We start from the raw sequence: 72,089 nt of genomic DNA, 5'->3' as shown, positions 1-72,089 counted from the left end.
CGTTTAACCAATACCTTGGTTAATACAAATTCTTTAGGTCCTGAGTTATGGTTTATTGTATCCCTTTATTATTTCTCTAAAGAAAGAGTGGCTATGATGATCTTATTTGCTCATTTAATATTTCATTTATGCACTTGACAAGCTGCAATATGTTCAGAAGATTAAAAGAGTTTTTTCTTTTGATTCCAGAAAGATTTGAAGCAGGGCCATCATGTCATTTGCATGGATTACAGATAATTCAGGCTACCAAACGTTGTAGCGATCAGATAATTTTATCTTTCCAAATCAACAAAATGACTCATATTTTCTTTAGTAATTAAAAAAAAATAGATATGAAATTATAGATTAAATTTATTCTCATTGTGTTAGAAAAGCAGCTTTTAGACTGCCTTCACAAAACCCTCGGGTAGTATAACTATTCAACAATAATGCATGCTAAAAAGAAAGGAAAGGAAATCTAGTCGGATTAACAGATCATTAATCTGTATTGAGTAAGGTAAATAAATTTCTCTTTCATCACTATTTTCAAAAAAAATTACACTCGTGAAAGGTTTTGATGGTTCTACTAAATAATATACAACCAAGTTCTCATTTAATGAACATTCAGAACCTTGACTTCAATGCTAAAGATTACGAAAAAGAAAGAGATTGAGATGGTTGCATAACAAAGGGTTGAATAAAAAAAAAGAAAACCACTTAATAGATAATGCTTTTCTTTTTCTTTTTTTTTTCTCATTTACCTTTTCCCTTCCAGCTTGCATACAATTTTTGCATGTCTCATATTTCTACTTCAGATGCTTAAACAGTTTCATGATTAAAACAATCTTGCTACAAAGACTGCTTTGTTAGAGGTCACAAAGGCACAGTGATTTCTGATGACGTGTTGGTTGATTTGCTACTTAGTCCTTTGTAGTTTTTGCGTATTTGATCCCACTGATCAGACTTGTCTTTGATTAGCTAAGGCAATTCTGAAGTGCACTGAATAGCAACAGGCTGTTGTCACATCAGAGAAAGGCAATTGGGAATATCACATGAAAAAACTTATTTTTCTGTCCTCTTATGGGCATCCTATTTTTGAACTAGTGTTACTTATAGAATCCAGAGTATTTGTATCTTTGAATTTGGCAGAGAAACTTCTGCTAGTCAAATATGAAATGATTTTACTTCAGTATGCCTTAATCCAGAATTAGATTTTAATGGATCAGACTTCTGTGTGTTTAGGGGAAATTAACATGAAGTAATTGCATTTCATTCATTTAAATGAATGCTTTTCTGCAAAATAAGAAAAGTTACAGTAAGCTTAATGAGATTTTTTGAAAACACCATCTTGAGTTAGAAACCATAGTGATTTTGACAGAATTTTTCAAAGGACATGGGTTGAAAAGAATAGGCATTTTTGTTTGTATTATCACAACCACCAAGAAAACTAAACCAAAATGGTTAGTTAAAAATAAGCTTCAGGTTTTTCTTCTGATTTTTTTAAATGAGATTTGAATGTTTACATGGCTTTAGTGAGGATGAAAAGGGATGTACTTAATGTGTTCTGATGTAGTGGGACAATATTAATGTGTCCTGAAGTGGGACAATAGAGAAAAATCACTACACTTCACTACAAAAAGGACACTGTCATTCTTACTACAAGAAAGATATTGACTTTCCTGAGTATGTGAAGAGAAGAGTAACAAAGCTGGTGATGTTTCCACATGCTTATGCTTCTGTGAGGCAGTACAGAATATAGTGAATTGATTGTTTCTGTGCAGTAGGTTGGACATAGTTAATAGAAAGTAGTCACAACTTGTTTTTTGCCTCAATAAGTATACACAAATTCTAAAACAGAGATGCAGAATACAATCTCTAGAAGAAACATGGCAATGAAAATTAAAAATGTTTGAGTTGTTGCCAGAGGCAGCGGCATAATGGTTTGAATAGAATTCATTTGCTGGAACTTATTCAGATATGTTCTTCCACCGAGATGGATTCGCATAGTTCAACCAAAACCAGCTTTTTTTTTTCTTTTTTAACCAAGAGCAGGTACAAATCAAAGTAATTACAATGACAGTCAAGAGTCTACATGAATTCAAATCAACTGAGGTCCAAATCAATTTATTTCTTTTTGGATTACTTTGTTAAAAGAATTATACAGCATTATAGGATCTGCTTGGAGGTTTCCTTTGTAAATTATGCAACATGTGTATGTTAAACAAACCTGGAACTTCTCAGGGCACTGTGAGATAATTTAGAGTTGTATTTTCTGTTTCAGTTCTTGAATTTAGTTTCTCAAAACTTCTCTTTTCATTCAGAAATGGTCATACTATTTATTATTTTTTTACTCTCCTGCTTTCCTTCATTTTGCCTCTCTAGATGCAAAGTTCTCTGCACTGCATACTGTGTTCTGCATTAAAAAGACCGTTAGCCTAAATCAGGAGTTCCCACTGGGAACAAAAATAACTCCACACAATCATATTAGTTCACAGCCTCCTCAGTTCTCTTAAAAGGGAGATTTGTATCTACAGTCCTAAAATGATCTCCCTAGTAAGGCAGAATAATTTGTTCCCACAAATTATTATACAAATTATACAGATATACAGATGTATCTGTACAGATATTGTAGATATACAATATATTATCTGATATACATACAGCATAATATACAGATATTGTATACAGCATATACATACATATGCATACATACAGCATAATATACAGATATTGTACAGATATACAGATGTATCTGTATACAGATTATACAAATCTGTTGTAGATTTTTCCAGAGAAGAATGTCCAGACCACGTACCATTTGTCTCTAGACCATCTCTGGATTCTATGTTATACCTCCATAGACCAAAGAGATTGCATTGCATATGTTCAGTTGTGTGGAACATGGGACTGAATCAGGGAACTGAGTTATTATCAACAACAAATCACATTACTACCAGAAAATGTTATAAACTCTGCAAACTACAGGAAATGTGCTTTATTTACCAATAGGCATCCTTTTAGTCCCTGAATCTCATATTGTTTTGAAGTGTAATTTGAAGTAATTTATCAGAATGAATAAGTAATGTCAGATTAGTTATACAAGTAATAATCTCTCCTAAGGCACTGAAAAGGGCCAGAAGTACACTTGAAATTCACAGAAGTTTTGATAGCACATACTCAGTAAATAGCACACACACATTTATACACACAGATTTTGAAACTGGTTATGGTATGAAAGAGAAACCTAATCATGAAAGGCACACAATAAGTTGTTGTTCTGTCAGCTGTCCCTTAAATAATAAAAAAATCTTTACAACATTCTCTCTTTTGTGGTGGATAATTAATTGGTGACTATTGAATTATTGGTGATTATTACTTTCTTGTTTATATTAAGACTTCAAGAACCAAAAGGTCAAGAAAGAAAGAAGAAAGAAAAAGCCTTATTTTCATTTTTTACTTTTTTCAACAGTAAGATCAACTGCTAAGTCATGCTTAACATTAAAAGAGCTGAGTGGTGCAGAGTGAGCTCGTGCTTTACTATTAACCACAAAAAGAATGTTACAGTGTTCTCCACAGAAAAAAAAAGCTTTATCTTCCCCACTCTGGTTACCTGAAAAAGAGGTTTTTGCTGCAATAAATCCTGTTAGTCTGTTAAGTTGCTAACAAAGCTCATCAATTCCTGTGAACGTCTGTCAGAAAGACTTTTTTCCGCAATTATTTCTGATTTTTTTTTTTTTAAAGCTCTTATCACTCTGATTTGTGGTGCACTGTTTATAGCTGACATTGGGGAATTAGATTTCCTCCTGCTGATCAGAAAGTTTGACTATAACACCATCACTAATCAAGTGCTTGCCCTCACAGACACTTGGTTTGCAGGCAGTAGGTGAATCAGGATTTAGGTCACCTGTGATATGACCATGCTTTGAAGTAATGATATCACTATTGAGAAATGACATAGGGAAATGCATTTTTAGGTTAGACTGTGAATGAGGCTGGCATCATGAATGCAGAAAAACTATTACTAGAATGGTGGAATATTTAGAAAAGGAAAGGGAGAGGAGGAGGAGGAGATGAGATGAGGTGGAAATGACCTTCAAAGATCGCTTAGTCCATCTATTTGACTTCTTCAGGGCTAACCAAAATTTAAAGCATATTACTGAAGTCATTGTCCAAACATCTCTTGAACACAGACAGTGATGGGGCATCAACCACTTCTCTAGAAAGCCTATTCTAGTTTGACCACCTAGTCATGATAAAGAAATTTTACCTTAAAGTTTTTCCTGGGTCTGTATAGAATCATCTTATTGCAAAAATCCATGCTTTGGTATTCTGCTTTACTCAATGCAAGTCAATTAAAAGAAAAATAATAATTAGATGTTACAACTAAACCAAAACAAACTTGAAAAAGAAAAAAAAAAATCAGTATCTCAGATATATAGGAGAGAGATTTAAGTATTTTGGGAGACTGGTTCCAGGAGTGCTCTCTCGTAACTTCTTTTATCAGAACTTTTTTATTTTACAACAATAATTATACTTAGTTCCAATGGTTGTTGAATCTCATCGCACAATGCTGATTAAATTTGCTCAGGAGGGAAAGACAAATCCTTCAAGTACCAGTGAAAATGCATGGCTGAGTCCTGTTAATCCCCAAGGTAAATGATGGTTTTGAAGCTGTGTGTTCCACATCTCAGATGAGTTCATAGGATCATAGAATCATAGAATGGTTTGGGTTGGAAGGAACTTTTAAGATCATCTAGTTCCAGCCCCCCTGCTGTAGGTAGGGACATCTCCCTCTAGACGAGGTTGCTCAAAGCCCTATCCAGCCTGGCCTTGAATGCTTCCAGGGAGGGGGCATCCACAATCTTGCTGGGCAACCTATTCCAGTGTCTCACCGCCCTCACAGTAAAGAATTCATAGATAAGAATGCTTAACTGTGAAAAGAACCCTCCCTAATAACCTGCTAACAATATTTAATTTTTAATAAATCATCAAGTATTCACTAGAGCAAAAAGAAACTGTCAGAAATAAATATACTAGGAAACTGGAAACTAGGAGGCTTCAGATTGATTCATGTACTTTCGGAAGACCTGGACCAAAAGCACCCTGGAAATAAGGATTGAAAAAATCTCTTTAAAAGTGTGCTTTAGGAAAGATTAAAAAGACTTACTGTAAAAGAAGACACTTGAGATAGGATTTCATTGCATAAAAATGGCAGTGAGGTGAATGGTGATAAAGGGAGAAGTATGAGAAAAACAAACTGACAAAATGAGTTAGGAGGAAAATGGAAGTAATACTGTGGGTCTCCATTTCAGAATGCATACTCTAAGCAATTTTATAGCATTTCCATCTCGGTTAGAGAAAAATGATATTTCTGTAAATAAAAGTGTGAGTTATACAGATAATTTTCCTGGATTATTTTCTTCTTTTATAGCCTGGTGAATTAAGAGCCCACTGTACCCCAAATGAGATCATCTTTCCAATGACATTTTTGACCACTGCTTCTCTTGCATTTGCAGTAGCTTGCTAAGCTGATGGAATTTACTAATTAATTTGAAAACTAATAATATTTTATTCAAATAACTTTCTGTAAATAATAATGCGCTTGCATCATCAGGTCATGTGAGTTGAATCATCATTAAGTTCAGTGAGTACTAGACTGAAGGCAAAGTAGAAGCAAATATCTAACAAGAACAGGAAAAAGAGGACAGCTGGCAATTGCACTTTCATCAGTAGAACTCTAGAACACAGAATCATAGAATCACCAAGGTTGGAAAAGACCTACAAGATCGTCCAGTTCAACCATCCATCTATTGCCAACAGTAATCACTAAACCATGTCCCTCAACACAACGTCTAAATGTTCCTTGAACACCTCCAAAGTTGGAGACTCCACCACCTCCCTGGGCAGCCCATTCCAGTGCCTGACCACTCTTTCAGAAAGGCAGTATTTCCTAACGTCCAGCCTGAAGCTCCCCTGGCGCAACGTGAGGCCATTCCCTCTCGTCCTATCACTAGTTACACAAGAGAAGAGGCCGACCCCCAGCTCACTACAACCTCCCTTCAGGTAGTTACAGAGAGCGATAAGGTCTCCCCTGAGCCTCCTCTTCTCCAGACTGAACAATCCCAGCTCCGTCAGCCACTCCTCATAAGGCCTGTGCTCCAGACCCCTCACCAGATTCATTGCCCTTCTCTGAACACGCTCCAGGGCCTCAATGTCTTTCTTGCAGTGAGGGGCCCAAAACTGGAAACAGTACTCGAGGTGCGGCCTCACCAGAGCTGAGTACAGAGGAACAGTTACTTCCCTGCTCCTGCTTCCAACACCTTCTGATACAAGCCAGATTGCCATTGGCCTTCTTGGCCACCTGGGCACACTGCTGGCTCATGTTCAGGCAAGCATCGACCAACACCCCCAGGTCTGTTTCCTCCACACAACCTTCTAGCCACTCTGCCCCAAGCCTGTAGCGTTGCCTGGGGTTGTTGCGGACAAAGTGCAGGACCCCGCACTTGGTCTTGTTGAACCTCATCCCACTGGTCTCAGCCCAGCAATTCAGCCTGTCCAGATCCCTCTGTAGTGCCTTGCTACCCCTAGGCAGATCAGCACTTCCTGCCAGCTTGGTGTCGTCTGCAAACTTACTGAGGGTGCTCTCAATGCCCTCATCCAGGTCATCAATAAAGATATTGAAGAGGACAGGCCCCAGCACCGACCCCTGGGGAACACCACTCGTGACCGGTCACCAGCTGGATTTAACTCCATTCACCACCACTCTCTGGGCCCGGCCCTCCAGCCAGCTCAATACCCAGTAAAGACTGTACCTGCCCAAGCCACGGGCTGCCAGTTTCTCCAGGAGAACACTGTGGGAGACAGTGTCAAAGGCTTTGCTGAAATCCAGGTAGACCACATCAACAGCCTTTCTCTCCCTTATCCACCAGGCAGATCATAGAAGGAGATCAGGTTGGTCAAGCAGGACCTGCCCTTCACAAACCCATGCTGTCTGGGCCTGATTCCCCAGTTGTCCTGTACATGCTGTGTGATCTCCCTCAGGACAATCTGCTCCATAACCTTCCCTGGCACCAAGGTCAGGCTGACAGGCCCTGGATCCTTGTTATGGTTTTGTGATTTTTGTTGTCGGTATTCCACATCATTACATCATGCAAGGTACGGGCAGTTAAAGAGTTAATTCCCTTATTACTGTAAACTACCTTTTTTGGTGTGGCCCTCTGAGGGGGAGGGGAGGAGGTGCACGCCCCAGGGGTCTTTGCGTTGGAGGGGAGGGGGTGAAGCCGCATGGGAGACGTGGGGGTCTGTTCCTTCCTGCCCTGGCGGAGAAAGCACGTGGTCCTCCTGCAGTTTACTGTGTAAGATTTTCAGCCTGTAAACTCTCTAATATAATTCTACTAGCCTCATTTTCATATATTTAGTAAAGTTGGATGTTCCTCCTCAGATTGCTGCCACTGTTTTTTTTTTGTGTGTGTTAGATCTGCCTACGAGTCCCTTGCTTTTTTGTTTTGTTTTGTTTTTTCCCCCCCCTCTTCCCTTTGTTTTCCCAGGGTGCGGCTCCGTGGCTTCTCTGCCGCTTTAGCCGCTGGACCGCCTGGGGGCTGGCCCCTACTCGCTGGCAATTTTTTTTCTTTCCTTCCTCTTTTCTCGTTTTTTTTTCTTTCGGGCCTGTCCCCCTTGTCACGGACGCAGACCCTTAGATAATACCATGACAATCCTCTTTATAGCTCTTCTTGTAGATGGGAGTCACATTGGCAAGTCTCCAGTCTTCTTGGACCTCTCCAGTTGACCAGGAATGCTGATAGATGATGGAAAGCGGCTTGGCTATCACCTCCACCAATTCCCTCAGCACTCTCAGATGGATTTCATCCAGCCCCATGGACTTGTAGTAGACCAGCTGGAAGAGTAGGTCTCTGACTGTTTCCTCCTGAATCGTGGGAGGTTTATTCTGCTCCCCATCCAAGACTTCCAGGTCAGAGAGCAGAGTACTCTGAGGATAACTGGTCTGGCTTTTAAAGACAGACATAAAGAAGGCATTGAGAACCTCAGCCTTTTCCTTATCCTCAGTGGCCACATTCCCAGCTGCATCCAGTAAAGAATGGAGATTCTCCTTGGTCCTCTTTTACTGCTAATATATTTGTAAAAGAGTTTCTTGTTCCAAGCAGCAAAGATGTGTTCAAGCTGGTCTTTTTCCTTTCTAATTTTCTCCCTGCACATCCTAACAATCTCTTTGTACTCGCCACGAACTGCTCATCCCTTCTTTCTCAGGAGGAAGATTCTCTTTTTCTCCTGGAGCCTCAGGAAAAACTCGCTGTTCATCCGTGCTGGTCTTCTTCCATACACTCTAGAAACCTCCTAGACTGCTTTTTCTGCACTGTGTTGTATTCCCAGCATATATCAGGGAAGTTGAAGTCCCCCATGAGGACAAGCGCTGGCGATTGTGCAACTTCTGTAGAACACCTCATCTGTCTCTTCATCCTGGTTAGGTGGTCTGTAACAGACCCCCACCGGGATGTCTGCCTTGTCAGCCTTTCCTTGATCCTTACCCATAGAGATTCAACCTTATCATCCCCAGCCACAAGCTCAATAACATCAAAACATAGAGAGCCACACCACCACCCCTCCTTCCTTGCCTCTCCTTTCTGAAGAGCTTGTAGCCATCCATTGCAGCACTCCAGTCATGGGACCGAGCCCACCATGCTTCTGTAATGCCAAATGAGTAATAGTTTCCCTGCTGCACAATGGCTTCCAGCTCCTCCTGTGTGTTGCCCATGCTGTGCGAATTGGTGCGGATGCACTTCAGCTGAGCCGCTTGCCTTACCCCTACTCCCATTACCACTCCCTGAGGCTCACCTCTAGTAGGCTTTGTTTTATTCCCTTCCCTCTTCTTATTTAAGTTAAAGCCCTCTTTACGAGGCCTGCCAGCTCCTGGGCAAGGATCCATTTCCCTCTTTGAGACAGCTGACTTCTCAAGCTGTACAAATGTGGGGGGAGATGTAACAACAAAGAGCTCAACAGACTCTGGTAGATCTTATCGCTATGAGGCCTCCGGAGTCTGGAGACAGAGCTAAGGTGTAAACAGAATACTCCTTTAGTATGCACAGCTAATGTGGTCACATCTGATACAGTTAAGGAACCCTTTGTTATCTATGTTGTTGTGAAGAACTTAAGGATAATTAACCGTGAGTGAATTTACTGCTTATGAGCAAAGGATATATAAGGTGTGTGTAAAACACAATAAAGAGAACTTGCTATTCTGATGCCACACTGACTGAGATTTCTCTAACGGGACCAAGCGCCGACATACAAACTCATTTCATCTTCAATTAATTCCCATCTTGTATAAAATTGAAAGTTGTCTTGTAAAAGACAGTGGTCTCAAGAAAAAAAAAAAGAAACATCTTGCTGTTCTTTATAGAATTGTTATATGATTAAATAGCTCCATAACAGATAAGAAATTGAATGCTGTTTATATGATATAAAAGACTGAATAAAACACTAATAACAAAAAATGTGTTCTATCATTAGGAAGTTTCTTGACTCCATGTTTTTCGAAGGTTGCTAGTAAATAGCTAAATCTACATACTGTTTTGCAATACTAAGAAGAAGTTAATCATAAAGCTTACAGAAATATTATTCTCATTCTCAATCTCAATTCTCAAACAAATTTTCTTTCTTTTGACTTGCGGAATCAAACTCCATAACCTGAGATTAGGTTATAAAGCAGGTATGTTTATTATGGTGCTGCGCCTACACCGGATGCGAGGGGGTCACCGCCCTACCAAACTCGCATACCCCTAGACAAAAGTGTTAGACATTTAAAAGCCAAACTTATACATATTCATTGAGCCTGGTTACATATTCATTACTTTTCCTCCCCTTTGCGCATGCATTGTAGCCCCTTCTGGTGGTCGCTGGATGAAGGCTCGACGTCTTCCTCCCCATTCGGTGGGCGTTCTTGGATGAAGTCAGGAGTCTTCATCTTGACCTTTGTCCCAGGGGAGGCTCTCCTATCTTGCATGCCTTTGTAGTTTCTTATCATACTCGTTCCCCCTTCACTGTTTTCCTGTTCTTCTCTTACTGACTTGCATCAATCTGATAATGGAGAGCTAAACTAAACAATGTCTGGCAGTGAAGACCCAACCAAGGCCCCTGACTCCCTAATTCATCTGGCAGTGAAGATAAGCTAAGCAATTTAGTGGACAGTTAAACTAAGACCCAACTCAGGGCCCCTAATTTAGTGGACAGTTAAACTAAGACCCAACTCAGGGCCCTTCACTCCCTAATTCACTTTCTCTCTTTGAACTTTCCCTTTCTTTACTTCTTAAAAAGTAGAAACAAAGGTCCAGAAAAGAACATAGGTATACACAGAGGCATAAAATGTATTATGTGGGTTTTTTTCTTTTTTTTTAACTAAAACTGGAAGTGATTTTTTTCTTAAGTTTTTACTCATCATTACTGAGTATGATGAAACTATGTGTTTAGAAATACAAAAGTTAATATTTGATTTCTGATGAGAATAGTCAGCTCAAATGACCCTCATTTTATGTGTATTTTTTTTTTCTTCTTCTTCGTGCATATACTCCATCTGAGATGGAACTCATTTCTTTTGTATCATGTTGCTATATTTTGCATTCATGAAAACAGTGCTAATACCACACCTATGTTTTAGCCAATGCTGAACAGTGTTTATACTGCATCAAGATTTTCTCTATTTCTCAGTCTGCCTCTTGTCCAGCAAGTAAGTTTTGGGCATGCAAGAAGCTGAGAGAGAACGCAACATGGAGAGATGACTCAAACTGACCAAAGGAATATCTCATTCAGTATAAGTGAAGGGAGGGGAATTTGCAAGGAGTTGCTGTTGATCTGGGAATGGCTAAGCATCAGTGAGCTGGTGTTAAGCATTGCTTTTGCGTCACTTGTTTTTCTTTTTTTGTTGTTTGGTTTGGTTTTGTCTTTTTTTCCCTTTTGCTCATTAATCTCTTTTTATCTTAACTCATGATTGTTCTCACTTTTACCTTTCTGAATCTTTCCCCCATCTAGCTGGGAGGGTATCAGAGATCAGCTGTATGGTGTTCAGCTATCTACTGGGGTTAAGCTGTAACTGCATACTTTCTTTTATTTTTTTTCCATTGTATTTTTATTTGATTTTATTGATCCCTGTCATCTTCGTGTTTATCACATATCTCAGCTCTTTTATGGGCATTATGGGCACTAGAACAGCACAGATCTCTGAAAGTCCAATTGTGATTTCTAATTTTAGTCTGAAGTTAACTACTCCAGGTGATTCTCCCTCTCTCTCTCAATCCCAAGCAATTATTTTTTATTCCTGCATAGACTTTTCCTTTTATGTTTCCTTTTATGTTAAATGTCTTTCTACACTAATATGTAGAAGACATTCAAGCACCAAATTTGTCCTTGAGTTTAAAGGACATGCACTGGCTCATGTCCTCATAGTTTAGGACTCCCTTCTTGTCACTGGAGCTAGATTGTTAGAAAGAGAAATAGACTGACCTTGAGTCACAGAATAAGTAGCATCAGTGAGGACAATAGTCAGGTGATCACATTTGTTGCTGTTCCTTTCATTAGCAGTACAGACAAACCACTACCGAAGATCATTTCTGAACTTTACAAGTATAAGTAGCCCGTAACAGCGAAGTATCCCTTTTCCACATGCCTGATCATTATTTCAAAGATGTGAAACATAGTTTTCTTGTTCTGTTTACTCTTCCTGTAAATGGTCTATTTTTCTCCATATTTTTATTATAATTTCTATTAGTTTTAGAAGTTTAAATGCTATAACTTGTGGTCTGCAGTTCTCTCTGGAACTCTCCAGAATGTTTTACTGAAAAAACAGCTTTTTATAAATCAACTTTGAATCCTCTAAATCCAATGAAACTTAAATAAGAGACAATTTAAGTAAGAAGCAATAGACTGACAACAGTGTCAGTCTCATAATCCATAAATTAATATATTAATAAATAAGCATTAAGATATTGTAGTTTTCACTGCTTCTGTTTCCAGGAGGAGCTGTTCAGCAGACAACATGCTAGATGAGTCACAGAAGTTTGCTCATTAGCTATTACTGGTGAGAATCTATTGTTAATGAAAAGTTGAAATTGGAATAGATATTTAAACTACTTTGAAAAGGAAATCTAGAAATGCATGTTTCCATAAAGGATACTTCTCTGACTGACAAAAAAAAAATATTTAAAGTGGTCATGGAAAATCACAATGACAAGCAAACAAGCAAGCAAGCAAAACAAAGGAAAACAAAAAAGGACAGACTTCCTTTATAAATAGCCACTTTGCTTGCTGAAGTTTTTACAGAGCCAAAGGAAGGAATAAAAATATAGTCTGAACATATGAATAAAAGCTATGCGAAAACTTTATCTCACTGTCAAAACAATCAAATGTGAAAAGTATATGAGAAGAAAGTATATTAGAAGATATGAACAATGAGCTTAACTTACATAGCTTAGAGATTGTAGACAGATGAATTTAGCAGCACATATGTTCAGGACTTGTATCGGTATTATTATCTTCAGTTTAAAAACTGCAGGTAAGTTTTTCCTTAACAAATAAAAAAGATACATACATCTTTTTCATATATAATCTGTCCAGACTTGATCCTGGAATGCCAAACTGTGTACAGAAAGGCTAACTGTTAAGTTTCCTTGCAATGAAATTATTTTCTTAATTTTTTTTTTTTTAATAGGTATTCTCAAAGCTTTAATTTTTGTAAGATCTTTTCTTTCTGTGAAGTGATATATATATATAAAATAACCTTCAGGATAAACTTAGTTTTATATCACCATAGATAAATGATCATACTATATAGACCAAAGTATTCAGTGAGCACAGTGAAAGTCTGTGGTAATACTGAAGCACAATACTGAACAGCTATGTATGTAAATAGCCTAACATTTCTGATTATGAAGTAAGTTGTTAAATGGAATTTTAGTTGATCTCCTTTTCATTTAGATTTAGCTCTGTCTCCAGAATTTTGTTGGAAGAATGGGTATAGACTCTTCCAGGCCTTTCTAAAGTCCAATTAAGCAACTAGAAATGTCTCTAACACCAAATCACTTTATTTGCAATTTTTGGTTTACATTATATTAGCTATAACAGACTGCAATATTTTATAGGAGAAACTTGCTACAGTGAAAATTGTCTTCTGAAAAAATAAAATAATTTTCACTAAAAGTAGAAATATATAGACACATTGTATGCATCCAAAAGTGGTTTTGAAAACTCTCAGAAGATATGGAATTTGCTTGTGATTTTTTTTTAAAAAACAGCATAAACATTTGAAAAATAAAAATAAAAATAAATCAGTAACTGTGGGAAGAAATAACAGTAATTAGCACGTGAAACATTTGCTTTCTCTATTCAAAATAAGATTGGATTTGGAAGGGATACAATGGACTTTCACAGAATTATGCTAACAGATACGGGACAAAAAATCATCCTGTTAGTGTTTAAAATTTTAATATTGAACATATTGATTTAAACCATCTGGGAATGATGTGAAATAAAATACAGCTGTGACTCCACAATTTAATTAAATATTTGATAATCCTCCCACTGTAATTGCCAGGTAGCTATAAAGCTGAACATAGAGAGCAATTAAAAGAATCATTTGGGAAAACTGGATTAAATATTAAGGGACACATCCTCAGCCTATGTAAGTTTCCCTGTTTCCACTACATTTAATGAATCTATCTTGCATTACACCTACTGGGGATTTAATTCTATGGATTCCTGAGTTCATAAATTCAAAAGAGGACTGTGCCTCCCCCACATAACCATGTATTAGAACTCTGGAATTTAAGTTGAACTGGAACTTTTCCGGAAAAGACATAATGTTTGTATTGCATATAGACCAGTATATCTTTACATACACAGAAAAAAGCTTGAAAAGCTGAAACAATTGAGAACTGTATTCACAACAATAGGTATATGACATTCTGAAGTTTGTATTATAGAATGGAACATATTAAATCTCTGTGAACACAGTGAAGAAGTTACCAATGATGCTGACATATTTGACTTTGTTTTTGTGAAACTTGTTCAGTCTGATCTGATGGAAGTCTTTGCAATTCTTAGTGATTTATCTTCCAAAATTTTCAGAAAAACAATATGAACATGAAAAATTACCTAAAAAATAGGTATTTATTTTTGATTTCTAATCCCCAAATTTTTCATAAAACTGGCTCTAGTTCTGTGTTGAAAGCTAACTCTTCTCTAAACACATTCCACATGGTAGTTTGAAATGCTGTACAAATATCATGAGTAATGGAAAAAGAATGTGTTGAAAATTCTGTCTGAGAAAAATAGCTACTCAATTAAGACAATTTTGTACTTACACATAAGTTTGAATGTTTCTTTTTCTTTCCAAGGTGTTGCTTTCCCAGTCCTCCAACTGACATTCATCCTTTTTCAGATCTTTCTCTGTCTTTTTTTACCTCCCTGAAATGGAACAACTAGAACTCTCTCTAGACAAAAGTAATTAATATTTTGGCCCAAGAATCACTGTAAGCATAACACAGCACTAAAATCGATGACTCTATAACATTCATCCATCTGGTGTAACCACTTTATAACATCCAGCCCAAGCCTGTGGTATGCTCTCATGCAACAATTTACTCTAAATAAAACAAAACATATTGCAAGCTGCAGTGTCAAAAATTAATGGCAAAATCTTTCTTTAGAGTGTCTCAGGCCCACATAAGGGCTAAATGGGATGACTTCAAACTGATTGGCCCATGAAGCCAAGATCAATCCCAAAGTACATAGATATAGTGCATACAGGCATGGTATATACAGGCACAGGGCAGATTTATCACATTTTTTAATATTTACTTTACATAATTATCTGACATACTATGAAAATACGCTTGCAAATGTATGCAGTGCTCATATTTAAAAAATAAATAAATAAATATTGTAGGCTGAAGACAGATTAGAATTTGCAACCAAGCTATCAGCTCCATATCTCAGACTCTTTCCTCTGAGCAGACCATAAAGTAAGAAATTAACAGAAATAAATGAAATTGGATTCATTTCATTTAATGCATTTCTACCTTTATGACCTATTAGTGTTGTGATCAACATTTGTAAGCCTCTTACAGAATTCATATGAAGCGCAGGCTTTTTCTGGAAATTACAGAATTATTAACAGTACATTGAGTCAGTTTCTGTAACACTCATCGTGTATACAATTCCAAAGGCTGTTCCTGCTTAACAGAAGTTAAGATCTGACTACTCAAAGTCCTCCCCAGTCACAGAATGAGCAGATGAAGGAATACAGTCCAATGAAAGCTTCAAAGTCATTTTCCTGCAATTCCTAGTAATTGAGTCCAGAAAGACAAAAAATCTTTTTGATGCATATTACACCACCATACATCTTTACAGTTACATTTTAGTTTTTGAATGAGTCCCAAGTAATAAAGTTGAAATAGCCCAGGCTTTGATAATCTCATGTTTCATTGATGGAAATAATTTTTTGATCATTCTTCCTAAATGCTTTTCTGAAGTCTATCATATTATACAGTAAATAATACTTATGCTTTTGAGTGGGATAAATATACTGTTGCCAACCCATTTTACCAGACTACCATATGCCTTACTGACTGATGAGTACTAATAAGTAAGTTAGTACAAGATACTTTGAACCTACTTTGTACAAAAAAATAAAAGCAAAAATATTTGTTCTTTGTCAGCACTTGGCATTTGGAATGACTATGTCAGATTTTTGGGAGGGTCAAATTTCTTACACGAGAGGTTTTTTCTTCTTTTTCCTCCCTTTCAATTTCCATTTCCATTTCCATTTTCCATTTCCATTTCCATTTCCATTTCCATTTCCATTTCCATTTCCCTTTCCCTCTCCTCTTTCCTTTCCTCTCCCTTCCCCGTCCCTTCTACATTCCTCTATTGAAATATAAAACTGTCAAAGGATTTAAGCATATGTTTTGTTTCATAGACCTCTCTAAAGTCATACCAATACAGTTGCTGGAATATTTTAAACAACAGCAGGATTAAAAATCATGGGATGTAAAGTTGAAAGAAGCCATAATGATCATATAATGAAGTCAGTAAGCCAGTAAAAAGCAATGCTCCATTCAGTCACTAATCCTTAAGTTGAATTATGAAAACAAAAACAAACAAACAAACAAAATCAGCCATCAAGGTGCCAATTCCATTTATGCATGGGTGTAACAATATTCCATGCCAGCTTTGGCAATACTTTTGAGGTATGAAATAAAAACGTGGGGTGAGAGGTGTACCTTATGAATCTTATGAATAAGATATATTGCAAAATATTTGCAGCTTGGTGAATTGACTTTCCACCTTTAGGCAGAAACAGAATAAACAGTATCAGGAAATATCCCAGGAATGTTAACTTTCAATGTTTCCTAACATTTCTGTTGCTCTTTATTAGTTTTCTGGCATCTGAGTACTAAATTTGACCTTTTAAAACATAAATGCTTACTCCATTCTAACATTCCTCCTCTTTTCCTTCTCCTTGGGTAAGGCTTAACAGGACTTTGTTTTAGCTGAGCGAGTCAGTAATTAACTAAATAAACTAAAAGCATAACCCCTAAGGTTTGGCCTGAGAGCGGAAATTGCTCTGACCGCTCAGTGACACAGAATGTGATTACTGTAAGATTAACAAAGGGAAAGACAGCTAAAGAAACCACCCAAATAGTCACAAGATGCATTTCTACTCTTTTAGACCAAAAAGCCATCCAGCCAAATCTTAACAGATGGTCTCAGTCTCCTGTAAAATATTACAGGACTCCTTATTTGTATCATTGGATTTCTGCAGGAGAAATAAATAGCTTCAATTTATTGTACTTTTACTGCTGACAGAAATAGTCCATTGAAATGGATGTGAAAGCACAGGGAAACACTGAGATTATTGTCTCTCTGGCTACATGCCCACACAGGCTAAGAAGTCACTGCTATTGTAATTCAGATGACATAAAGCAAGGCACACATTGCAGCTGAATTAATTGAAAGAAAAGAGATGCACACCCAAAAAGAATTCCAGCTTTAAAAATAAATCTTGGCATCTCAGGCTCCTGAAACATCAACACACAATTTAATAATTAAACTCTGCTGAGCAGAAGTGCAGCATGTCAAAACAATTGGAAAGATCTTTATGTAACAGTCAGAGTCTGGTAACTCCCACATCCTCACACTGTTTGTTGTTGTTGTTGCTTTTTAATGAGAGAGGAGGGAGGGAGGGAGATATGAAAGGATTTAAGGGATATTAATCTTTTTCTCAACTGTTCTTTTAAACAGTACATGGTTTAGGACTTTTCAAAGTAAAAAAAAATCTTCAAATTTAAAAGAATTACATATAAGGTAAATGGACTGTAATTATTTAGACATGCAATCAAATACATGGTTTGAGACTCTTAACTGCTCTTAGCACTTATATGAAGAATTTTACTGATTTCAGAGGAATTATGCTTTATTATTTCAGCTTACCTGAAAACCGAGGTGCCCTAAGATTATAATAAACAAGAAAATGTTATGAACTCTACTTAGCTTTTCATTCTTACTTAAAATCCAACAGTCATACATATCCCTAATACGTACACTGATTAGTGAGATTCTGTTATTTTTAAGAATTAATGAAAAAAATCTTAGAATTTGAACCATTTTCTAGGGATATTTTAACACGCCATTGCAAAAAATAAAATAAACTAAAATAAAATAAAAGGCAAATTAAAATTGCTATTGAAAAAGCACAGGCTGTTATTATCTCTCTATTCCACCTCTATACAACTAGTTTTGACATGCTTTAAACACCAAAGCCCCTTCATCCTGGACAGATGAACTAGACATAGTCAGTACAATATGTGCGTGTAATCTGACAACAAATATGATGAACTAACATTTTTATTTTTTCTGTAAGGCACATAGTGCCTCATAGTGCCTTTTTGTCACTCTCATTTCCTTATTAATAAAATACTGAGTTTCCACAGAGGCACATATAAGACATTCATTTAGGTATATTTGTTGCAGAAATTCATTTCAGCATACATATATTAATACAAAAATGAATAGAGTACAGATTTTTGTAGTTTAGAAATACTTCTATTAAGAAAAGTTTTGCTTAACATAAAAGACAATCATATTTTCAACAGAATTTTGGGAATCCAGACACTTTTTCTTCAAATGCACTTCCACATCAAATACCATTTTATTAGACTGCCCTTCTGCTACCGTCTGTCATGCAGCAACAAACTGTAACAAAATATTTGTGGGAAGGAGCAGGAGCAGAGAAGGGATCATTCCACTGTACTCAGCTCTGGTGAGGCCGGACCTTGAGTACTGGGTTCAGTTTTGGGCCCCTCAGTGGAAGAAAGACATCGAGGCCCTGGGATGTTTCCAGAGAAGGGCAGCAAAGCTGGTGAGAGGTCTGGAGCACAGGCCTTATGAGGAGCTGCTGGGGAAGCTGGGATTGTTCAATCTAGAGTAGATGCGGCTCAGGGGAGACATTATCACTCGCTATAACTACCTGAAGGGAGGTTGTGGTGAGCTTTGGGTTGGCCTCTTCTCCCATGTAACAAGCAATAAGACTAGAGAGAATGGCCTCAAGTTGCGCTAGGGGAGATGTAGACTGGAAGTTTGGAAATACTTCTGTATGAGAGTGGTCAGGCACTGGAACAGGCCCTGCAGGGTAATGGTGGAGTCACCAGTGCTGGAGCCTCATTCAAGAAACATTTATATGTTGTACTGAGGGACATGATTTAGTGGGAAATGTTGGTGATAGGTGGACAGGATGATCTTGTAGGTCTTTTCCAACCTTAGAGCTTCTATGATTCTATGGTTCTACGTCCATACCACCAACATCCACCTCTGATGTTGTGGGCCAATAAAATGAAATAGGAGGCATTGTTTTTGGAACAGCCCACATAAAATATCATGATGTTGCAAAGATTTGAGGTATTAATTGCACAGATAAATATATGACATGATAAAAACTGAGTAGCATTAACCAAAATAAGCTAAAATAAGGTTTAGCCTTCTTTAGTTGAAAGGAATCCTGTGCACTACATTTAAAGTTTGATCTCCTGGAATCTGTATTTCAGTTGTTCGACCACATTTGCTTTAAATAAAAGTTTTGCAAGATAAGGCTCTTTTAACTCCTGGTTGAAAAGATATTCATATACGAACAGAGAATAATTAAATATTTCAACTACCAGTTGATCTTTTCAGCTTTTGATAGCTATTTAGTTAAAAGAGAGGTCAGCCTCTGATCACCCTCATTTCTTTATGAAATTCTACCACTTGATTAAAGTAGTGTCAATAGAATCCTATAAAATTCCCTCTCATTTTAGAAGATACAAAATCCGTAGGGATTTTAATAATTATTATTTCTTACCAGGTTGAGTTTGTGGGCAAGAGAGCTAATCACATGAATCAGAAATAGGATATGAACAGATTAATTGAGATCAGCTCTCTGAAGCCAAGAGGTATAAAAGATAAAAAAAATCAATAGCCTTTGTCCATAGTCATGTGGAGAAATCATGATCAGTCATGAGACCGATCTTTTCCAATGAGAAACTGTGAAGAAGTTGTATTAGTAAAATTTGTTGTCTGGATTGTAAGAATTCAAAGTTCAAATTTCAAAGTTCACAAGTTCTCGTAATAGTAAACTGTAACCTTCAGTTTATTAAAATTTTATTTGAAATATTAATTAAACACAATTGTTAAAAACAATCAAATGAAGATCTGTAAGAACCTATTCAGTTATGACTTTGAAAAATTCCCTCTCCAAAACAAAATGCTTATTAAATGCATATTAGATTTCACAGAATTTTATTCTAGCTCATAGCTGTAGCAATTTGAATCTCCTAGTTAAGATTTATTTAGTCATAATAAGCAAGTTTTCTTGGAGAAGGGAAGAGGGGAAGAATATTAAATGTTCAACATTTTTTAACAAAAAAAAATTTCTCATTTTTTTTTTCTGCAGATGGCAGCAAATATTTACAGAATAACAAACTTCTTCCAAAGAGATTCATAAAACTGTATGTACTACATCACACTTTTGTGAAGTTAAATGCCATATATTTTGTTAAGAACATTTAGATAATGTTTAAAAAAACACAGTCAAAATCATTTTTATATTATTTAATGTGTCTAAATGATTAAAATAGAGAAAAAAAATAGACTTTTTCCTTAGGAGAAAATGTAGCTATGTAGTTTTTGTAGGAGTAAAACAGTTAGGAGCTTACTGGGAGAGAGAAATTTAAGATGTAGTATTAAAGTTATATCTGCTATTTACATTATTCTTATACTACAAAATCACTCTGAGTAATGAACCCATTTTAATAGTTACCAAGTGAAAATAACAAAAAGATCCTACTCTTCAGGCTAATTCAGGGAACAAATATATTTATGAGTCAGCTGACACACTTTCTTAATGAAGATTTTTCTAAAGATGGAGATTGGATTTTATTATGTGCTCCAGTGACTGGTTATAATTAAGGCAAATTCTGGCGAGTCTAAGGATACACAGAAATCCAGTGAGAAATAATGTTTACTTGCCAGATAATGAGCAAAGCTAATTTCTATACATTTCTGTTTCGTTTAACATAATAATTCCAGAGTTTCTGAGATACTACAAAAATTTAAATAAAAGCAGAAAAAAAAAATCCTGATCATGTTATCTGCTTTTTTTCTTGCTGTTGTTTTGTATGGTTTGCCAGTCTTTTGATTATTGTATATCCCGGGCCGATCTTGCAATTGCTGGTTGCATTGCAGTAGTAATCAGATAAAAGTTCATACAAGAGCATTTGCCATCTCTCACCAATTCTGATTTCAGTCTTCATTTTCTTTTAAAAAGTCATTATATCTGCTGTGATATTGTACATCAAATAAGGTAATCAAATAATAGCATTTACTAATAGTTTAAGTTTTATTTATTTATTTGTCATTTATTTATACTAAATAGTTTGCAATATTACCGTCTTATAGTGAGAATGGTGAAACTGAGTATAGACAATTAGAAAATCATTGCCTGAACACCTGTGCGTACTAATATTGCAGTTCTAGGGGGACAAAAATATTCCCTTGGGTAGTTGCCAGCTAATCATGAAAATGCTTCCTACATCCTTTTTGAATTAAAATATTCTTAGTTGTCAAGACAGTTCCACCTCTGACTGTGCTTGGGTTTGCCTGAGCTTGAGCTTCTTGACATCTCTCAACTAATTCCAATATGAATCCAGCAGAAGTATTTCTCTGCTTAGAGGCTCTGATTGAAGATATATAGAAGGAAGCTGTCTTCAAGTAGGACTTTTCTGGAATGTTTACACTTGACAATAAAAAAATGCTTATTTAATAATTTCTTTTAGATTGTTACAGTGACACTCCTAAACAAGAGTATGTGTGTGAGGAAGTGGAAAACGAGGGTATTAAGAATGACTTCCTTGGGAGGCTAACCTCTGACTAATCGTGCTGATGTCTATAATGAGACAGCTCTAGAGGCTTGTCAGGATGATAAATTACCTAATATGAATGATCCAAAGAGGGAGTCTTTACCATTTATAGAAAGGGGTTAACTTGCTCAAGCTTAAGTTAGTTTTTGTGTTATCTGACATTATATTTTTTTCATAATAGTCAATAATAGTATTTGAGAATTAACAGCCTAAACTGAAGGATTCTAAGCCTTTTATTGGTCTAGAGGGTAGAGTATTCTAGGTGTCTAATTTTAAAACTATTTAGCTACCTTAATAATAAATATTTACATAAATAAATGTATTTGCATATGTGTGAGTCTTTACTCCATTAAAATTAGGCTTTTAAGCATGCTAAGTCAGTAATTTTATATGTCTTAAATAACAAAGAACACTGTAAAGAATATATGACCTTTCTTTCAAGTAGCCCTTATATTCAGTTTTGTAATTCAAAATGGAATGTACAAAGCAAATGAACCTTTACTTCTGGCAATTGGTAAAATAGCAGAAATCATTATAGTAAATGCATTTATTCATTTGCCTGGAAGGCTCTTAGAGAATTTTTTTTCCACTTGGAGAATTTTCTTTTCAATTTGATTACGTTTGCAGCTGTGATGTTTTGGGATTTCTGCACATATATCTAAAGACAAGGCAAGACTATTAGGAAATGAAACAAAACTGTATAGGAACTTCTTGATGCAGTGGGGTGATAACTGAAGCCTGTATTTCGTACAGGTGCTGTGAATGATAGATTCCCCAGAATACAGAGAGCAATAATGTAGACATTCAGTTTTCCAGAACAAATATAAGAACTTTTTGTCAAGTTTTCATACTTATCACTGCAGATCAGTACTGACAGAATTTATTCATAAAGTAGAAGTGCCTACTTCATGATGTGTTTTTTTTTTCTTTCTACGGACTTTTTTGTATAATATTTTCTGTACAGGTGAGGGTTGGCAATAAATAAATGTGCTATGAGTATTCTGAACTTCTATAAATAGTAAAACTAACAATGATACAAAGAATGTGTATATGATAAGTTGAAAATTGTATAGTATTCTTTAATGTTAGTTTTACAGTGAAATAAGTAATGTTAGGTGGGAAAAGTAGCAATACAATAAAGGACCACAAATTAGTTTCTCAAGGGTGATTTTAATGTTTTATAGCATAAAATGAATTAACAGAAGAATTTTTTATTTCCATCGATGATTGTATTAAACAGTAAAATTTCCAATATGTCATTCACTCTACTTGCTAAAGGCCTCAGGCTTTTTTTTTTTTTTAGCTATGGTTTAACACAATAGACAGCTAAGCACCACCAGCCATTTGCTCACTCCCCTTCTTGGGGATGGGTGTGAAAATTAGACAGAGGTAAAACTCATGGATTGCAATACAGGCAGTTTAATAGGACAGAAAAAGAAGAGAAAATAACTGTGACAATAGTAATAGAAATAATAATAATAAAAGCGTATAGAAAACAAGTGATGCGCAATGAAGTTGCTCTCCACCCACTGCCTGATGCTCATTCAGTCCCAGGGCAGTGGCAGTTTCTATCCCAGCCAGCTTTCCCAGTTTTATCATTTAGCATGACACCCTATGGTATGGAATATCTCCTTGGGAGCTTAGATCAGCTGTTCTGGCTGTGTCACCTCCTAGTGTCTTGGGAATCCCCAGTTCCTTGCTGGCAGGGCAGCGTAGATGTTACATGCTTGATTTACTGTAAGCACTGCTCAGCAACAGCTAAGACATCTGTGTGTTATCAACATTATTCTCATCCTAAATCCAAAATTTGGCACCCTACCAGCTACTAGGAAGAAAACTAATTATATCCCAGTCAAAACTGAGATATATTCATATAATTTTAATATTTTATAACATATAATGAATTAATAGGAGTAAATTTTTTTTTTAATTATTTCCATTAGTGATTGTATTTCATAGTGAAATTTCATCCACATTATTTGCTGAAGGCCTCGAATCTTTCTGTGTCCTGTTCCATCTATCTTTATTATTATTATTCAGTTTTACATTTGCAGGCATTTTTCAATCTAGGGATTTTACTATTTCAGTTTAATATAATACATATTTAGAAAGATATATTATCCATTATAGTAGATATTAAGGAAGATTTATATCTGTTCTAAATTCCTTTTCAATTTACTGAGATCCTCATTTTAACATTTCATCTAGAAAAAACAAACTCAAGTCTATACCAAGCAAGATTATCTGCATTCCCTGCTCTGGCACAAAATGTTTGTGGCTATAGCACTATCTATGTTTTTTAAAAGATTTTCCTGTCATGTCTCATTACAGATTTCTGAACCGGGTGAACTAGCAGTGTATGGATATGCTTCCACTATTAAGGCTATAACTTTGCCCTGGGACCAGGACAGAGCAAAAATGAAATTCTGATTGCTATCATTATGTCCTTGATTCTTCCCTTGGTTCATGGAACAGCAACAAAGCAGGGAATGATGATAGGAGAGATCAGTTCTTGCCGTGGATTCACAGGATACCACATGCTTTCCTAGTTGGCTATGCAGTACATGATAATTCATAGACGTGTGTATTTTTTGCACATCACATCACATTAAGCCTACTTTTCTTCTTCCAGGAGTAAACATATATGTCTCACTAAATACTTTTCTACAGTGTCCAAAGTGAGGGTACAGGTTGTATAGATACCTCTCCTTTACTGTCTCCTTATTTTCTTTGGCAATGATCAATCAATTCTTTCTCAGAATGTGTAAAGTATAGAGAAATATAAAGCCTAACAGTAAAAGGAATTGCAAAAATTTCTACAGCAGTTTGTATAATTAATGTTTTGGTTCCTCATTTTCCCCACATAATGGAAACAGTGCTTTTAAAGTTATTTATTTATATAGTAACTAGAGTAATTTGAATGTCTTAGAATTTGCCTGGTTTTAAACAAAACATCCGGAATTAATATTATGAAATACTCTCTAAGTTTATACTAATTAAAGTTTAAGCATTTTTTTTTCTTTGGGAAATGTGTATTATGTAATCAACTTAGGCTAGTTTAAAAACAATAATTGTAATGACAGTAAATATTTTACTGCTTTTTCACCAGGTTAAGCTAAAAACTGAAATGTGTAGTAGACAAATTTGTGTAATATACGCTAATTATTTAACATTAACGTCAAAGTTTCACTTGATTTCAATGATACCAGAAAATATTCTATAATATATTATACTACCTGTATATTGTCTATATATTTATTGACCCCCCCCAAAAATGTCTTTTTTGATGCCTTTATCTTTGTTGATTTTGGTTTAACTGTAAAGAAGTATTTTATTTTGCTGAAAAGTTGTCAATGAGAATTTAACTGATAGTTTGCAGTCTGGAAGTATAAAACTGAAAGCATTTAAGCTAGATGCCTAACTGCTATTTAAATCCTTTTGATCACAAAATTGCTGACTGAGATAATTCTCTGAGTTCCCCTGATACGAATATTTTCTGTTCAGGATTATTTTCTGCTTATTAAATGTAGCTATTTGGATCATAATGCTATACTGAGTACTAGTTTGATTTTTTTTATTTCTATGCTTTTATCTGCTGTCTTTCACCACAGGAGAGACAGAGTGTACGGACTATTTGAGATGGAGTTAATTTTCTTCATAGCAGTTTGTACAGCGTCATATTTTAGATTTGTGACCAAAACCATGTTGGTAACAGACTAATGTTTCAGCTATGGCTGAACAGTGTTTGCACAGCATTAAGGCCTTCTGATTTTCGCTCTGCCTCCCTAGTAAGTAGATTGAGAGTACATTTTAGAGGCAGGTGACCAAGTAGATGACCTGAATTAACCAAGGAGATATTGCATGCCCTATAACATCACGTTCAGCACCAAAAACAGAAAATAATGTGTTTAGAGAAGATAGATACCTTTTGCTTGGAAATTGGCTAGTCATTGGTCTACCTATGAGAGGTGGTAAATGATTGCCTTTGCATAGAATCATGGAATCACCAAGGCTGAAAAAGACCTCCAAGATCATCTAGTTCAACCATCCACCTCCCACCAGTATTTCCCCGCTAAACCATGTCCCTTAGTAGAACATCTAAATGTTTCTTGAATACCTCCAGAGATGGTAATTCAACCTCCTCCCTGTGCAGCCCATTCCAGTGCCTGACCACTCTTTCAGAGAACAAATTTTTCTTAATATCCAACCTGAAATCACTTGCTTTTCTATTTTCTTTCTCTTTTCTTCTATTTCTTCACTTATTACACATTTTTTTTTACTCGAGCAAGAGTATTCTTTCTTTTCCTCTGAGTTTTCTCTTCCTGTACCCCTCTGGGACAGTGTTGGGAGTGAACGTATGTCTGTATGGCGTCAGAGTTAACCCAAAACACTGGAAATAGACAGGGTTGAGCACCTGGGCAACAGTCACAGAGTCACAAATGGTAAGCAGCTAATGGAAATTGTAGATAGGTTTAATGATGCAGTGTTGAATAAAATAGGGTAAGAGACTGATCTGTACACTTGAAGGAAAGTTTTGTGGGCCAGCTTATGTACCAATTAGGGTTAACCTCCCCTAAAGCAGGGCAGTCAAGTCAATATTACCAGATGTTCAGCTTTAGGTTCCTTCAGAAGCCCCTTCTGGCCCTATAGTGAAGTTAGTTTTTCCTGTTCAGATGATCCCAAATAATGGAGACCAGAGTTTAAGTTTGTCTGAATACAATATTAATATCAGGAAACTGATGATATGTTGCATGTCTTGTAGTGTGGCAAGATGACATATGAATTATTAGGTTCCCAGGGATTTCCAAGGGATTACTGAACCAGAAATAAGTGAAATAATAAATAGTTCTAGTTTTTTTTTTTTCACTACTCGTTTGCCACTTGCAAAATGGATGACATATTTAGCCTTCCTGTAACTGTGCACTTATTTATGACTTTATTATATGGCTCCTGAAAAGTTGCAAACCAGTGAGTTCACATATCCACAAGGATAGGAATCCTACTCTCCCATCCTTTAGAAGATGATATATAATACTATAAAGACATCTGTACTCCTACTTATTTACTTGCTCTAATGCCAGAAGCTTAAGAAGATCACTGCATTCAGTAGATCTGAACAGCAAACCGATGACAGACATGCAATCACATGCAATCCAAATAAAAGTAATTCTGTTTTTGAGATTTCTTGTGCTGTAGTCAGATAAACACAAATACTCATTATTAGAAGGAAGAAAGATGACAATTAGGCTAAAATTTAAGTACATAAAGAGGAAGTTGTTCCCTGATTTTTATTTTATTTTTACTTAGAAAGACTATGGAGTTTTTTTGAACTCTGTAGAGAAGAGTAACGTAGTCTCTGAGCTGAGATTATGTATAATATCTTGACCTGCTTACAAAACTTGATCAGCTCTGACTTACCAAATACTAAGAGGAAGGGGTGTACATTTTATATAACTCCAGTTTAATTCAAGTTCGTCATGAAGGACTGAATTCAGATAATCAATATAAAACTCTATATTTGCACTAGAAGCTGTATTAAAGTAAATAGAATAATTTGTCCATGTAGAGCAGTAGAAAAAAATGAAGTATTGTATATATAACAAAAATTCTTTAAGTAATGTTTGCCTCATATATCTCAAAAGTAAATGCCTAAAAATCCCCCCCGAAAGCCATTTGTAAAGACTACATGTTACTAATTATTAGTCATAAACAAATATTTGAGATCAGAAGTACAGTATTCAAAGAATTTGTTCATACTTCTCTGGCTGATTACTTACCCATAACTGTACAGGAACATTTCAAGGTTAACATAACACCAGAGAAGGATAAAGCCTCAGAAAGAAAAGCAAGAATGAAAGAACTCTACCATCATATATAAACAATTACACCAAGCAATATGGTAGGTGCATACAACAAAAGACTTTCACATTACTCTAACCAGGCAGTCTCAAATCCACAACCATAGGTTTGCATGTGTCCTTGCAGAACACATAATATATTTATACTGCCACATAAAAATGTATGAAGGAATGAGCTCAGTGTTCCACAGATAATCACTACTTAATTGTAAGCACACTACATTACTTATTCTTGAATTGCTATCACTAGCTCTGTCCAAGTATGTTATACAGGGAGCTACCCCTGAGCAAAGAGAAAAACAAACTAACAAAAACAAAGGTTCTTGTCAATTCTGGGGCAAAGAACTGTGTACATTGCTGTGTACCAGTGTAGACATCAGCAGCATAGATGATGCTTGCAGAACACGTTAGACCTGCTGCAGACATAATACTTAGATTTTGGAACATATGCAGTAAATCAGCGTGTTCTGGGTTGCTTAGACCTGAATGCAGTGATGATACTCTGCAGAACATATGGATGTTAGGAAGACTAATTACAGTAATCTCAGCAGACTAAGTTGCTAATGGCATCCAAAAGCTTTCCCAAAAATTCTGACCAAACACTGTTTAAAGTGGTGCTAACACTTCCTGTCTAAAAATCTGCATATACTTCTCATGCAGTCATTTATTCTCTCTGAATCACAAGGGGCTTGTCATTTCTGCCTTCCAACTGATCCTTCCATCTCAATTTAACTTGCATTAACTTAAAAAAACACACACACGCACACGCGCACACACGCGCACACACACACGCACAAAACAAGATAAAAAGACAACTCAAAAGTATTGGTGAAATAGCATAAATAATATATCATGAAGTTCTGAAAATGTTGCCATTAGAAAGCACGTCAAAGTTAATTGAGTACAAGCAGAAGAAATTAAGATGCTGAAAGGAAAAACAAAAGCTAAAACAAAAGAGTAGAAACAGAAAAGGTAATGCATTGACTGCATTTATTTGAAATGGAATATGAAAGTCCACAAAGCTACTGAAAACCGCAAAGGCCGGAAAGTATTATTCAATACCTAAAAATAGAAACTTCATTCTTTTGCAACAAACTTAGTAGTTGAAAGGCTCATAATAAATAAATCGTATTAAATAATACATAACTAATATTCATTATGTCCTACTCGACAGTAATAGTATTTTTGCTAGAACTTCAATGCTATTTTTTTTTTGAAAAATATATGCTGTGAAAATGAGATCCTGTATGCATGCTTAAAGCCCTTCAGTATACATACCAAACATTTCAACATGTAAGCTAATAAATAGTTGAATATCAACCCAGAGAGAACCCCGAAAAGTTGAAATTTTTGATTCACGGTTCCCCAGGGGTCTGTGCTGGGGCCTGTCCTCTTCAATATCTTTATTGATGACCTGGATGAGGGAAGGGAGGCAGGAGACCTGTGTGGATGAGCAAGGAGCTCATGGATAGGATCAAAGGGAAGAAGGTCTATGAAATGTGGAAAAAGGGCCTGTCCTCTTGGGAGGAGTCTAAGAGTGTTGCCAGGGCCTTCAGGGAGGTGACAAGGAAAGCTAAAGCTCACCTGGAGCTGAAGATGGTGAAGGAGATAAAGGAGAAGAAGAAGGGTTTTTTAAAGTATGCTAACAGTAAGAGGAAGACTAGGGATAATGTAGGTCCCCTGCTGAACGAGGGGGACTCCTGGTAACGGGGGATGCTGAGAAGACAGAGATGCAGAATGCCTTCTTTGCTTTGGTCTTCACTTCAAAGACTCCCCCTCGGGACTCTTGGACCCTGGAGGGAAGAGAGAGAGTCTGGGAAATGGTGAGCTTCCCTGTGGTTGAGGAGGGGGTGGTCCAGGAGCATCTAGGTGGGATCAATGTGCACAAATCCACAGGCCCTGATGGGAGGCATCCATGTGTGCTGAGGGAGCTGGCAGAGGTGACTGCCGAACTGCTCTCTATCATCTTTGACAGGTCTTGGAGAACAGAAAGGTGCCTGAAGACTGGAGGATAGCCAATGCCGCTCCGGTCTTCAAAAAGGGCAAGAAGGAGGATCTGGAAAACTACAGTCCAGTCAATCTCACCTCTGTCCCTGGAGAGGTGATGGAATGGCTTGTTCTGGATGCCATCTCCAGGCAATTGGAAAAGAAGAAGGTCATCAGGAATAGTCAGCATGGATTCACCAAGGGGAAGTTGTGCTCGACCAACCTGGTAGCCTTTTATGATGTCATCACCAGCTGGGTAGATGGGGGACTGCAGTGGATGTCATCTACCTTGACTTCAGCAAGGCTTTTGATACCATCTCCCACAACATCCTGATAATGAAGCTGAGAAAGAGTGAGGTAGATGAGTGGACAGTGAGGTGGGTTGAGAACTGGCTGTCTGGCCGAGCTCAGAGTGTTGTGACTGGCGGCGCAGAGATTGGTTGGAGGCTTGTATTTAGTGGTGCTCGCCAGGGGTTGGTGCTCGGTCCGGTCTTGTTCAATATTTTCATCAACAACCTTGATGAGGGAATAGTGTCCACACTCAGTAAGTATGCCGATGATACAAAGCTGGGAGGAGTGGCTGACACACTGGAAGGCTGTGCTGCCATTCTGAAAGACCTGGACAGACTGGAGAGCTGGGCAGCAAGAAACCAGATGAGGTTTAAAAAAAGCAAGTGTAGAGTCTTGCACCTGGGAAGGAATAACCACAAGTATCAGTACAGGTGGAGACATGACCTGCTGGAGAGGAGCTCTGCGGAGAAGGACCTGGGGGGTCTTCGTGGATGACAGCTTGGCAATGAGCCAGCAGTGTGCCCTGGTGGCCAAGAAGGCAAATGTTATCCTGGGGTGCATTAAAAGGAGCATGGCCAGCAGATGGTCAGGCCTCACCTGGAGAGCTGTATCCAGTTCTGGGCTCCCCAGTACAAGAAAGACAGGGATCTCCTGTAGAGAGTCCGGCAGAGGGCCACAAAGATGATAAAGGGCCTGCAGCATCTCCCCTGTGAGGAAAGGCTAAGCAAACTGGGTCTGTTCAGCCTTGAGAAAAGAAGTGTCGGACGTTTATGGGCTGGTTCAGCCTGGTTCCATGATTACTGGGGTTGGGGGGACCCATGGACCCACGCCCCGGGAAAGGGGAAAGAGTAGGGAGATGGGCCTATAAACAAAACAGTGGCAACGATCTGAGGAAGAAAGCTAATTTACTAAATATAATATCAGAATGCAAGATTAGACAATATAATAGAATATAATTGGAATTGAAGCTAATAAAATAAAAAAAATGAGAGAGAGTGTGTCCAAAAACTGAAGGCCTTACCCTAATGCTGAAGGTGAGACATCTAGCTGGGATGAGCAGAAAGGGAAAAGAGAGAGGGTCTCGTGACATGTGAACAGTTTTATCTTTCCCTCTGAACGGAAAACAGAAACAGAACAAAACAAAGTCCTCTGGGGGTATGTAGTTCTTCTCTTCTCAGAACCAGGTACCTGGAACTATCGATGATCCATAGAACTGGAGCATTAACTCTTTAACTCCCAGTGCATCACATGATGTTATGATGTGGAATACCAATAACAAAAATCATAAAACCATGACAAGAAGACTCAGAGGTGATTTTATTAATGTTTATAAATATCTTAAGTGTGGGAGTCAAAGGGACATGGCCAACCTCTTTTCAGCAGTCTGCAGGGACAGGACAAAGGGAAACAGCCATAAACTTGAGCAAAGGAAGTTCTGCACCAGTGTGACAAGGAACTTCTTCACAGTGAGGGTGACAGAGCTCTGGAACAGGCTGTCCAGAGAGGCTGTGGATTCTCCTTCTCTGGAGAAATTCAAGGCCTGCCTGGACGCTTACCTGTGCAGCCTGCTGAAGGGAGTCTGCTTTGGCAGAGGGGTTAGACTCGATGATCTCTAGAGGTCCCTTCCAACCCCTACAATTCTATGATTCTATGAAATCATAAAACAACCATTAAGAACAAAATGGAAATAAAAAAGAAGTAATTTTGGTTTCATGGTTTTTGTAACACTACCACGCATGCATACATATACCTAAACATGCATATATTTATATATATACATATGTATGTAGTTATATTCCTGAACTGAAAAACAGTGAAGATAATATAAATTTTAATTAATCTCTAGTATCTTTCTTGCATTTAATTACTTTGCCTTATGAAACACCTGGCTTGAAGAACTGTAGAGCCCTGCAGGGAGACAAAATTGCTGAAAACATCAGGAACTCAAGCAAAAAGTTAGAGTTTACATGTTTTTCATCTCTTCTTTATGGTAATAAATGCAGTGTTCACAGAGTTAAGCAGTATTTTTGACGATTAAACTACAGATGTAAAAATTTGGATTTCATAAACTTTTACATCAGAATACTACTAACCCCATCAGTAGTAACTAATCATTTTGTTTCTTAATGGTACATTGACTATAAGAAGCATAACTATTCTATAATTGTTTTTGCTGTTATGTAGATGATGATAAGTACTTGCTATTAGGATCAGAAGTCTTAGGACTTTTAGATACTCTGAAATTCACGGTCTTTGTTTTCCACTTACAAATTAGCAGCTAGGAAAAAAAAAAGTAGTCAGCAGAGACTGACAGGGACTGTCAGACTGTGTTGTCAGTATCCCTCCTTCCTTCTCGTCCTTATTTCCTTGGTAAAGGATACATACTTCACACCTCATGTAAACTTCCACAATTTCCCTCCAAGATGATTTCTGCAGTGGTGATTTTTTGGGCACTTGAAACTTTCTGGAAAACAGCAACACTTGATGGCAGCTGTATCATCTCAGAGGTCTAAATATAAAGGACAGAGAGTATAAACACTGAGTGTTAAGTTGTGCACTGTTAACACTCATACTCCTTTTTTTTAAAAAAAAAATGTTTATTATTATTGTTCCTATTATTAATGTTATCATTGCTGTTATTATTTGTGCATTCTCACTACAAGGTCTTGACAATGCAGCAAACTTTGAAACACATATTGTGTGAAATTTACATGTTTTCATTGTTTTTGACATAATAATTAATTTTAATACCAGCTATATAATTAATAATTAAAACCGAATTAGATACTGATAGTAGTGTAGCTAGATATCTTCCCTGTCTTTCTTATCCTGTATTCCCTCAAAAATCTCCCATGTTATAGCACATCTAATTTATTCCCGATGGCTCAACAAAGATCTTCCTTACTAGAAATAAAATGCATGTCTTCTTGGCTAGTCATTGAGTGCAGGGAATCATTTCTCTTTTTTTTTTTTTTCCTTTTTGTCTTTCTAGCAGTGTTTCAAAGTCTTAACCTTTTATCAGACCTTCTTGTCAGTGTTGTTTTCTCTAAATATCTTTATGCTATTAGTGATACATCCTTAATAGAGAGAATATGACTTAATTTAATCTTCAAAACTTATTTGTATATTTAAGAAAGGCAAACCCAAGAGGTTTTGAAGAAAAGGGACCTACTTTCTCTAGAAAAAAAAAAACCAAAATTATGAGCAATTATAATCTACAGGAATTAAGATGCTTTCTTGGACTAGAAGACTTACATGAAGGTGACTTTTTCTGCTGCATGTGCTCTAGTTTCCAAAAATGGTTTTAAGTCTTCATAGACTCCCTGTGGAGCTTTCAGAACAAAATCTTTGTGACCCTTTATTGCAAACGTTTAATTAGGAAGTCATCCACTTCCTAAACACCCAGAACTTTCTCTGTTGCCTTGCTACAGTTCAAAAATCTCTCATAGAATGTAGCTTATCTCAAGCATTAGTGGGGTTTAAAACAGTTTCAGACAAAAGTAATGTCATAAAGCTAAAGCAGTATAATTTAAAAAGTCATTATGCTGTGGTATTCCCATAGCTAGGAATTGTCTCAAATAGTCTTTGCAAACTACGTACAGAAAACTGTCTAGGGAAACAGTGATGGTAGTGGTGCTGGAAGGATGTTTTATTATTTATTTCCAGTCTTTAGATAGCTTAGGATTTGTGGGTTGTGGGTGTTTTTTTGTTGTTGTTGTTGAGGGTTTGTCTTTTTTTTTTTTCCTAAAGGAAACTAAGGATGCATCAAGAATGTTTTCTGTCCTCCAGTATTGTTGCTCTGGCTTTACATAATGTCCACTGTTGCTGTTAAGCCAACGCTGGAAACAGCAACCCAATATTGCAGACTCTATGTCTTCTAGATAAAATGAAATTGAAAAATTTTAGATGTCAGAAACAGTTGAGTTGCATTGATGTGTACAGACTTTTCACCAAAAAATTTCTCATCAAGCAATTAGGAAAAATACACATTTTGCAGCGGATAAGACCTCAGTTTGCACAGTGTGTGTCAATGCTTCTTTCTGTTATGGATTGGAAGTTGTTTTTCCTGATCAAATGAAAAAATAAAAAGAAGAGGAAGGGAATGGGAAAGAAAAGGAGGAAGGGAAAGGAAAGGCACGGGGAAAGAAAAAAGTTTAATCCCTTTTTGGTGATATGCAGGCAACGGAAAAAAATAAGTAGTCACAGATGTTCTCAACAGCCACAATCCAAGGTGAAAAGCCAGGGAATTGAGGAAGAACAAATTGTCATGCCAATAATGTCGTAATCATGTCATGTATCTAATGCCAGGGTTTTAGAGTTTAAAATAAAATCCTGAGAGTACTCTTGCAGTCTACATAAACCACATGAAAAGGCAGGAGATCTGAATTAGACACAGTGAACAATAACTCTAAAAGAACTTAAACGGTTTTATATTCTGTATAAATAAATGAAAATATATATATATTTTTTTTAATTATTAAAAAACTATTGTTGAGAAGGGCGGATGATTTCATAGAATCATAGAATGGCTTGGGTTGGAAGAGACCTCAAGGATCATCAAGTTCCAACCTCCCTGCCACAGGCAGGGCCACCAATCTCCAGATCTGGTATTAGATCAGCTTGCCCTTCCAACCCGGTCTTGAACACATCCAGGGACAGAGCATCCACAGCCTCTCTGGGCAGCCTGTTCCAGCACCTCACCAGTCTCTCTGTAAAGAATTTCCCCCTAGTATGCAATATAAACCTTCCTTCCTTGAGCTCAAAACCATTCCGCCTTGTCCTATCACTATCTACCCAAGTAAAAAAGTTGATTGCCTTCCTTTTTATAATCCTCTTTTAAATACTGGAAGGCTGCAATGAGTTCACCCCACAGTCTTCTCTTCTACAGGCTGAACAAGCCCAGCTCCCTCAGCCTGTCTTCATAGGGGAGGTGCTCCAGCCCTCTGATAATCTTTGTGGGCCTTCTCTGGAACACCTCATTTCTTTGCTTAGTTTTTTCCTCTGATTCTACTCTTACAAGCCTACACATACTGAAGAAAATGGCTCAGTGGCTGACTTGAATGACTAGTCGACTACATTGTGCTAAATAAACAATTTTAGCTTCTAAGAACGTTGAGATGTATTAATTCTTACTGAAACAGTATAGATTCAAAGAGAAATGACACATTTTCACTTTTTGTTCATTTTAAAGGTAAAATTGGCTGGTAATCCTTGCTGCCAATATATTTACATAGACATAGGATCCCTAATTGTTTTCTGAACATGTGTATTAGATAAAGTTGTACTTAACAATTAGGTTGAGGAATGCTTCATCTTTTTAGATGATTCTGAGACATATTTGGTAGATAGGTGCCAGGATGCTGCCAAACTTGAAGTGCTTCTCTACAGAGACAGTCTTTCAGGGACTGTGGAACTCAGGAGATTAGGTGCTGCTTAGGTAAGCTTGTTTGAAACAAAATTCCACATCATCCCTTGTTAGGCAGCCATGAGTACATGTAAGCTGCAGAAATACAGTAGCGATGCTTTACCTAGCTTTAAATAAACTAAATGGGACATCACACTTGGTCCACATATTGTGGCACTTTATTTTACTTGACTGTTGCCCAAATGTGAGAGTCTGATTATAAATTCTCTCTTCTGACTGAATAAATTTGAACTTCCATCTCCCATCTCCGAAGTTTAATGTATTTTATAGGAGAACATTACTACAAAGAGTATGAAAGACCATATATACAAAAGTACTATATGCCCTCAAGTCCAAGGAAGGAAACAGTGCAACAGACTACAAAAATCAAAGATTGCCCAAGAGAGTGAGAACCAACAAAGGAGTCCATAGAGTATCCCAACAGCATGCCTTGCCTGATACTAGCTTTAATGCATTATTTTCCCCAATATTTTATTTTTGCTGCAGATATATTTACAATACTTTATTACCTGGATTTTACATTTAGTATAAGAATGACATAAACAGAAGTACCACATGTGAATTAACAGAGGATTATAGAGTATTATTTCCAATGTATTTAAGTGTAGAAAATGCTACAGCAATTTCAGACTCTTTGATCTTGTGAACGGAATCCCCAGTTACCATCATGGGCAGAACAGACTTTACATGGGGAAAATAAATTTCATTTTTTGCCACTTAAAATAGATTTTGATAATGAGAGATAAAGAGAAAAGAAATAAAACAACACCTTCCCCCCTTTTTTCCCAAGTTCAAATTCACTCCATAATTTCCAACTCCTCTGCTACCTCCTTCACACCAAGAAGTGCAGGGGGATGAGGAATAGGGGTTGTGGTCACTCCATAAGAGCTCCTCTCACCACTCCTTCCTCTTCACACTTTTTCTCTGCTGCGCTGTTGATCCTTCCATGGTTCCTGCTCAGGTCCTGAATGGATAGTCTAGGCAGTTCCTGTCAGGAAATATCCACCTGCTTCAGCATGGGATCCTTGTTGGGCTTGGCAGCTGCTCTGGCAAGGTCCTTCCTGTGATCTGCAGTGTGAAAGTCTGTTCCACTGTGGTCCTGTCTAAGGGCTATGGTAAATGCCTGCTCCTGCATAGGCTGCAAGGGAGTCTCAATTCTGGCGCCTGGAGCATTTTTTTTAACTTCCCTTTTCTGACCTGGGTGTTCACAATACTGTTCCTCACACTTGTTCTCCTCACTTCTTACTGTCTGAACAGCGTTTTGTCTTTTATTAATCCCTATTCCTAGAGGCACAGCTAGGAATGTGGCTGATGGGCCCAGCTGTGCTCCCTGGTTGGGCTGCTGGAGCAGACTGGAACTGGCTGGGGGATGCGCCTGGCATAAAGCAGACTTAACTTGCCTCAGAGAGGTCATCTATGTATAATTCCTGCCAGCACCTGAGCACCTACAACCAGTACCAGCACCAATATAAAGCAATCACCACTCTTCTGTGTTTACTTCATAGTATTCTGTACCTCAGTTATATTCCATGCAGTTATTTTCCAATACAGACTACACCAGTTTCCCCTTTTAATTCAAAATGAGAAACCTCACTAGAAAGGGTACTGACATTTAGTCCAAACATTGAGATCAAACTTGTGAATAAGAAACAGCATCAGCATACGCTGAGAATACACTGAAGTAAGGTTTCAACAGAAACAAAAAAATATTTCATGATGTATAAACAAGAAATCCAAATAGAAACATATAATGACTTAGATACAGGAATAAAACACATATTTTTGTGTTTGTATAAGGTTTATGTGGTAAGGTTTTGGTGGGGAGGAGGGGAAAGATACAGAGGTGGCTTCTCTGAGAAGAGTACAGAAGCTGCCCCTGGCCAGTGCTGCACCAATGAACAATGACTGAGTGAAACCCCCACCCCCCTTCCCCTGTGCTACTTAGGGGGAGGTGATAGAAGAGGATGGATAGAGGGAAAGGTATTTTTAGTTGGCTTTTATTTCTTACTTCTCTGGTTTTATCAGTGGGTAATAAATTACACACTGATTTCCCAAACAATGAGTATGTTTTCCCCGTGATGATAACTGGTGAGTGATCTCTCTGTCCTTATATCAACCTATGAGATTCTTTCAACTGTGTATTCTCCCCCTGTCCTTTTGAGGAGGAGAAATGAAAGAGCAACGTTAAATCATTGCAGTGTTCTAGAAAGAGACATTTAGGAAACAATTTACTTTACGGAAATGATTATAAAAACAGACTCAAATGAAAACTGTAGAAATTGAAAAATGAAACTAGTTCCAAAAATAGAAGCAGTATTGTTAAGAAATTTTTGCATATTAGATGAGAATACATTTCCTAAAAGCACAGAAAAATCCTGTTTTGCTTGATGTGGAAATGTAACAATAATATAAATCTACAGAAGAAATGTGGCTTATTGAACTTACACATTTCCAATGATCAGTGTGGCATATTCCAATGTAGTATAACTGGATGTAGACACATAGAGATAGGGCTGAAGTTAACTCATGCAGCAGTATATGCTGGAAAGCACACATTTCATCTTATACTGGATGGCTGGCTCTCTTTTTAGCATCACTGTTGGTGTTTTTTTTCCTGTCCTGAAATCCACAGTGTTTCAGCAGTTGGTACTGACATCATTTTATTTAAAAAATAACATACTATGTGTACATAAGGGTTTTTCTTTTTCTGAACACCTTAAGTCACATTTTTGTCAGTAATTTAGATATTCCATAAGAAAAGGTTGTTAATTTGATCATTTTCATGTGCATGTAACATTATAAGATAATAGCCTCCATTTTTTCTATCTATTGTTTCTGTATCCATTAGCCATGAGGGAGATCCATATAAATTACTCACAAGATTAGGACTCACCATAAAAATAACAGAAAATCTGCAAGTTTTCCTGAATGCACAGACATCCCATGTAAACTTAATAAATAAATAATTTCCATAAAAGCAACATATGCATACTTCTGTCAACAGTTCAGTGCAGACACAGCACATTGATTAGACAAAATAAAGATAATATGTTTCTATATTACGGAGTACTGGACAGTTCTCAACCCATAATGACAGCATGACCTTCAGAACAAGCATCAGTATTTATGCAGACCAACAGTTATGTTACATTTCAACAAGCTGTCTGGTATAGGCAATGGCAAGATGCCAGGAAGCGCACTGAGCACCTTAGTGCAGACTCGTCCCATTGTCAATTTGTAGCAATAATGTGAACATTGGGACTGAGACTGAAATGCCCTTCCAAAATGTTCCTTCATTCAAAAAGGACCATGGCATAAATACCACAATAAATGTTTAGAAATTCATTTGTCATTTCTTACAATCCTTTTCATTTATATTCGCAATAACAAGTGGCAACATCAGGAATATAACATATTTTCAGAAGGCAATTCTAATATCATCCCTGAATTCAACACGATCTTGTAGATTCTTGTATAGATGGAACTAGATCCAGGGCGGCCAGAGAAAAGAAAAAAAAAAAAAGGCTACTAGAATTCATTGTGATTTCAACATTCCATATCTGTTTCCAAGTGCCATTGTGATTGCTTGTTGACCAACTTAACACATTTTACAACATTGTTGTAACTCTGCATCCTCTCTTGGATAGTAGGCTCAATATCACTGCAAAAGCGGTAATTCCAGAAAATTCAGCATCAGACCAATGTGTTTCTGCACTACAACCAATAGCCAGTCCCTTAATGGTGAAAATTCCTGTATTTTTCAAAGCAGGATTTCAGGACATTATTCAAGATGCAATTCTTGTGCACTGATAACACCAGTACTCCTTTCTTAAATGAGAATTATAAGTAATACACTTCTACATTTCACTGTGAAGAAAGGGATTAATTAGATGAGCTCAAAGGTGCTTTCCAAATCTATTTTCCATTATTCATTGCCTTTTCTCACCTCAGTTCCCCCAGGAAACAGCTTGCCACTCCTCAGGATACATTAATTAAATGCATTGGACTCCCACAGTAAAAACAGGTCAGGTGCAACACATGCAACATAATTACATTCAGCAAGCTGACACTTCAGGGAAACCTTTTTAGTTGCAAACAATATTCAAAAGCATTAAAACCTGTCAGTGTCAGGACATCCAAGGTTAGAGCGCAAAAGAAACTGTATTTGCTGGAGTAGGTGACTTTGCCATTATAATGAATGTGCTCCTTCCCTAGGAGCACATTCTGCTAGAGATCACAGTTATCATTTGATATTATCAATGACTTGTATCTTTAGCAAAGTGCTAGGATTACAATGTGTAAGTATGCATAACAATTCCCTTTATACTCCCTGGTCAGCAAAGCTCCATGTTTTAACAAATTTTACCTATGGGAGAAATGCTATATTATTTTTTTGAATTTACTCTTCTGCCATTAAATTATGCCCTAGCAATGCAAAACCAGGAAAACAAAACCTATGGCTCTCATAACTGGCTGAAAATAATGTAGATTTACTGAGGTGCTTAACCATTCATTTCAGTCGTCCTGACCAAAAAGCCTTTCCATTGTAGCCATGTTATTTCTAACCAAAATATATGTACTCACACCCATACAAATAAATCTTTTACTCAAATATGGGGGAAAAAAAAGAGCATTAACCAATGCATGAGAATTTTTTCCCCATCACTTGGGAAATCTCAAGTAGGAGGAAGAGAAAGTCCCAGCCCCACAATCAGTTCCAGTACTCAATGCTCTGAGTCCTGAAACACCAGAATGAAAGAAAGCTTCTTCAGCTACTAACTCTCTCATGCTGTAGCAATCTCTCTTAAAGCTCTAATAATTAAAAAAAAAAAATAAAAAAATTCTGGATCTCTTATTTTAAAGAAAATAAGGCAAAGAAACAGTATTATAGTTAACAGTTTTTTCTGGTTTGGGATAGAGTTATTTTTCTTTCTAGTAGCAGGTATGGTGCTGTGTGTTAGATATAGGATGAGAATAATACTGATAACACACTTAGTTTTTGCTGAGCAGTGCTTACACCAGGTCAAGGATTTTTTGGCTTCTTATGCTGCCCAGCCAGCAAGGAGACTGGGGGTGCACAAGAAGTTGGGAGTTAACATAATCAGGACACCTGACCCAAACTGGCCAAAGAAATATTCTACACCATATGGCATCATGCTGAACAATAGAACTGGGGAAGTTGGCTGAGGTGGGGGCTTTCACTGCTGGAGACTGGCTGGGTATCACTCAGTGGGTAGTGAGTAACTGCCTCGTGGATCTCTTGTTTTGTATAATCCTTTATCCTTACTGTTATTTTCCCTTCCTTTTCTGTCCTATTTAACTGTCTTTATCTCAACCCATGAGTTTTACCTTTTTTCCAATTCTCTCCTCCATCACACTGTGCGGAGGTGATCAAATGACTGTGTGGTGCTTAGCTGCTTGCTGGGTTAAACCACAATATTGCTCACAAAAGAAAAGCAATTGTATACTCTTAAAGTTGCAATGTCCTAGAAAGATAGAAAATCAAATTTGCGATGGCTTGAGCAATTTTAGTGCTTTCCATATGTGTTTAGATAAAATGTATATTATTCATTCTCAGAACCCAAAAAACATGACGCTATGACACAGACTGATTCCAAAAATTCACTGGATGAAGGTGTTTTACATTTGGAGAATAATGATGTTAATAATTATTGAATAATGCTAAGGATGCAGATAAAATACATAAGGGAGAGTGTTTTTTATTTTTATTTGGAATTTCTGAAAATAAAGTCAACATATTCTTTAGCAATCACAAAATTATAATGTTCTATACATCGCTACTCACCTTAGTCTCTAGGGGAAAGAAGTGAAGGAATATGCTAATTACAAAAATTTCATTCTAAAATGCAAATATGCTCTCAGTTTATAGCAGCTTGAGTTCCTAAATCTGATTACCTGTAGCAGAATGGCATCCCCATAAATTTTATTTTTAAAGACTGCATTTTAAACAAATGAACGCTACACTTGTGTTATTTCGTCATGGAAATTTCACTAGGTGGAGCTCTAGGTCAAAGATCCTAGTAGTTACCTTGAGTGCTTCATTGTGTTAATTTTATTTTACCACATCTGTTGGTATAAAATCAGATGCAGGAACATGCATTGGCTTTATTAATTTTTTTGTCACTTTATATTCACTGTTTATTTAAAGGCATAATTGCCACAAATGATGAGAGGAATAAATAGAAGATTGCAGATGCTGTCAACCTAACAGGACTGGTGCTGTGATTTAATGGCATATGCAGACACATCAGATTTTTTGTGGTTCAAATTTTTCTTAGCCACACTATAATACTTTTTCTGTGATAACTTATTACATAATTCATACAGTTCATAAAAATTCGGTTTCTCAAGACATATTCAAATTATTGATCTGCCTTAATTATGCATAACAGATGACCTGATAGACTGTAAAAAGAATAGGTTCCAAATGTCAAATAAATTTCTAAGCTAACATATGCGTACAAAAATGTGACATAACAGCGTTTCTTCTAGAAAGACAGAAAAAAATTGAAATATTTTAAAATGTATAAAACTTCCAAGCAGTAGTCATAAATCAAGCAATAAAATCAAGTGATATGTCTCTATGGTGCTATGTTTTTGTTGGTTTGTTTGTTTGATTCAGGGAGAATCTCTATATCGTAAAAATAAAAATAGAAAAATTTAAATTATATATTATCATTCTATATTATTTTTACATTGTTTAACAAAACAATGAAGTGTGTTCTTCATTTCAAATTCTGCTAAACATTGCATTACTGAAACAAAAAAGGAAAAAAGTGAAAAGCACAATATTGTACTATTCACAGTGCAAATGCCACAACATTCAGCTGCTATTTCCCTCTGTAACTGCTATCCTTTCATTAAATGCTTCATGAATTTTGGCTTCTGAAAACAATCTCCCTCCCTAACTATTTTGGTTAGGTAAATATTTAAATGTACTTGCTCAATCTTTCTTTTACTGTTTTTGAAAGATGAAAGAAAACAAGAAAGAATAATTTAGCAATGACAAAATTCCAGTAGATTTATACATTGGATCAGATGAAACAATAAATACCACGTACATGCCATTTGCTAGCCAGCCATGGCAACACACGCGCTCAGAGATGAAACTTCGTAAACACTTCTCTGAACACACTTGGAAAAACAAGAGGATCATCAATGCGGTGTTTCTGTATGGTTTTGAGAGACAAACACCAGGGACAATGATGTGTAACGTGATCAAGGTCTGAATAAACCATGAGTGGTGAAGAGCAGTAAGTACATCATACCTTTCTACTCCTGTTTATTTTTATAAATCAGATCTTTAAATGTAACAACAGCAAATAGGGGTTTGGTTTGGGGTGTTTTGTTCAGTTTTGATTTAACCCTCTAACCTAAGTACTTCAGAGCACAGGACCTACAGAGCATGGACCCTCACATCCTAGCAGTGGCTGGACAAGTTAGCACAATGACAATTACAGAGAAACTTCCAGTCCTGTCTGGACAGCAGCAACAAGGTGAATTCACGTCCCAGAAGAATTACACAGGAGTGTAAACTGCCCAAGAGTAACCATTACTAAAACAGTTAAATATTTATTATTTAATAAATATTCATCTGGATGAGACACTCTTCCTCAATTTCTCTCACTTTCTTCACTCTACCCGACAATTTACTAAGACTAAGGCTATGAGGACAAATATAAAACAATAAAACCTACATTGAGACCCAGTAAAACCACATTTCAGAACTCAGGAGTCCTTATTCTCAGGTGAAGGTCACTGGAGTAGGAACGCACGCTTGGTCTCTACTCTTATGATTTTTGTCTCCTTCTATGAAGCATTTTATTTCATATCTATTAATATATTTATAAGAACTAATAGTAAGTAGCCCCCAAAATAGGTGAGACACAAACCAGAAGTTCAGAGCTAAGTTAAAAAACGAGGATTTGAACACTCTCAGGCACATAAAAAAACAGTATTTTTTCTTTTCATGATATACATGGTAAAATGATATACAAAGAGTGTAGGTTTAGAAATGTATTGAGTTCTTGATTTAAGTTTCATTTTTCTACTGTACACAACATGTGATCAGAGAATTGACAGCAAAACAGAAATTTTAAATTCCTTTCTAATAATCAGAGCAAGAAAGAAACCAATTTTCTAACGAAAAACTGTGTAATTTGGGATATGAAAACAGTGCTGTTTGGCATTGTAAACCAAACAACACCACAAATAATAGCTTGAAAAAACACATCTGTGCCAGATAAAATCAACTAAAGCGAAGAGCAGCTGAGATTTTTTTATATGATCTCCTGTAAATTAATGAGCATTCAGCACAAAATTCATTCTTCCTAAAGAGCAACTATAAAATTTACAAAGCTCTGGTTGAGATTCAACCTTTTTTTTTAATTATTATTCAGGTAAAAAAAAAACGTACACAAATACATAGAAGAGACACAAGAGACACAGCCAGTATGGGACACCACCTACAGCATTTAATAAGTGGCTGTCATATAAAGATAGAGACAAATCAGAGGAATAACAACAACTAAGAACTTGTACACACTCTAAACAATCAGTAGATTTACAATTGCCCTATCCACAGATGAGGTTTTATTGCACAAACTTTCATGTCTTGAAGATTCGTCTGAGTGTTTAGATGTAGTTTTTCAGCAACATCAAAATTATTTTTTCATGGTTGACTTTTTGACAGTGATATAAAAACTTCCACGGGAGTTGATTTAAAGAAAGGCCTCCAACATCACTGTGCTTCTCAAACAAAATGAGACACGGATGAAATCATAAAATGAAAGAATCATGGGACCATAGAATGGCTTGGGTTGGAAGGGACCTCAAGGATTGTCAAGTCACAATCTTCATGTTGCAGGGTTGGCATGGTTGCCAACCTCTAGATCAAGTACTAGATCAGATTGCCTAAGGTCTCATCCAACCTGGCCTTGAACACCTCCAGGGACAGGGCATCCACAACCTCTCTGGGCAACCTGTTCGAGCACATCACCACACTCTCAGTGAAAAGCTTCCCCCTGATATCTAATCTGAATCTTCCCTCCTTTAGTTTAAAACCATCCCCCCTTGTCCTATCACTATCTATACATGTAAAAAGTTATTTCTCTCCTGTTTATAATCTCCTTAAATGGGAGGAAGGCTGTAATGAGGTCTCCCCCTCAGCTTTCTCTTCTTCAGACTGAACAAGACCAGGTCCTTCAACCTGTCTTCAAAGGAGAGGTGTTCCAGCCGTCTGATCATCTTCGTGGCCCTCTTCTGGACCCTTTCAAGAAGCTTGAAAACTTTCTTGTGTTGGGGCCCCCAGACCTGGATTCAGTACTCCAGATGGGGCCTCACAAGGCCTGAATAGAGTGGAGGCAATCCCTGCTGGCCACCCCTCTTCTGATGCAGCCTAGGATACTATTGGCGTTCCAGGCTGCAAGTGCACCCTGCTCACTCATATTCAGTTTTGTGTTCACCAGGACCCCTCAGTCCTTCTCAGCAAGGCTACTCTAAAGGAGTTCTTCTCCCAGTTTGTATACAAATCTGGGATTTCCCCCAACCAAATTGCACTTTGGTTTGTTGAACCTCATTAGGTTCACATGGGCCCACCTTTTGAGTTTGCGGAGGTCCCTCCAGATGGCATCCCTTCCTTCTGCTGTATCAACTGTACTACCCAGCTTGGTGTCATCAGCAAACTTGCTGAGGGTGCACTCAATCCCATAATCAATGTAATTGATAAAGATATTGAAGAGTACCGATTCCAAGACAGACCCCTGAGGGACACCTCTCGTCACTGGCCTCCACCTGGACATAGCACCATTGATCATAATGCTCTCACTGCTACCTTACAACCAATACCTTATCCACCTAATAGTCCACCCTTCAAATTTATATCTCTCCAATTTAGAAATGAGGATGTGGTGGGGGACCATGTCAAAGGCCTTGCAGAAGTCCCAGTAGATGACATCACTTGCCTTCCCTTTGTCCACTGATGTCATCACTACATCATAGAAGGCCACCAGATTGGTCAGGCATGACCTTCCCTTGGGGAAGGCATGCTGTCTGTCTTGAATCACCTGCTCATCCCTCATGTGCCCTAAGGTGTCTTCCAGGAAGATCTGTTCTGTGATCTTCCCAGGCACAGATGTGAGGCTTACTGGCTTGTAGTTCCCCAGGTCCTCCTTCCACTCTTTCTTATAAATGTGAGTGATGTTTCTCTTTTTCCAGTTACTGGGGACTTTGCCTGACAGCCATACTTTTCAAACATGATGGAGAGTGGCTTGGCAACCACATCAGCCAGTTCCCTTAGGACCCTGGGATGTGTGCCATCCATCCCTATAGACTTTTACACATTCAGTCTCATGAGGTGATCTCAGACTTGCTCTGCTATTACTGTTGGGGGGAGTTTGCTCACTCAGTTCCCACCTATAGATTCATGGATGTGAGGTTCAGGGATGTGAGAAATACAAGAATAATGGCTGCCTGTTAAGACTGAGGCAAAGAACTCACTGAGCACCTCAATCTTCCCATATCTGTTGTAGCCAGTACTCCATTCTCATTTATCAGAGCAGAAACATTCACTGTTCCTGTCTCTTCTGACCAATGTACCTATAGAACTCCTTCTTGTCATTTTTAACATCCCTCACCAAATTCAGTTCCATCTGTGCACTGGATTTCCTAATTCCATCCCCCCATGTCTGGACAGAATCCTTGTATTCTTCCCTGGTGACACATCCTTGTTTCCACTGCCTGTACATGCCCTTCTTTTGCCTCAGTTTGACCAGCAGGTCCTTGCTGAGCCATGCTGGTTTCCTGCCTCCTCTACGTGCTTTCTTATTCTGGGGGATGGAGAACTCTTGTACTCTCAGAAAGGCATCCTTAAGGAGTAGCCAGCTTTGCTCAACTCCTTTGAGCAAACTCCTTTGCTCAATCTCCCAGGAGATCTTGTCCAACAATTCCTTAAACATCCTTAAATTTGCTTTACCGAAGTTCAGGGTCCTGACCCCACTCTTTGCCAGGCCCACCTTCCTTGAGATCACGAACTCAGCTAGGACATGGTCGCTGTAGCCCAGGCTGTCTCCAATCTTAATATCTTTAACAATCTCATCTGCGCTGGTGAGCACCAGATCCAGCAGCACTTCCCCCCTGGTTGGTCTGTCCAATACCTGAACCAGAAAGTTATTGTCGATGGACTCCAGGAGTCTCTTGGATTGCTTGCAGCTTGCTTGTTTTCTCAGCAGCTATCTGAGTGGTTGAAATCTCCCATCAGGATGAGAGCCTGTGAGTGCAACACTTCTTGCAGATGAAGCAAGAAGACCTAGTCAACAGGCTCCCCTTGATTAGGTGGCCTGTAGTAGACCCCAACCACCCACTGCTTCTGAGTGGTTTGTCAAAGGTGCATCCTAGATCATAGAACCCATGGCCTTCAGCATGCCACCACCCACGTAATCAGTCTTTCAACTGATTTTTTCTCCTCCTTCTGCCCAGATCCCAGTCTCCAAATGGGAGGACTGAGGAGAACACACTACCTTCACTCTCGATCCCCAAAACATCTTCCCAAGGGATATAAAGTCTTTTTAAATATTTTTAAATTTTCTGGTCACAGCTTCGTGCAACCCAGTGTGAAAGATGAGGAGAGGATAGTAGTCATTTGGCTTTATCATACTCAGTATCCTCTTTTCGATGTCCTGAATGCAGGAAGACAGTCTAGAGAGGTTATCTGGGTGGTAGATGGGCACTCAGTGCCTCTCAGCAAAGAGTCTCCAATTACGAAGACCTTTTGCCTTTTTTTAGTGACATAAATTGTGACTCGGGTCCTCGCTTGGACCTTTTTAATACGATCACCCCTTTCTGGTTCTGAGCTGCTATCCATACTTTCTTCTCTCTCCCACACCAGAACTTGAAATCTATTGGTTAGTGGGACTTAAGGAGCAAGGATGAGTCTTATCCTTGAGCAGAAATGAAGTTCCAGTTTCCCTCACCCTGCATGTGTTTACCCTTTATCAAGTGGGAAGCCTCCTTATCTTCGTCTGCTGGCTGGGCCCCAAGACAGGGCTGTCTGTCTGCCTGTGCCACTGCACAATACCAGGCATCAGTCACTCTCTCACACTTCTGAATACATCTCAGCCTGGCCACTTCCTCTCACAGCCTGATCAGCTGCTCAAAAAGATTGTCAAGTTGGGCACATCTGCACCCACGACACCGCTCACTTACCTCAGTCCCTCAGGTGACCTCCAGATTCTAGAGCTTCCCACAGCCGAAGGCACGAGCAGCCTTCTCATTCTTCAGGAGGTCCATCTGGGTGCACGCATCAGCCCAGAAAGGTTGTGTGCCCCTCATTATGTGTTTCTGCCTCAGCCTGTCTGCCACACTGAATGTGTGTTCCAAGGATAAAATTTCCCTAATGTGCTCTCTGTTACCACTGACCAGACAGGTAGACTGAATGATATCAAGAAAAATGAAAGTCTGCAGAATATAAAGAGACACAGATAATTTTCTGTCACAGATTATTAAGATTCAAAATTTCATATAATGCCTAATAGCACATATATTTGACGTGGAAGAACTAAAATAGGATTGAAACTTTTGAAATGGACCATTGGTCAGTTGACTAAGTATGAAATTAGGAGTCTAATTTGAGATACACCCCTAAGACTTGTGCTACTGAACACAGATTTGTATTCTGCTAGCATTTGCCTGACCCAAAGGAAAATGATAGCAATTAATTCAGTACAGAAGGAAATTACTTTTTTCTTGTGACTGAGATAACGATTTTAGGATGGAGTTATAAACTTAAATGACTGAAGGCAAAATCAAAAGTAACAATATACATTTTCCATTCAGTTTTTAAACTAAAAGACAAATATTGTAGTAAGAGTTTATTAGGTAATCTGTTTTGAGCATCTGATTCTGTAATCCTGTCACCTACAGAAGAAGGGTCAAGAACTATACACAATATAAGGCAATACAGTTATTCATATTTTCTTATATGAAAGCTTATATTAAGCTATCCTGTTAATCTTTTATTCAGATACAATCCAGATACAACTTCAATTCTTTATATTAGGTTTCCAACATACAAACTACTATAATGAAATAATAGCCTAATGACTGTTCATGATTTCTCAGTATTCAGTCTGAGTAATTGAATTCATAAAAAAAATATTCATTCATATTAAGAAAGACATGTCTTATCATAATGTTTATGTAGAGGTATTTCTTTTTTTCTTCCCCTCTTTTATGAAATGTCTATGTTTCAGAAGAGGATCATTTGCAATATTACTTAAGTAGCTATATGTAACCAACTGAACATTTTTTTTGATTGTCTGTCATTATATATTCTACTGAAACCAGACCAAACAAACATACCACATACACACACACACACACACACACACACATGCACACACAATTTATTACTTTACTGAATATTCAGTGGCTCATAGTAGTTAAAGATATCTTTCCTTCCTGGAGGACAATTCAAAATCAACTTGAGATTTAGAAAACTGTGTATTTTATTTCTGCAAAAATACTGTATTATTTTGAATTACAAAATCACAGAACTTTTGAGGGGACCTCCGGATATACCTAGTCCAATCTCCCTGCTCCTGCTCAAAGCAAAGTCACCTACAGCAGGTTGCTCAAGGACATGTCCAGTCAGATTTTTAACATTTCTAAGAATGGAAAGTCCACAACTCCTCTCTGCAACCTATTCTACCATTCAACAACCCTTTCAGTAAAGTTTTTTCTTATGTTTAGGTGGAATTTCCTATTCTTATGTTTGTACTCTCTTAGCCTCTTGTCTTGATGCTGGACACCACCGAGAAAAATCTGGCTTCATCTTCTTTATCCAAGATGGTTTATCACTGTCTCAGCTGACTATGGGTCATCATATCTCTCCCCTGTCATTCCTATTTTAAAGTTCTCTTAACTAAGTACCACCTAGTGAGGTGGATGCCTTTTCTTCTTTGAAGTCTTCAGTCCTCAAGGAGTGTCTCGTAGTCCTAAAAGCTAAATCCCTGTTTTGGACACCAGTTATGCAAAGAGTAATTGGCCATGAAGATCTATTAACTTCCCTTCAAGGCCTTCCATCTCACTGGTAAGATCAAGGAGCCTATATACTTTGATGACCATGTAGAAGAGCAGCAGGAAATGATAACTGAAGGCTAGAACAAGCTTGGCAAAATCTCCACAACGTTCTGGATCCAAAACCCAGCAACCATCTTCACTGAATACATACTAAATATTTTTATAGACAGCAGTAAATTAGGAGGAGCTGTTGACTTCTTTGAGGACAGAGAGGTCTTAAAAAGAGATATCTACAGATTAGAGGGCTGGGCAATCATCAACAACATGAAATTTAACAAGAGCAAGTGCCAGATTCCACATCTGGGATGGAGCAACCCTTTCTTTATGTACAGGTTGGAAGATGAGAGACTGGAGAGCAGCTCCACTGAAAGGGATCTGATTGATTGCAAGCTAAATATGAGTGTGCAGTGTGCCCTGGTAGCCAAAAGGGCCAGCTGTACCCTGGGGTGCATCAGGCCCAGCACTGCCAGTTGGTCAGAAGAAGAGATTGCCCTGTTCTGCTCTGTAGTGACTCAGCTTCATTTCAATTAGTGTATGCAGCTTTGGGCATCACAATATAAGAAAGATACAGAATTATTAGAAAATGTCCAAAGGAGGACTACAAAGATGGTGAAGATTCTAGAGAGGAAGACATATTAGGAGTGGCTGAGGTCCCTTGTTTTTTTCAAATTAGAAGAAACTGAAGGGTGAACTCCTTATCTACAGCTTCCTCATGAGGAAAGCAGAGTGAGAATACTCTCTGGTATCAGTGAGAGGACCGAAGGAAAGGCATGAAGCTGCATCAGGCGAGATTCAGGCTGTACATCAGGAAAAGGTTCTTCACTGTTTGGGCATTCCAGGGCAGTGGTCATAGCACCAAGTCTGCTGGAGTTCAAGAAGCATTTGGATAACACCTTCAGTAATATAGATTAATTTTGGGGTGGTTCTATGTGGAGCCAGGAGTTGGACTTGGTGACCCTTGTGGGTCCCTTCCAACTTGCAATATTCTATGATTCTATAATTCTGTGCTTCTGTAGATGACAGGTCAGGATAGCAGACAGGCCCTCTGCCTCTTCCTGCAGGGAATCACTCACTATGAATACTGCCTTCTTCTTCCTCCTACTAAGTTAGTCAACAGGCTCGGACACTCTGGTGGACACAGCTCTTAGCCTGTCATCTGTTGCCAGGGAACTGAGCCTCTTCCATAGATGCAAGTCTGCAAATGGAGCATATTCTCATGCCAGAAATCACATGCTTCCAGCCTTCAGCATCACAGGCACCATTTCCCAATCTGATAAACATATACTGCGCCCACACCTCTTTCATTACATAGTGGGTTGAGACCCCTTCAGGAGATGTAAGTTCTCAGAGAAGATCTGGACAATCTCTTTCTGGTGATCTATAATGCTGTGCAGGTTGTGGACTCTTCCAGTAGATCCTTCACTTGGTGACACAGATAGTTTACAAACTCCCAGCTCCTGAAGGCAAGTAAATTACCACCTGCCACTCTAGCCTCAGTGCAGGGCCCAAAGAATCTGTGCACTTGGAGAAGCACCTGGCATTGGGAACTCTGTCTTAGTCAAGGCCACCAATATTACAGAATTGGATGGTAGTGACTGGACTGTGGTGCATCACAACCATTGCTGAGCTCTTGTATGCTCCCTTCAGCATAGTTGCTGGCATCCTTCTTTTCACACTCCTTCATGAACTGCTGCACTAAGTGCTGCATCTTTCAGCTCTCTCTTAGACAGTACATCTTGTTATCATATTAGTACTTTGAAAAGAAATAAAGGAGAAGAATATAACAATTAATGGCCTGTAATTACAGAATTCACAGAATCACAGAATTTTAGGGGTTGGAAGGGACCTATAGAGATCATCAAGATCATCAAGATCATAGAGATTATAGAGATTATCGACTAATTCCATTAGTGATTCAAGATAATAGAAAACATAAAAGAAAAAAAGAAGACATTATGAGAAACAGAGTAAGAAAAAGTGGAAATATTATTTTTTCCTGAATAAAATCTTTGATAGAGTAGTAACAGTCTCAGAATCTGAGAGTAGATCCCAATTGTAAGTTAGGACAGATTAAGACAAATAAATGTATGTGTTTCTGTTAAATTATTTATTTGTCAGTCTCCTATCATCATTAGTGGAAATGTAAGGCTTTATCCATTATCCAAAACCCAGCATTTACAGAGCTTATAGAAGTCTTTGGTAATGCACTCAAACCTCAGCTACTGCTTCAGATTAGTGCAGTTTAATGTAAATTTTCTCTCATATCTGTTAGACTACATGTACATCTCAAATACCCTACCATAGAATGCACTGTACAAAGCATAGCAGAACAAGCACAGGCACTAAATTATCTCAAGCTGAAACATGCTCCTTTTCAATACAGTTAATGCAGAAAGGAAAATAAGACTCAGGAAATTGATTATGTTGCCTAGACTTTGTGTCTCTCTGGAAATTTGTTTCTTGTCTCTCTGTGAAGTTACTGTCCTAGTTTATTCATACCTGAATTTAATTTTTATTGTTATCTGAATCTTAACATGCATTCTAGAAGCCCATCTCAATACTTTTGTAAGACATCAGTTGACAAATGTAGAGTGGACTAAACATTATTAAAAACTAAAATACAATTTGCAGAGCAAATGTAGATATTCACTAGTTGGACATAAGTTTAGTTCTTTCCATCTCTGAATCAAAATATGAGAAGTCTGTCATTGATAAATTTATTGTAGAGCATAAACGTACAACGTATAATGACATTGCAAACTAGACATAGGTGATCAGTCTTCCTGGAAATATACAATATTTTGTTAAAGTTTATATTTGCATAGATATGATGCACATGACTGTCTTGGTTTCAGCGGGACAGAGCTGATTTTTCCTTCAGTGTCTTGTATAATGCTGTCTACCTGGACTTGTGCTAAGTGTGTGACACTGTCCCACATGGCATCCTGGTCACCAAATTGGAGAAAAAATGGATTTGATGGATGAACCACTAGATGGATAAGGAATTGGCTGGATGGTTGCACTCAGAAAGTTGCAGTCAATGGCTCGGTGTCCAAGTGGAGACCAGTGACAAGTGGCATTTCTTGGGGATCGGTGTTGGGACCGGTGTTATTTAATATCTTTGTAGGCAACACGGACAGTGGGATCGAGTGCACCCTCAGCAATTTTGCAGAAGGCACCGAGCTGAGTGGTGCAGTAGATATGCTAGAGGGAAAGGATGTCATCCTGAGGGACCTGCACAGGCTTGAGAGGTGGGCCCATGCCAACCTCATGAAATCCAGCAAGGCCAAGTGCAAGGTTCAGTACCTCGGTTGGGGCAATCCCAAGCACAGATACAGGGTGGGCGGAGAATGGCTTGAGAGCAGCCCTGAGGAGAAGGATTTGGGAGTGTTGGTTGATGAGAGATTCAACATGAGCCAGCAAATGTGTGTGCTTGCAGCCCAGAAGACCAACCATATCCTGGGGTTCATCAAGAGAAGCGTGATGAGCAGGTTGAGGGAGATGATTCGGCCCCTCTACTCTGCGATGGTGAGACCCCACCTGGAGTACTGAGCCCAGTTCAGGAGCCCCCAACACAAGAAGGACATGGAGTTGTTGGAGCAGGTCCAGAGGAGGGCCACAAAGATGATCAGAGGGTTGGAGCACCTCCCCTACGAGGTCAGGCTGGGGCTTTTCAGCCTGGAGAAGAGAAGGCTCCAGGGAGACCTTATAGTGGCCTTCCAGTACCTGAAGGAGGCCTACAGGAGAGATGGGGAGGGACTTTTTATAAGGGCAGGTACAGACAGGACAAGGGGAAATGGCTTTAAACTGGAAGAGGGTAGATTTAGAGTAGATATTAGGGCCTTTGCTGTAAGGGTGGTGAGACATTGGAACAGGTTGCCCAGGTCCCTTCCAGCCCAAACCTATGACTCTATCATTCTATGATTCTACAATTCTATGTTTTGGTTTGGGGAGAAAAACAAAATTGATAACACACCAATGTTTTAGTTGTTGCTGAGCAGTGCTGTACAGAGCCAGGGGCATTTCAGTTTCTCAGCTTCTCATACTGTCCTACCAGTGAGGGGAGCTAATGGGAAACAAGAAGTTGCGACGAGACAGAACCAGGACAGCTGACCTAAACTGGTCAAAGGGATTTTCCGTACCATATGACATAATGTGAAAAAAAAACCTGAAAAACACTGCGGAGTTGTGCAAGAGGGCAACCACTGCTTGGGGACTGGCTGGGCATTGGTTGGTGGGTGACAAAAAAAAAAAAAAAAAAAAACTTTGTTTTATAAGTGTATATATATATATTATAAAATGANTCTGGGTGCACGCATCAGCCCAGAAAGGTTGTGTGCCCCTCATTATGTGTTTCTGCCTCAGCCTGTCTGCCACACTGAATGTGTGTTCCAAGGATAAAATTTCCCTAATGTGCTCTCTGTTACCACTGACCAGACAGGTAGACTGAATGATATCAAGAAAAATGAAAGTCTGCAGAATATAAAGAGACACAGATAATTTTCTGTCACAGATTATTAAGATTCAAAATTTCATATAATGCCTAATAGCACATATATTTGACGTGGAAGAACTAAAATAGGATTGAAACTTTTGAAATGGACCATTGGTCAGTTGACTAAGTATGAAATTAGGAGTCTAATTTGAGATACACCCCTAAGACTTGTGCTACTGAACACAGATTTGTATTCTGCTAGCATTTGCCTGACCCAAAGGAAAATGATAGCAATTAATTCAGTACAGAAGGAAATTACTTTTTTCTTGTGACTGAGATAACGATTTTAGGATGGAGTTATAAACTTAAATGACTGAAGGCAAAATCAAAAGTAACAATATACATTTTCCATTCAGTTTTTAAACTAAAAGACAAATATTGTAGTAAGAGTTTATTAGGTAATCTGTTTTGAGCATCTGATTCTGTAATCCTGTCACCTACAGAAGAAGGGTCAAGAACTATACACAATATAAGGCAATACAGTTATTCATATTTTCTTATATGAAAGCTTATATTAAGCTATCCTGTTAATCTTTTATTCAGATACAATCCAGATACAACTTCAATTCTTTATATTAGGTTTCCAACATACAAACTACTATAATGAAATAATAGCCTAATGACTGTTCATGATTTCTCAGTATTCAGTCTGAGTAATTGAATTCATAAAAAAAATATTCATTCATATTAAGAAAGACATGTCTTATCATAATGTTTATGTAGAGGTATTTCTTTTTTTCTTCCCCTCTTTTATGAAATGTCTATGTTTCAGAAGAGGATCATTTGCAATATTACTTAAGTAGCTATATGTAACCAACTGAACATTTTTTTTGATTGTCTGTCATTATATATTCTACTGAAACCAGACCAAACAAACATACCACATACACACACACACACACACACACACACATGCACACACAATTTATTACTTTACTGAATATTCAGTGGCTCATAGTAGTTAAAGATATCTTTCCTTCCTGGAGGACAATTCAAAATCAACTTGAGATTTAGAAAACTGTGTATTTTATTTCTGCAAAAATACTGTATTATTTTGAATTACAAAATCACAGAACTTTTGAGGGGACCTCCGGATATACCTAGTCCAATCTCCCTGCTCCTGCTCAAAGCAAAGTCACCTACAGCAGGTTGCTCAAGGACATGTCCAGTCAGATTTTTAACATTTCTAAGAATGGAAAGTCCACAACTCCTCTCTGCAACCTATTCTACCATTCAACAACCCTTTCAGTAAAGTTTTTTCTTATGTTTAGGTGGAATTTCCTATTCTTATGTTTGTACTCTCTTAGCCTCTTGTCTTGATGCTGGACACCACCGAGAAAAATCTGGCTTCATCTTCTTTATCCAAGATGGTTTATCACTGTCTCAGCTGACTATGGGTCATCATATCTCTCCCCTGTCATTCCTATTTTAAAGTTCTCTTAACTAAGTACCACCTAGTGAGGTGGATGCCTTTTCTTCTTTGAAGTCTTCAGTCCTCAAGGAGTGTCTCGTAGTCCTAAAAGCTAAATCCCTGTTTTGGACACCAGTTATGCAAAGAGTAATTGGCCATGAAGATCTATTAACTTCCCTTCAAGGCCTTCCATCTCACTGGTAAGATCAAGGAGCCTATATACTTTGATGACCATGTAGAAGAGCAGCAGGAAATGATAACTGAAGGCTAGAACAAGCTTGGCAAAATCTCCACAACGTTCTGGATCCAAAACCCAGCAACCATCTTCACTGAATACATACTAAATATTTTTATAGACAGCAGTAAATTAGGAGGAGCTGTTGACTTCTTTGAGGACAGAGAGGTCTTAAAAAGAGATATCTACAGATTAGAGGGCTGGGCAATCATCAACAACATGAAATTTAACAAGAGCAAGTGCCAGATTCCACATCTGGGATGGAGCAACCCTTTCTTTATGTACAGGTTGGAAGATGAGAGACTGGAGAGCAGCTCCACTGAAAGGGATCTGATTGATTGCAAGCTAAATATGAGTGTGCAGTGTGCCCTGGTAGCCAAAAGGGCCAGCTGTACCCTGGGGTGCATCAGGCCCAGCACTGCCAGTTGGTCAGAAGAAGAGATTGCCCTGTTCTGCTCTGTAGTGACTCAGCTTCATTTCAATTAGTGTATGCAGCTTTGGGCATCACAATATAAGAAAGATACAGAATTATTAGAAAATGTCCAAAGGAGGACTACAAAGATGGTGAAGATTCTAGAGAGGAAGACATATTAGGAGTGGCTGAGGTCCCTTGTTTTTTTCAAATTAGAAGAAACTGAAGGGTGAACTCCTTATCTACAGCTTCCTCATGAGGAAAGCAGAGTGAGAATACTCTCTGGTATCAGTGAGAGGACCGAAGGAAAGGCATGAAGCTGCATCAGGCGAGATTCAGGCTGTACATCAGGAAAAGGTTCTTCACTGTTTGGGCATTCCAGGGCAGTGGTCATAGCACCAAGTCTGCTGGAGTTCAAGAAGCATTTGGATAACACCTTCAGTAATATAGATTAATTTTGGGGTGGTTCTATGTGGAGCCAGGAGTTGGACTTGGTGACCCTTGTGGGTCCCTTCCAACTTGCAATATTCTATGATTCTATAATTCTGTGCTTCTGTAGATGACAGGTCAGGATAGCAGACAGGCCCTCTGCCTCTTCCTGCAGGGAATCACTCACTATGAATACTGCCTTCTTCTTCCTCCTACTAAGTTAGTCAACAGGCTCGGACACTCTGGTGGACACAGCTCTTAGCCTGTCATCTGTTGCCAGGGAACTGAACCTCTTCCATAGATGCAAGTCTGCAAATGGAGCATATTCTCATGCCAGAAATCACATGCTTCCAGCCTTCAGCATCACAGGCACCATTTCCCAATCTGATAAACATATACTGCGCCCACACCTCTTTCATTACATAGTGGGTTGAGACCCCTTCAGGAGATGTAAGTTCTCAGAGAAGATCTGGACAATCTCTTTCTGGTGATCTATAATGCTGTGCAGGTTGTGGACTCTTCCAGTAGATCCTTCACTTGGTGACACAGATAGTTTACAAACTCCCAGCTCCTGAAGGCAAGTAAATTACCACCTGCCACTCTAGCCTCAGTGCAGGGCCCAAAGAATCTGTGCACTTGGAGAAGCACCTGGCATTGGGAACTCTGTCTTAGTCAAGGCCACCAATATTACAGAATTGGATGGTAGTGACTGGACTGTGGTGCATCACAACCATTGCTGAGCTCTTGTATGCTCCCTTCAGCATAGTTGCTGGCATCCTTCTTTTCACACTCCTTCATGAACTGCTGCACTAAGTGCTGCATCTTTCAGCTCTCTCTTAGACAGTACATCTTGTTATCATATTAGTACTTTGAAAAGAAATAAAGGAGAAGAATATAACAATTAATGGCCTGTAATTACAGAATTCACAGAATCACAGAATTTTAGGGGTTGGAAGGGACCTATAGAGATCATCAAGATCATCAAGATCATAGAGATTATAGAGATTATCGACTAATTCCATTAGTGATTCAAGATAATAGAAAACATAAAAGAAAAAAAGAAGACATTATGAGAAACAGAGTAAGAAAAAGTGGAAATATTATTTTTTCCTGAATAAAATCTTTGATAGAGTAGTAACAGTCTCAGAATCTGAGAGTAGATCCCAATTGTAAGTTAGGACAGATTAAGACAAATAAATGTATGTGTTTCTGTTAAATTATTTATTTGTCAGTCTCCTATCATCATTAGTGGAAATGTAAGGCTTTATCCATTATCCAAAACCCAGCATTTACAGAGCTTATAGAAGTCTTTGGTAATGCACTCAAACCTCAGCTACTGCTTCAGATTAGTGCAGTTTAATGTAAATTTTCTCTCATATCTGTTAGACTACATGTACATCTCAAATACCCTACCATAGAATGCACTGTACAAAGCATAGCAGAACAAGCACAGGCACTAAATTATCTCAAGCTGAAACATGCTCCTTTTCAATACAGTTAATGCAGAAAGGAAAATAAGACTCAGGAAATTGATTATGTTGCCTAGACTTTGTGTCTCTCTGGAAATTTGTTTCTTGTCTCTCTGTGAAGTTACTGTCCTAGTTTATTCATACCTGAATTTAATTTTTATTGTTATCTGAATCTTAACATGCATTCTAGAAGCCCATCTCAATACTTTTGTAAGACATCAGTTGACAAATGTAGAGTGGACTAAACATTATTAAAAACTAAAATACAATTTGCAGAGCAAATGTAGATATTCACTAGTTGGACATAAGTTTAGTTCTTTCCATCTCTGAATCAAAATATGAGAAGTCTGTCATTGATAAATTTATTGTAGAGCATAAACGTACAACGTATAATGACATTGCAAACTAGACATAGGTGATCAGTCTTCCTGGAAATATACAATATTTTGTTAAAGTTTATATTTGCATAGATATGATGCACATGACTGTCTTGGTTTCAGCGGGACAGAGCTGATTTTTCCTTCAGTGTCTTGTATAATGCTGTCTACCTGGACTTGTGCTAAGTGTGTGACACTGTCCCACATGGCATCCTGGTCACCAAATTGGAGAAAAAATGGATTTGATGGATGAACCACTAGATGGATAAGGAATTGGCTGGATGGTTGCACTCAGAAAGTTGCAGTCAATGGCTCGGTGTCCAAGTGGAGACCAGTGACAAGTGGCATTTCTTGGGGATCGGTGTTGGGACCGGTGTTATTTAATATCTTTGTAGGCAACACGGACAGTGGGATCGAGTGCACCCTCAGCAATTTTGCAGAAGGCACCGAGCTGAGTGGTGCAGTAGATATGCTAGAGGGAAAGGATGTCATCCTGAGGGACCTGCACAGGCTTGAGAGGTGGGCCCATGCCAACCTCATGAAATCCAGCAAGGCCAAGTGCAAGGTTCAGTACCTCGGTTGGGGCAATCCCAAGCACAGATACAGGGTGGGCGGAGAATGGCTTGAGAGCAGCCCTGAGGAGAAGGATTTGGGAGTGTTGGTTGATGAGAGATTCAACATGAGCCAGCAAATGTGTGTGCTTGCAGCCCAGAAGACCAACCATATCCTGGGGTTCATCAAGAGAAGCGTGATGAGCAGGTTGAGGGAGATGATTCGGCCCCTCTACTCTGCGATGGTGAGACCCCACCTGGAGTACTGAGCCCAGTTCAGGAGCCCCCAACACAAGAAGGACATGGAGTTGTTGGAGCAGGTCCAGAGGAGGGCCACAAAGATGATCAGAGGGTTGGAGCACCTCCCCTACGAGGTCAGGCTGGGGCTTTTCAGCCTGGAGAAGAGAAGGCTCCAGGGAGACCTTATAGTGGCCTTCCAGTACCTGAAGGAGGCCTACAGGAGAGATGGGGAGGGACTTTTTATAAGGGCAGGTACAGACAGGACAAGGGGAAATGGCTTTAAACTGGAAGAGGGTAGATTTAGAGTAGATATTAGGGCCTTTGCTGTAAGGGTGGTGAGACATTGGAACAGGTTGCCCAGGTCCCTTCCAGCCCAAACCTATGACTCTATCATTCTATGATTCTACAATTCTATGTTTTGGTTTGGGGAGAAAAACAAAATTGATAACACACCAATGTTTTAGTTGTTGCTGAGCAGTGCTGTACAGAGCCAGGGGCATTTCAGTTTCTCAGCTTCTCATACTGTCCTACCAGTGAGGGGAGCTAATGGGAAACAAGAAGTTGCGACGAGACAGAACCAGGACAGCTGACCTAAACTGGTCAAAGGGATTTTCCGTACCATATGACATAATGTGAAAAAAAAACCTGAAAAACACTGCGGAGTTGTGCAAGAGGGCAACCACTGCTTGGGGACTGGCTGGGCATTGGTTGGTGGGTGACAAAAAAAAAAAAAAAAACAACTTTGTTTTATAAGTGTATATATATATATTATAAAATGATCACTACTATTACCCACCATACAATTCACTCACTCCTCCTCCTCCTCGACAGAANAACTTTGTTTTATAAGTGTATATATATATATTATAAAATGATCACTACTATTACCCACCATACAATTCACTCACTCCTCCTCCTCCTCGACAGAACAGGGAAAAAATAGGATGAAAAAATTCTAATTGTTTAAGATAAGGGCAGGGAGATCAACCAACAATCATCATCATGGGCAAAACACACTCACTGTAAAGGAGATTAATGTCATTTCATAGAGACTAGAGAAGTGAGAACTAAAAATAAACAAAAAACACCTTACCGTCATTTACTCCTCTATACCTCCTCCCTTGGGCAGTACAGAGGAATGGGAAATGAAGGTTGTCATCATGATCAGTTTATAATGCCTCATCTTTTCTGATTCTTCATGAACACTCTCTTCCCTGCCACAGTGTGGGGTCCCTTGTATGGATTGCCATCCATCCTGAATGGATCCCATGTCGGCCTCCCACAGACTGCAGCTCTTCAAACACTGCTCCAACAGGAGTTCATACCATGAGGCCCATCCATCAGAAGTGAACTATTCCAGCATGGTCCCCATGGGTAGGCTTTACAGTAGTTTAGCATATTCTGCTAATTTAGCAGCTTTTTAAATCTCAGAATTCTAACATTTTTTTTTCCTCAGTTCTGCTTATTGCCTCAATACTCAAATTCCATGTTGAAATGGTGTTTTTGTTTTGCCAAATGATTTATGAGATAGAGCATTCTTGACTAATAGTATAGTGTTGTATATTGTTGCCTCTGAATATTTAACATATCTTGACTCTCACCTCCACGTTTTCACCAGAAGTCAACTTAGATATAGAAGTCCAAGTAGGTCGAAATAGAAAAAGAGGTTAGTGAATAGGCAGTAATGTCAGGATATATAAAAGATAACAGAGGTTTTAGAAAGAAGCTTGACACTCTTCAAATGTATCGCATTCTCTAGATTGTATTATACAGATGACTGAGATTTAAAATGATTCTATTAAAAAAAAAGTGAAAGTCGGTAACACTTTTTACAAATTTTCTAAGCTTCTGAAACTTCGTAGAGCCCTGAAAATTCCTGTTTCATATTATACTAAGTGCTTCCTCTTCAAACAAAATTGTGCACAGAACAAATAAGAGTCATGATTCATCTCATCATCTCATCACAGCTACTGATTCTGGAAATTAGTTTTGGTTTCTGATTTTGTTTCTAATAAGTTATCAAAAATATTATTTTTGTTCTAATATGTAAATTCCAGAAATAGATAATGATTTTTTTAAAGAATTTTAAAAGTCCTGTAATTTTCATCATAGTGCCATCTCTGTACCTTATTCCTATTGGGTACATACAGCAAAAAACGATTATTTAGAAACTGAGCAGTTTTCAGATATTTATATTTTGAATATTATATTTAGATTTAGATTTATGTATTTTGAATTTAGACACATTGTCTATTAGCCATAGCTAATGTTGAACTGAGGTTCAATGAAAGGTTCAGTGTTCTTTTTTTTGTGTGTGTGTGTGTGTGTGTGTATGTGTGTTTACAAAGACACATATGACATATCTAGGAAATAATTACATTTTTCTTATTTCTGGTTCAATGTTTTGGCCACGAGCATGCATAATAATATGGTCTAACTACGCCTGGAGTTTGGAGTAGTCTGCTGTATCTATAACCAACTTTGTATGAACCAATCTTAGAAAAGAAGCAGACTAGTTCTGGCAGCTTCTCATGTTAGCACAGCTTGATTTATTCTTGCAACAGGACATTAGCCGCTACTTTATTTTATTTACAATAAGCGTAGGTAACTTTACTTTTACTGTTATATATATATATATATAACAGTATATATATATATATATATATAACAGTATATATATATAGCGCAGATATCCCTGAAAGAATTAGCTGAAAAAGTTTGGAGAATATAAATATAAATCTTGTCTACAAACTAAGCCTTAACTTTATGGATACTGTAATAATAGCTTTGTTTCCTTTACTTCATAGGTACAAAATACATAGATGCAAAAGAAAGCATTTCCTGTTATTCCCAAGTGTTCCCCATGCCTTCTTCATTCTATTCTGCTGCGTGTATTTCTTCTGGTGATTTCTCCACTGATGTTTGCTAGAGACAACCAACTGGATTTATGGACTAATAACTGAAGCCTTATATTCGAAGTACTTTTGCACACTAACTATTTGTTGTCATCTATGTACAAACACAACACAGTGAACAATAACTACATATGTATAAATAATCATAATAATAAGCCTTGGGAGTGACTATAATAAAAAAATGTATGAATTTTAGTCAACAAGGAATTGAATTTTCTGCCTTTAGTAGTAAACTTCACAATTCCTGCTGTCATCCCTGTTTTCAAACTGAGTTACAATACCCAAGAGGGTCACTGGAAGATTCAAAGAAGCATACAAAGTGTGTATACTATCTGGGTAGCATTAATTACCCAGATGTTGTTGGCAATTAAAGGTAGTTAGCTGTTCCCAGTCTAGTGGTATATTTGAAGACAATTAGAGCAGCTTCTCAGAGCACCTAACAGCTCTTTTGATTTGAAGGGGGAAGGAAGAAGATGCATTTGGAGAATTTGACTTCAAAAACGGATGAACCTTAAAGGCACTTGCATTAGCAAAAATATTTAGGAAATGCTCATTTGCTGCAGTAAAAAGAAACAAAAACCAAAAATAGTAAAGTTGCTTCTTTTTGTTTCTTATTTCAGAAAATACTATTTTAACTTTATACCATGGAGTATTACAGCTTCTGTAATATAAAATCCAAACAGCAAATATTACCACAAAACTACGTTTGCTACAGACATTTACAAAGTGTCATTGAAGAACAGAAACTTAATTTCATATTATGCTCTTTCTCTCTTTGACACAGTAATCAAAAGAACATTTGATGCTTGCCAATGGCAGACATTTCATTTCATACAATTTCATTTAAAATGTTGTTAAGCTGATCAGATGTTACACAGTATGATACCTGTATGTGGTATATAGGTTCAGTTTTCCCTTCAGTCTGTACTGAATCATAGACTCATAGAATCATAGAATGGTTTGAATTGGAAGAGACCCTTAAAGGTCGTCTAGTTCAACTCCCCTGCACTTCAGAGGGATATCTACAGCTTGATCGGGTTACCCTGACCCGTCTGTTGGTTGTCCTTGAGCATAAAACACTACATAAGGAAGGAAAGATGAAGGTGGTGGAGTTTTTTTATCTCAATATTGTTTTCCTTTGGAATCATGCAGTGATGCTGGACTTGGGGACTGCGTGTAATGGTTGTGATTTGTTTACTTGTTGCGTCTGAAGCAAACATGCATGTACAAACCTCCTGACTGGAGGCATTCTCTATTCTCTCTCTGTTACTTTGACTGAATTGTTGAGGTGAAGGGCTACAGGACTATAACTTAAGCATCATTTTCTAGCCCAATTATTAGGCTATTTACCTTGGAGGAAGGAGTCACAAATTCCATTATCTGTTTTTTCAGTTTCTCTGTTTATTTCAGTTTCTGAAGAAGAATCTCAACTCCAGCATTATAAAACAAACCATTATGTACATGGCATGGAGCACTGCCACCTTTGACAAAAAGCAAACAGGTAAACAAAAATAACAAAACAAAATCACTTTTAAAATAAAACAGGGGATCTGTCAATGATATAGTTCTCCAAGAATGAATGTGGGGCTGTTATCTCTCTATATCAATAGCAATCTGTTGCAAGTATGCAATTATCACAATTGGAAGAACTATGAATATTACCATTATACCTTTTTTGTCAGTTGTAGGGAGAATCTTGGGATAGTATAAACCTTCTCGCACACTGACATAGATGTGCACTGTCTGCTATACTACACATAGCTGCTGCATCTTTTCATAACCATTTCTGCTTTGTTAGGACAAAACAAAACCAGACTGAACTTTTTTGTGTACCAATGCCAACATTTTGTGTCATAGGTACTAGAGTGAATATCAAGTCTGGGTGCAGCGTTAGGTGGATTCCAAAAGTGGTGTGACAAATGATTTGAACCCAAGTCTTTCAGTTCACAGCAGAGGCCCTTACCAAAGCCTTCATTTCTCTTTTTTCCAGGTAAGAGACACTGCCTTCCCAATCTTCTCTCAATAAATAAATAAATAAATAAATAAAACTAAACTCCCTCACACCTCTTGCATCTCTGAGATTAGCAGAGATTCCCTCTAACCAACCCTACTGTAGACTGAGTGTATTTCTGCATTTGAGGCGCAAAGAAGTGAGTGGCTCTTGGAATGGATCAGCATTTTTTTAGCATGAGAAGGGAATCTAACTTTTCAGAAAAAGAAGACATAAACAAGGCCTAGATGTCAAAGAGGAATCTGAAAAGACTGAATGCAGATTGACAGACTGGTGCTATATGTAGAAGATCATCTGGCTTCTTGGAAACCCATCAAGAAACTTTTCCCAGAGTACCCCTGTCAGGGATGGACATATGTGTGTGCACCATCATGAGAAGGAAGCTTTTGTTTCACACTGCTCACCTGGGGCTATTGGATGGTTAAAACTCAAGGCAGTGTGATAAACTCTATAATGGACTGACATGATTTACACTGCCGTTGACTGATACTACTCTTATTAAGTAGCACTGATTAGTGGATAGTTTGGGATTGTCATAATGATCCTGCATTTTTTTTTATTTTTTTATTTTTTTTTAAAGCTGAATAAGTTAATCATAGAATCACAGAATCATAGAATGGTTTGGGTTGGAAGGGACCTCAAGGATCATCAAGTTCCAACCCCCCTGCCACTGGCAGGGCCTCCGACCTCCAAATCTGGTACTAGACCAGGCTGTCTAGGGCCCCATCTAACCTGATCTTGAACACCTTCAGGGATGGAGCATGCTTTCCCCCCAATATGCTCTCTAAACCTTCCCTCCTTGAGCTTAAAACCATTCCGCCTTGTCCTATCACTGTCTACACTTTTAAAAAGTTGGTTGCCCTCCTTTTTATCATCCCCTTTTAAATACTGGAAGGTTGCAATGAGGTGTCTTTGCAGCCTTCTCTTCTCCAGGCTGAATAAGCCCAGCTCCCTCAGCTTGTCTTCACAGCGGAGGTGTTCCAGCCCTCTGATCATCTTCGTGGGCCTCTTCTGAACCCTTCCACCAGCTCCACATCTTTCCTGTACTGGGGGCCCCAGACCTGGATGCAGTACTCCAGACGGGGCCTCAGGAGGGCAGAGTAGAAGGACAATCACCTCCCTGTCTCTGCTGGCCGCCCCTCTTCTGATGGAGCCCAGGATACCATTGGCCTTCCAAGTTGCAAGAGCACAATGCTGGTTCATGTTCAGTTTTTCATCCACCAGGACCCCCAGGTCCTTCTCAGGAGGGGAAGTCTCAGCTTCCCAGTCTGTACATGTATCTGGCATTACTCAGGTCCAAGTGCAAAAACTTGCACTTTGCTGGGTTGAACTTCATGAGGATCACACGGGCCCACTTTTTGAGTTTGCTGAGGTCCCTCCAGATGGCATCCCTCCCTTCTAACATCAACTGCTCCACTCAGCTTGGTGTCATCAGCAAGCTTGCTGAGGATGCACTCAAGCCCGTCATCGATGTCATTGATGAAGATGCCTGTACTCGGCATTGGTGAGGCCCCACCTTGAGTACTGTGTCCAGTTTTGAGTGCCTCAGTACAAAAAAGACATTGAGGTGCTGGAGCAGGTCCAGAGAAGGGCAACAAGGCTTGTGAAGGGCTTGGAGAATATGCGCTACGAGGAGAGACTAAAGGAACTGGGGCTGTTTAATCTGGGGAAGAGGAGACTGAGGGGAGACCTCATTGCTCTCTTCAAATACCTGAAAGGTGATTGCTGTGAGAGCGGGGTTGGTCTCTTCTCACTGGTGACTGGTGACAGGACAAGGGGAAATGGCCTCAAGTTGTGCCAGGGGAGGTTTAAGTTGGATATGAGGAAAAACTTCTTTACAGAAAGGGTCGTTAAGCACTGGAATAGTCTCCCCAGGGAGATGGTTGAGTCACCATTCCTGAATGTGTTTAAAAAACGTTTGGATGTGGACTTGATGATCTTGAAGGTCCTTTCCAACCTGAGCAATTCTATGATTCTATGATTCTGTGTTGAAGAGCACCGGTCCCAAGACCCTGAGGGACACCTCTCATCATTGACCTCCACCTGGACTTAGCGCCATTGACCATAATGTCCTCACTGCTACCTTCAAACCAATATTCTCCTTATTCACCGAATAGTCTACCCTTCAAATTCATCTCTCTCCAATTTAGAAATGAGGATGTTGTGGGGGACCATGTCAAAGGCCTTGCAGCAGTCCAGGGTAGATGACATCAATTGCTTTCCCTTTGTCCACTGATGCTGTCACTCTATCATAGAAGAACTCAAAAGTGAAGGAAAATAAGAAAAATAAGAATTCTTAAGATCAGTTCTAGTGCTTTAAGATTAGCTTCTTATTTCTCCCTATGAAGGTCAAGGATCAAGTTTTATGTGGCTCTGTTTTAATGAAAAGGGAGAATAGGTCTAAAGGCATATACGTATAGGGAGCTGCAAATGATGGCAGCTTTGCTGAAACCACAAAGATTGTCTTCTTCTATTGAACTACCATAAGCTCCAGTTTCTAAGCCTTAGAGCCTAATTTTCCCTAAAAACATAAAGACCAATTACATTACAGAAATAAATCCTAGGTAAAATTCAGATTCCAAAGAGATGGGAGAATTTACAGAGTCAGACTTTACTCAAGACCTGAGATGGAGGCCTGAACAACATACACAGCAAAGTCTTTTCTAATTAACCAAAGAAAAAAAAACAACTGTGCATAGGAGTTTGACAGGAAATTTATCAAGAAAATAAGTAGAAGAAACTTACTTTCTGGAAGAAAATACATTTTCTTTTTTATTCTTTTTTCTTTTTTCTTTTTTTTTTACTATATTGCTCAGATCTATCCAGACAAAGGCCATTCCAGTGTTTCCTCATTCCTAACTCCACCAGGCCTAATATTGCTTCTATCCAGTCCCAGTGTCTTCTAATGCTCAAATCATATCTGTCAATGTTACTCAAGAAGAAGAATTTCAGCAACATGGTACTTATATGATACCTATTCTGTAGGGAGCAAGAGTCTCTATGGATTTCAGTGAAGTGGAAAATGTTAGCATTAGTCCATTGGACAGGTTCTCTTTGCTTTCTGTCTTCACAAGCAGCAGTAAGTCTTCAGTCTTCCCTAGAGCTACTAAATGAAATGAAAATAAACTTGCATTAGATGCTTAAAATCATGAAGTAGAAGTAGTGTCAAGTCAAAAAATATTAATGCAAATTTGCCATGTGAGGCATCGTCCAGAATGTCCAGAAAATAAAGACTTCATATTAAGTTATTCTATTAAACTCTAAACACACTTCAATTGTGGGTGATTTTATGGCTTCTACAGTAGTTTATATTTGGAAATATAACAATAACAACAACAACAAAAGAGAATGAACAAAATAATTTATTAACACATAAAAATAATAAAAAATCTGTTTGGATTTCTGAACATACGTAATTAAGAAAGTGGTAAAAACAGCAATGCAGAAGTTGTTTTTAAGCCATGTTCTCACTATTGCCAATTTGACTGATTATCTTCAGGTAATACTTTTGAGATTTTATTTTTTAAAAAAGCAATTATTCATTTTATGATTTTGATCAACTCTATTGGTCCAGCTCTGCCATGGTAATATTGAACTAAGAGATTGCATAGCAATGGCATTTTTATTTTTTTTTATTTGGGCATATCTTCTGTTTAGGGTGCAGAAAAGAACACATAAAGTATGACAAATACATGTGTTGGATCTATGATATATGAGGTTTTACATTCAAGGAATGTAACCCACAGCCTTAGCCGCAGTAAGGGGAATCAGATCAAAATGACATAATTTATCATGTCATTCATGATCATGAACTCATTGAGAGCAGCCCTGCAGGGAAAGACTTGGGGGTCCTGCTGGACAAAAAGCTTGACATGAGTCAACCGTGTGCACTTGCAACCCAAAAGGCCAACTGAATCCTGGGCTTCATCAAAAGAAGGATGACCAGGAGGGTGAGGCCCCATCTGGAGTACGGTGTCCAGGCCTTGGACCCCTAGCACAAGAAAGGCATGGAGCTGTTGAAGAGGGTCAAGAAGAGAGCCACAAATATCATCAGAGGAGTGGAGTACCTCTTCTATGAAGAAAGGTTGAGGCAGCTGGGCTTTTTCCACCTGGAGAAGAGAAAACTCCAGGGAGACCTCACTGAGGCCTTCCAGTACTTAGTAGGAGCTTATAAACAGGTGAGAGACCAACCTTTTATACAGTCTGATTGTGATAGGACAAGGAGGAATGGTTTAAAACTAACATAGGGGACATTTAGATTAGATGTTAGGGGGAAATTTTTCACTCAGAAGGTGGTGAGGCACTGGAACATGTTGTCCAGAGACGTTGTGGATGCCCCGTCCCTGGAGGTGTTCATGGCCAGGTTGGATGGGGCCATGGCAATCTAATCTAGTACTTAATTTAGGGGTTGGCAACCCTGGCAATGCTGTCCACGTCAGCGGTTTATGGGCTGGTTCCACCTGGTTCCATGATTAATGGGGCGGGGGGACCCATGGACCTATGCCCCAGGAAAGGGTAAAGGAGAAAAGGGGAAAGGGTAGGGAAGTGGGCCTGAAAACAAAACTGTGGCAATGATCTGAGGAGAAAACAAACTAATTTTCCAAATAAGATATCAGTATGCAAGATAACACAGTATAATACAATATAATCAGAATTGAAACTAATAAATGAAATAAAATGAGAGAGAGAGTGTCCAAAAACTGAAGGCCTTACTCTGATGCTGAAGGCGAGATGGCTAGGGAGCACATACGCTGCAGAGATGAGCAGAAAAGGAAAAGGGGCATCTTGTGACTTGCCAACAGTTTTATCTTTCCCTCTGAATGGAAAACGGAAACAGAACAGTGAACAGTCCTCTGGAAGATGTAGTTCTTCTTCTCTTCTGAGACAGGTATACCCAGAACTACTGAAACTCCACAGAACTGGAGCATTAACTCTTTAACTCCCAGTGCACTACATGATGTTATGATGTGGAGTTCTGGTAATAAAAGTCATAAAACCATGACACCACGGCAGGAAGGTTGGAACTTGATGATCTTTAAGATCCCTTCCAACTCAAAACGTTATATAATTTTATGATTCTACGATCACTATTCTATGCTACTCAATTCAATGTCTTAGTTAAGTTACAGAAGAAAATTTAAAAGTAGGCTTATCAGGAAAGAATCCCCTAATAAATTTTCAAAATAACTAAATAATTCAGAGACATCATTTCCATCATTAATAGAAAAACTCCTTATGAAAAATCGGAGAGATTAAGTTACCAGCAGTTCTCCTCCATTCTGTTTGTTCTACTAAGAGGATTTTCCCATCCTTCCATAAAGGAACATTTTGTGGTTATCTGGAAGACTGTAAAAGAAACTGATCTTCAGTTTATATTCTAAAAATTAAAGTCATCATGCTATTTTGTTATTAGAAAATGAAACAAAAACTGCCCAGAAAGGAAAAACAACTTATAACTGTAATGTGTAGGAAGGTTTTAATTTCATTTTATTGTGATTATCTTTCCAGAATAGATCATAACTACTTACAGGCCTACAGAGACTCAATAATTATATAGTTTTGTAGCTCTTACTTTCATCTAGGATGTCATATTAAAACCTCTTCAAATGGAAATTAAATAATAACTTAATAATGTTTCATGCTGCCAGGACTTTCTTCCCACTGTAGAAAAATTCAAAATTTTATATAACTTCTAAGGGTGAAAATTTAGACCAATATTTACCATTTATAAACCTACCATCCTACTTCTTTTTTATTGTGCCTGACATCAAAATCTCTTTCATTTGCACAGCATTTTTTTTAACTTTCTCAACAGTGTTATAAGGATGCAAAGAGGAGGGTTTTGTTTAACAAGGAATAAGCTTGCATTAAGAGCATAAGATGATTTTGAACTGTATTATGTATTCCACACTAAGTTTCTATGTGGAGAAAGTGAAGTGTTGCTAATTGAGTGTGAGTCAAAGACCACAACCAAGCTCATCTACTACCCACCTACTTTAAGTTGGAAGTACTCCAGAATTCTATCACAGTGAGAAAACTCAGTCTTTATTTATTCAGTGGTTTTAGCTTTTTTTTTCCTTTTTAATTTTTTTTTTTTTTTTTACCTGGAACAAACAATCAGCATGAAAAAGTCTCAGTATATCACCTTCATACACCAGCAGAAGTCATACACGGGGCACAGTTTAGGTGCTTCAAACCAGAACTGAAGGACAAACAGCTTGAAACGTAACATAAAGGATGTGAATCCTAAGTCTACTCATGTTTAAGGCATTTTTAAACTTCACTGTGTGGATAAACCTGATGTGGTCAGTTGAGATCTTTCATGATCATATTAATACAATAGCAGGCCTATGCTGAAACTTCACTTCTCCTGTTATACTCCTGTAAGGTACTATAGTTGTGGTTGGTTGACTTTGACCAAATGCTAGGTTCCCAACAACCTGCTCTCTCATCCTTCTCAACAGGGCTGGGAGAGAAAATACTGTGGGAAAACCTTGAAGGTTGGGATAAGGACAGGGAGATCATTCACCAGTTACCATCAGAAGTAAAAGTGACTTGGCTCCGATGCTCCTTCACCCTCACACTTTTCCTCAGCCTCATTGTGAGGTCTGTCCTGTGCAATACAGTCCTTCATGAATTGCTCCAACATCAGCTTCCTACAGGCTGCAGTTCTTCAAGAACTACTCTACCATGAGTCCATTCCATGGGGTGCAGTCCTACAGGATTAGACTGTTCCAGGATGGGAACTCCATGAACTGCAGCTCTTTCCACGAGCATGCTTCTATGTGGGTCCCAATGAGCAGTTGCACAGCAGTTTTTATCCTTCCTTACATATGCTCTAAAAGAAGCGCTTTTATTCTCACATTGCTCACTGATCTAGCTTTGACCAACAGCAGATGCCCTTGAAATTGGCTGGAGCTGGCTTTTAGCTAACCTGGCACAGCTTCTTGACTGTTCTTACAGAAGTCACTCTTGAAGTCCCTCTCACCCCACTATAAAAACCTTGCCAGGTAGACATAATACCGCACTCCACCAGTGAAGCACAGCATGCATTAGCAACAGCTGAAGACCAAGAATATTTGAAACACAATTAAAAACTATTTCATAAGCCATTCTACTTGGAAAACTAGGACCATCACCTAATTTTTACTGCATGGTTTCTACAGGTTCACTTAAAATTTTAACTTTAGCAAAGGTAATTCAATTTTTTACGTTTGTCAGCTTTAATTACTTTTGCACACCACTCTTTTTTATCATGATATGCAGGCATTCATTATGTCAAACTATCATTATATATCATCATGTTGGTATTTTTCAAGATGACGTTTATAATTTGGCAAAAGAGATAAGGATGATATAAAAAAAGCTGCCAACACCAGAATGAAATTCACTATTTCTCTTTAAATCTGATAATCATTCTTTCATATTGCATTGCTTTATATTGCAGTCTGTAACTCTGTACTTTTGATTGCCACATGATTTATGACCTAGATCTTTCAAGATTATAAAAAGAGTCTGACTCACAGGTGATTTTAGTTTTAACAAAAACTGAGTGGGAACAGGTTTGGGTCAACCACAGAGCAGAATAAAAGAAGAATCTATTAACACTGACACAGACAGCTCTATACATCATGGACTGCAAGGAAGTTATAAACTTACTTTGAACGGTTGACAGAAGATCAGAAAGATTTTCATCATTGTTTTTCTTTGCCATAACTCAGCTGTTTTTTTTTTCCATACCATATACAGATACGAATACTAGTCTAAGAATGTTTAGAAAAAAAAAAAGTCCTTCTAAATGCTAACCCAAAAGCATGAAATATACTTGATGCCCATACTAAAATATTGTATCAACCATCAAAATATGAAGGAATGAAAAAATATTGCATACAAATAGATAGCACTTATGAAATTTATATGTAAATTGAAAATTGAGAACTTATTGCATAAAGAATCACATAAAGAAAAATCAACAAATGTGAAGAAAGTATTTCTACTGCTATCAAATCAGTATCTGTATGTACTTCTTCAAGTACATTCTACAAGTTGTTTCTTTAAAGTAGAATTTTGTTTGCTTTCCTTTTTTTTTTCCCCCAAATATTCTCTTTCTTAAAATATTTCATGGAAGGAAGGAAGGAAAATCATTAATACTAAGTCTTACTAATCATGGAGATTGTAGACTAGAAGGAAACTTTACTGAAAACTGAAAGAATGTGAAAATATTGTAGACCTGCTATGACTACATTAAAAAATCCTTGTCTGGCTATGTCTGCCTGCTAAAAGGATTATATTTCCTAGTTTTCCGTGGTATGTTTGGTTTGTGTTCTTGGGCTTACTTAGAAGAAGGAGCGGCATATCAGGACTTTGCTCCATTTTGACCTCACACACTTCAAATCATAATGCTTACTGGTGAACTCCTACAGTAGAAAACTGGAAATGCCCTGTCAATTCTG

This window comes from Numida meleagris, chromosome 1, assembly GCF_002078875.1.
Source record: "Numida meleagris isolate 19003 breed g44 Domestic line chromosome 1, NumMel1.0, whole genome shotgun sequence".
NCBI classification, from domain to species: Eukaryota; Metazoa; Chordata; class Aves; order Galliformes; family Numididae; genus Numida; species Numida meleagris.
Note: the sequence above shows the minus strand (reverse complement) of the source record.